General features: G+C 34.7%; 2 protein-coding genes across 6 annotated transcripts in view; both read right to left on the minus strand.

The window, feature by feature from the left end:
- Window positions 1-2,481: 2,481 nt before the first annotated feature.
- Window positions 2,482-29,761, minus strand: LOC142342376 (uncharacterized). 3 transcript variants are annotated; one of them, XM_075393683.1, is made up of 3 exons: window positions 29,618-29,761; window positions 11,312-11,543; window positions 2,482-2,836 (listed from the first exon to the last, which is right to left on the minus strand). In XM_075393683.1, the coding sequence occupies exons 2-3, from the start codon at window positions 11,503-11,505 to the stop codon at window positions 2,599-2,601; spliced, it is 432 nt and encodes a 143-aa protein (XP_075249798.1). In that variant the 5' UTR covers window positions 11,506-11,543; window positions 29,618-29,761; the 3' UTR covers window positions 2,482-2,598. The 3 variants fall into 3 exon arrangements, with proteins under 3 accessions (XP_075249798.1, XP_075249800.1, XP_075249799.1); XM_075393685.1 differs by having other exon boundaries at window positions 29,560-29,761; XM_075393684.1 differs by lacking the exon at window positions 29,618-29,761 and adding an exon at window positions 22,397-22,929.
- A 35,626-nt stretch (window positions 29,762-65,387) lies between these two features.
- Window positions 65,388-72,089, minus strand: part of LOC142342377 (uncharacterized) — a 7,371-nt gene continuing 669 nt past the window's right edge. For 2 of the 3 annotated variants that reach the window (XM_075393686.1, XM_075393688.1), the window contains exons 2-3: window positions 71,723-72,021; window positions 65,388-65,633 (exon numbers count right to left, since the gene is read on the minus strand). In XM_075393686.1, coding sequence (XP_075249801.1) covers window positions 65,450-65,633; window positions 71,723-71,967 — 429 coding nt within the window. In that variant the 5' untranslated portion in view covers window positions 71,968-72,021 and the 3' untranslated portion in view covers window positions 65,388-65,449. Of the gene's footprint in view, window positions 65,634-71,722; window positions 72,056-72,089 lie in introns of those variants that run through there. The other variant, XM_075393687.1, reaches the window with a different exon arrangement.

Below are 72,089 nucleotides of genomic sequence, written 5' to 3' on the forward strand. Positions count from 1 at the left end.
AGTTAATTGTTGCTGGAAAAGTGTGATCGGCAGTCTATAAATTAAGTAGAATCATTTCAGTAAAAATACCCATTCGTAACTATTAAGCAACAAACCAGACGTCATACTGGCACAAACTGACGAACTGGTCAATAAACCGATGATTTGCCACCTCAACATAACGCACGTTTCCAATAGGATGGAACTAACACCAAAACTAAAAACAGGTGATTGAGACCAATTTTCGGCTGCTTCTTGATCGAAGACGGGCACATCTTCAGTTAGTATTCATTTTAAACGATTATTAAGTTGTGCCAGTGACTAAAACGTTCGATCATTGTGACTGAAACAAAAACATTCCAAAAACTAAAAAAAACATTCTTCAAAAAACTTCTCATCACCTAGTGTCTGCACTCAAATTTGCGCACGAATTATAACATTTTTTGAGATGCAATTAACTGAAACAAAAGATCACTTTTTGGTGGAAGCAACTTTTTTCTAAAGCCGAAAACCAATTAGGAAAGATTATGGTGCCCATGTCTTTGACACTAGCAAAAATCGCGATATTCAATTTTACTAAATTCCTGAAGGATAATTTTGGTTTATCCCCTAGACGAACTGGGACGGTTATCTGTTAAGACCTTGCAAGATTCTTGCGAAAAACGGTTATCTGCTAAGATCTTGTAAGAGTCTTGCAAATAACGGTTATCTGCTAAGACGCAAGATTGCAACGGTTATCTGATAAGACACTTACAAGATCCTTACCAGATAAACGTTTCATCTTTTTTGGTTAAAGCCTCCAAAAAAGTCTGTGTTTTCCACCCTATTGGAAAACACAGCAGAAAGAAAGGTTTCACCGCGAAGAACTTTGAAACACAAATAGAGGTACAAAAAAAAGTATTGCTGTTTGTCAGCATGGCCAACATTTAATATTCTTCTGCCGCTAAATTAGGCAGCCTGTGAACACAAAAATTAACATTCTTGGTAACCGTAAACACCATTTTTCTTAATATACTTACCAAACAGTTATCTGGTAAGAATCTTATAAGAACAATGGTTATCTGCTAAGAGTCTTGCAAGATTAACGGTTATCTGGTAAGAGTCTTGTAAGAGTCCTTACAAGATGATGCATAATCATACAAGAGTCTTGCAAGAGTCTTGCAAGATCTTAGCAGATAACCGTCCCAATTTGGCTAGGGTCTGTTTTGGCTATTGAATTTGCGCGTTAAATTAGACTATAAAAACAAACCATTAGTGCTTTCAATATTTCGTTTTGAATACAATGATTGGATTTTTTGATCTCTTTTTATTTCAAATTAAGTCACCAGAGCAGTATCTAACAGCACACAAATTACAAAAATTACGTCAAAAAGATGAAGTGTTTATCAAAAACCTTGCCAGAGTCTATTTTTGGGGACAATTCATCTGAGGTATTGTTGAGAAGTGAAGACCCCGAAGTAATTGCTATCGTTAGATACGTTTGCTCTTGACGGATTCTTGTGAAGCTAATTTTAAGTGTTGATGTAGTTGGCGATGTAGCAATTGAGTAAATTTGTTTTAGCGAAAATAATTACCTGTTTAGCAACCAAGAGGCAACAAAATAAAAAAATATTGGGATAAACTGAACAAGATGATCCATCATCCTAGGATTCTCAACCTCAGTTGCTATAAACTTTCATTCAGCGGGGAAACACCAAAATTTCAATAGATAGGCCAAATTTAATATTTGGCTGGTTTTTGATTGAAGATTGACCCATCTTCAGTTACAGTATTCATTCATAACGATTATTCAGCGCATACTGTGCTGGTGACTGACAAAACAGTGTTTGCCAGTTCTGGATTTTGACCAAGGTGACTGGAAAAATTTTGCAAAGCAAACGAACAAAATTTCCAGCTACCGTTTGCTCTCAGACTATTGCAAAGAAAACATAACATCTGTTGAGATGTATCATAAGCAAAAAGACCTGAAGTGTTCACGAAGTGAAGAGAACACACGTGACTACAAAAATACTAAGCAGCCATTATTGAATATCAGTGGCAAAGCTAATTTTTGACTCCCTTTCAAAATGCACATGTATCAACATAGATCACAAAATACTATCTCCCTTCAGAAATCCGGTTAATTTGAGTAGAGAAAAATTATTGATCAAAGTAAACACATAACTTGCATTTTGATTAAAGCGAACTACTTATAAACAGGTTAGGAAATAGGTTAAGAGAAGTTGGTGTCCACCAAGAGAACACCAACCGACTTCCCGTCATCCTGCATATTATTTGTCAATGTGATTTGGCTACATTTTTTGCTTATAATTGCAGTGGAAAAACTAGCCAAACATTGTACATTTTTCATTTCATTTTTAATACAAATTGGAATTATTGATCCGCGTTTGACTCTCCACGGAATTTTCTGTCAACAGCTAAATGTAGGGTTATTGCTTTGAAAAACCTCTAAATGATATTAAGTCCTGTTACATAAAATGTTCGATTCCTTCGTCAGCACCATTGTCAATATCAAAAATCGAATTTGACATAATTTCGTACTAATTTCCACAAATTACAAACCTATCTATCCAAATATTTAACTCAATGGTGAAATATTGAATGTCTGTACATTTTGTTTTAAACTTTCAATTTGTCAAATGTAGCCCAGCACCACACTCGAACCATAATACAGTAGAAGAGGCCAGTGAAGTGACCCAAAAGAGGGCTGTTTACTGGGCAGAAGGGCCAGCAGTAGGGGTACCCTGGTCCAATGTTGAATCGTGTCTTCAACTGTCCGGCTGCGTCGTGAATTGCAGCATGTAGTCTGAATATTTTGCTCCACTTTAGCATGTAATCCAGTTTAGAGTTTCCAGAGCCTGGGGAGCATATTTTATGGTTCACGAAAAAATGTTTTCACGTAAAAAATTAAATAAAGTATTCTAGTGCACAACCAATCTTATTTGCATATTATTAACTGTCGTTTGAATTTTACTTTATAAATGCCATTTTTTTTGTTTCTTTACTCCATATTTCTTATTGTAACGGCTGCTTTCCGATCAATGACAAGGAAAGTTTTATACCGCCCAGTTCGTTATTAGCGGTTTACAAGCTGTCGGGATACTAAGTTGTGCAGTTCGCTTTTGTAACTTTATATCCGTTATTCTGTAAATCACCGTTGCATTAAACGTTGTTTTATTAGTCCAAATAACTAATCGTTCAGCTTTGCTGAATAATCAACTCAATTGCTGGAACTTCTCAGTAAGTTCCAATTAAATAATCAAATAATTTTTTCTGAGTTTTGTTTAATAACTCAATAATTCAGTTTGGGGCTATTCAAAACCAAAATTTGTATCCCTATAGGTTGCTCACTGTTAATGTTTATAAACGAATCTAAGGGGGTACATTCAGTTTCAGAATAGAACACAATTCACAGAGGAGAACCCGTCTTTTGCCATAAGCGGACTTGAATTGTTGGTCAAAACAGAGGTCTTTCGTTAGTCACTGGGGCCGAAGCCATAGAGACGACGTAGCATCTAGGTTTTTGGTTTGGAAAACTCAAGTCTGTGAACTGAAAATCCATCTTTCACTGCCTATTACTTTCAAAGAACTGAATACAAGTAGTTCGTCTGGTCGAGAAGAGAAATTTTTGTCACCTTTTTGTTTAGATAACAATGGTTCTTTTATTTTCTTTCTCTCAAGTTACTCAAACTTTCAAGAACAAATCGATGATGAGATAAATTACAAATTTCACGTTAGCAAGACACAGTATTTTACTGCTCAGGCAAGATTGAACGTTTAGGCAGACTGGATTTTCTTGTGAAAATAGTTTTCCTAGTTCTTTCAAAGCCAACCTGACTTCAACTAAAATCTCTGGGTTCTCTCCTGAAGCTAGAGCTCCCGTTTTTTCCACAAAACTGAACCCGGTTTCTATGATCACAACAAAGTGCAGGCTTAATTTTCTGATTCTTCACAGCAATCTGCGACACACACACACACACCTACTTTATTAAGCTTTGAAGTGTGTGGAATCAGATCTATGCGGAATTTCACGAGTCTTAGTTCTTTTGCTTCACTTCTGTATAAGTGGCAGCAGCTGTGATTTTTTAGGAAAATCAAACTAACACCGCTCTTGCTTTTCCAGTTAACAATGTTTTCAAATGGCTCGACCATTCCAGCCACTCGAGTGGGTTGCCGTCGAAAGAATTTAACTTCAACTTTGGTAGCTGACTACTACTGCTTAGTACGTTGCACTCAGACCAGTCGGGTGAACGGCTGAGTTTGAAACGCTCGCCGCTTGGGGATCTGGATTTAAGTAAGCTTTCTTGATCAAAACTGACTCGATAGTTTTCTTGACCGTTCTTTGTATGATCAAAACTACAGTCTTTAAAGTTTGCAAACTTATCTGCTTGGTCGAGCCAGCCGAAGATGTCCTTGCCCCTCGGACTTTTCCAATTGAAAGGTGATCGGCTTCTAATACTAGGCGCTGCACCATCACCAGAACCAGAAGCTCTGGCATCAAGGGCTTCCTTTTCGTATTGCAGTTTGAGAGCACCTTCTTCTCTCAAACGGTGCAATTCCATCTCAAGCTGAATGGTGAGAATTGTAGAATTTTGCTGCTTTTTGGGATTTCCTTTTCAACTTTTAGAGACTCTTCACCAAACTGTTCTCTAGAGACTCTAGAGACTCTTCGCCAAACTGTTTCATCTCTTCACCAAACTGTTCTCGCTGTAGTAACTTTAAAATGATTGCTTTTGCCTTTCCTTTTCCTCAACACTGACTGACTGTGTTGCGGGTTTGTATTTGCTGAATGCCCGCCGTACGTATGCCATTGTATTTACTAGTCTGCTGAAAATACTGAATCGTTCCCACTGAATAACTGCTTTCTTTTCTTCAACCTGTGTCATGAAGACTGATGAGGGTTTGTTATCTTCATCTGAGGCAAAAACAAGACTCACCTGCTCTGGCCACTCCCTTTCTGGTTGCTTTAACCAGGCCGGCCCATTGAGCCACTCACTGCTCCTGAGTTCTTCAATGTTGATCCTTCTCGTGCCAATGTCTGCTGGGTTGTGGATACCGCTCACATATCTCCACTGTGAAACATCAGTTTTTTCCTATATCTCAGCCGCTCAATTGTTCACAAACACTTGTTGTTTACGATAGGAGCTGTGTATCCACTATTCTACTGTTGTTGAGTCCGACCAAAAACTGCAACATTGTAACTTCATTTCGTGCTCCTTGACTATCTGCTCCTTCAACCGTACTGCCATGACTGCTGCTTGTAATTCCAGTCGTGGTATTGAAAGATGCCTCATCGGTGCTACTCTGCATTTTCCAATTACAAAAGCTAAGTCGGCTGAGTTTTCCTTTGGTCGGATCTTAGATAGTCACTGCACACATTGTGTCTTCAGATGCATCAACAAACACATGAAGTTTGGTTTCATCCCTCTCTCTGTTGAAATATCTTCTGCCAACGCTTGTTTCAGCTACAATTTGAAGTTGTTCTTTCCACCTCAAGAACTCTGCTTCTTCACCAGGCTCCACTCGGTTGTCCCAATGTTGCCTATTTTTATTCCAGATGCCTTTCAGAAGTCGTCTCATGTGAACACTGAACGGAGCAATCAATCCAATGGGGTCGAATACTGAAGATACCAGTGACAGAATTTTCCTCTGGGTTATAGGGGCTTCAACTCTCTTGTTCGTGCCTCGGCAGACTTGAAGACTATCATCAGTAAAAGTCCATTGTAGTCCAAGCACTGAAAATCCCTCTGTATTGGGTTCCACTTCGACTTGCTTCGTGTTGCTGATTGATTTCAAGTCGACTGGGATTGCTTTGCAAACCTCTTCGCTGTTGCTTATCCACTTTGATAGTTGAAATCCATGCTGCAAAAGAAGATATCGCAACTGCCTGAAGACTTCGATTGCCTCTTCGGGGGTTTCTACTGATTTGTTGAAATCGCCCATGTAGAAGTTGTTTTGTATTGCTTTTGATGCAATTGGATACATTTCTTCGTTATCGAGTCCCACTCGTTTGAGAGCAAAGTTTGCGCAAGTTGGAGAACTCTTAGCTCCAAACACGTGACGCTGATATTTGTATATTTGAACAGGTTCATTAGTTCTTGGGCGCCATAGAAACCTCAAGCAACTTCTATCCTGCTGGGGAACTTGGACTTGCAGAAACATCTATTCGATCTCTGCTGTTAGGGCTATTGGTCTTTCACGAAATCTGAAAATTGTTCCAATCAAACCAGGCAGTAGAATCAGGCCCTGCTAGTAGCTTGTCGTTTAGGCATACCCCATTGTACTTTGATGCAGCATTGCAAACACGTCTCACTTTGCCAGGCTTGTTCGGGTTTAGCACTGGATGGTGTGCCAAATACCATTCTTTCCCGAAGGTGCCTTTCACTTCGGACTCGTCCAATATCTTTACGAATTCCTTCTCTACGTCTTTATCTATCGACTGTTTTTAGAAACTTTTAAGGTTTGGGTCCCTTTGGAATATTCGCTCCAGTGAAAGAAGCTGACCCAATGCTGAGCTGTAGTTGTGTGGTAGGTTTGGCTCTGGTTCACTGCAAAGCATTACCACTTCGTACCTCTCGCCTGTAAACTTCGTCGTACTCTCTAGCATCTTTTGTGCCTGCAGCTCCTTCTTTGACTGACTGACGAAGTTAATTTTAGAAGCGTAGGTTTCTCTGTCCCACCATTTTTGGATATTCTCAGCCACTTTCACATCTTCTGTGAAGGCGAAATGACAAACATTTTGTCTGCTCCTGCCCGTCATGGGTCCACTGACTACCCATCCTAATTCGGTTAGAACGGCGAAAGGTTCACTTCGTGATCCTAATCTGTAGTCCAATGGTCTCTGTAGCTCGTAAGCATCTTGACCGAGAATGACGCCGACGTCCATCAAGTTGAACATTTTGTTTGCGAGAACGTTCGAGTGGTTGAAGCTTTGCTTCAGCTTGTGGTAGTCGTAGTTTGTGGTTCCCAATGAAATTGACGGGTGTACAAACGCTTCTGTCAAAAGTACTTTTGAATGCTGTCCCTTTATTTTTATGGACATCATTTCTGTCTTCAAATCTTTTGTTCCGTGTATGCCAGCTATGTAAAGCGTAACATCGGTTCCTTTGGCTCTCAACTTCTCATTAACGCTCCGGTTGACGAATGATACCGTTGATCCACTATCGAGGAAAGCATATGTGTTTAACCTGTTGTTGCCACTCTGAACTGAGACTGGAACTATCTGAAGAAAACTCGTAACTTCGCAACTTAGACTGATTGTTGCTGCGCTTAAGTTGACTGCGTGATTGCCCTCGTCCATTTGGTTTTCTGAGTGTAGCAATCGGTTGTGCTTTTTGGTACATCCTTTTATACCACAAGAGTTGACTTTACAATCTTTGATTGCATGTCCTTTTTCCCAGACATCCGTAACATAAGCGTTGCTTCCTCACAGCTGCATAACGATCATTCACGTTCATGTTCTTAAATAAAGGACAGTTCCAAATTTTGTGCGTTCCATTAGCTAATGGGCAGTGATGCTATTCGCTGCCTGCGCTTCCTTTACGTTTGAACTCGCACTAAAATTCGAGGATTTAGAGAACTGCTTGGTTTTGTTCCAATTTCGTCAATGGTCCTCCTTACGTTCCCCTGGGGGCTGTGACATGTCTTCGTAAACGAATGACATTCTTGATAACCATTTCTCTAGGAGACAGAGATCTGGTCGGTCCTCATTGGTTTCATCTACATAGAACCACCATTTCTCCTTCAGATTAGGTGGCAACTTTTCAATCGCGATTTGCAGTTTTGCACTAGATCGCAAGTCACCTTCATATTTGTAGTGCTTCAGAACACTGACTACATTACTGATGGTTGTTGAATAACTGACTAAAGCTTTTGAATCATGCATTCGGATTGCCTGTTGATTTCGCAATGTATTGAGTTGTGCTTCAACGATTAGGTAAGGTCGGCCAAACCTCCGTTCCAACTAAGTCCAAGCTTCACCATATAGATCTCCGGAGTAGCCCATACTTGCTATAGCCGCTCTTGCTTTTCCAGTTAACAATGTTTTCAAATGGCTCATTTTCTCTGAGTCAGCTATGGCACGGTTATGAACGTTTGCTACAAACATGTTCGACCATTCCGGCCACTCGAGTGGGTTGCCGTCGAAAGAAATTAACTTCAACTTTGGTAGCTGACTACTACTGCTTAGTACGTTGCACTCAGACCGGTCGGGTAAAGGGTTGAGTTTGAAACGCTCGCTGCTTGGGGATCGGGATTTAAGTAAGCTTTCTTGATCAAAACTGACTCGATAGTTTTCTTGACCGTTCTTTGTATGATCAAAACTACAGTCTTTAAAGTTTGCAAACTTATCTGCTTGGTCGAGCCAGCCGAAGATGTCCTTGCCCCTCGGACTTTTCCAATTGAAAGGTGATCGGCTTCTAATACTAGGCGCTGCACCATCACCAGAACCAGAATCTCTGGCATCAAGGGCTTCCTTTTCGTATTGCAGTTTGAGAGCACCTTCTTCTTTCAAACGGTGCAATTCCATCTCAAGCTCCTTCTGCTTCATTTCATATTCAATTTTTCTCAGACGAATTTTGATGTTAAATTCTTTGTCTAGAGCTGCAAGCTTCTCTGCTTTCTGTGCCTTTTTTATCGGAAGACGCTTTGGACTCGTTGTCCTGGTTTTCCTTTTGTTGATTCTTAACTGAAACTTGGGAGGTTTCTCTCATAGATCTTGGAACTTTATCATTTGGCTCTGCAGCCCTGCTTTAGAGAGGTGTCTGATTCTGCTGATCCGCCATGCTTGTCTGGCCGTGGATATATGGCAACCAATCGGCTTCTAAGTTGATGAAAAATTCGCGTTGTTGGATTTTGAGTCGTCGGTATAATTACAAACTGTTAAAGATATCACCCCTCTTGTCAAGTAGCTTCTCTAGGCTAATATCGAATTGCAAAATTTGGTTATATACTGTTTTAACTTTGCTAGGCCGATTTTTATTTTTGATCAGTTCGTAGCCTTCTTTCTCCATTGGCTCAATCTGCTTTGCGCAGTGCTTGATTTGTCTCTCAAGGTTGCTGTGACTACGTGACCGAGTCACAATTTGTTTAGTTTGACGCCGCAGTTTGACGCTTTTCTGTCCCGTGGTTTTGTTTTCGACAAAGTTGGCACCTCAACGTCGTTTGACTGTGCAAGTCGAATTGCCTCGTTGGCCTTTTGTTTTGCTCGAGATTAGACAGCGGTTTGTATTCCACTGTCCGGGTCGGCGGACCAAATGTAACTGCTTTTTTATCAATGACAAGGAAAGTTTTATACCGCCCAGTTTGTTATTAGCGGTTTACAAGCTGTCGGGATACTAAGTTGTGCAGTTCCCTTTTGTATCTTTATATCCGTTATTCTGTAAATCACCGTTGCATTAAATGTTGTTTTATTAGTCCAAATAACTAATCGTTCAGCTTTGTTGAATAATCAACTCAATTGCTGGAACTTCCCAGTAAGTTCCAATTAAATAATCAAATAATTTTTTCTGAGTTTTGTTTAATAACTCAATAATTCAGTTTGGGGCTATTCAAAACCAAAATTTGTATCCCTATAGGTTGCTCACTGTTTATGTTTATAAACGAATCTAAGGGGGTAAATTCGGTTTCAGAATAGAACACAATTCACAAGGGAGAACCAGTCTTTTGCCATAAGCGGACTTGAATTGTTGGTCAAAACAGAGGTCCTTCGTTAGTCACTGGGGCCGAAGCCATAGAGACGACGTAGCATCTAGGTTTTTGGTTTGGTGGTTTGGAAAACTCAAGTCTGTGAACTGAAAATCCATCTTTCACTGCCTATTACTTTCAACGAACTGAATACAAGTAGTTCGTCTGGTCAAAGAAGAGAAATTTTTGTCACCCTTTTGTTTAGATAACAATGGTTCTTTTATTTTCTTTCTCTCAAGTTACTCAAACTTTCAAGACCAAATCGATGATGAGATAAATTACAAGCTTCACGTTAGCAAGACACAGTATTTTACTGCTCAGGCAAGATTGAACGTTTAGGCAGACTGGATTTTCTTGTGAAAATAGTTTTCCTAGTTCTTTCAAAGCCAACCTGACTTCAACTAAAATCTCTGGGTTCTCTCCTGAAGCTTGAGCTCCCGTTTTTTCCACAAAACTGAACCCGGTTTCTATGATCACAACACAGCTCAGGCTTAATTTTCTGATTCTTCACCGCAATCTGCGACACACACACACACACCTACTTTTATTAAGCTTTGAAGTGTGTGGAATCAGATCTATGCGGAATTTCACGAGTCTTTGTTCTTTTGCTTCACTTCTGTATAAGTGGCAGCAGCTGTGATTTTTTAGGAAAGTCAAACTAACACTTCGTTGTTACCAGGTGTAAAACGCAATTTTGGTATACAGCAGTTTTAGTGACCTCGTTTTGTTAAGAATTTAACCCGGTCAACCTGTTTTTACGATCTTTTTACACGTTTACAAATGTATGAAAATTAGAAACAAAATATGTCGACATAAAATTGTTTTAATGAAATGAATGTTTGACAAAATTATTAATGCTCGGCCTTCAAACTTATCATCCTCATTTTTTCCAAGATTTAATGTAATTGCATCAAATACTATTGTCGAATTGCACCGAGTTCTGCAAAAGAGCTAATCTAACAAGTTAGGGAAAATGTCAATGATTAGAAAGTTCAGTGATATTTATTATGTTAAATCAATTGTGAAAGTTAGAAAAATGTTTGCTTCAAGTCGTGTCAGGTCAATATACCCTATGCCATTTTACCAAATGCCATTATACCCGATTATTTTGCCATTATAGAGTCATATAACCGAAAATACACTGCGATTATTACGGATCGTTTAAATCAATTTGGTTAACATCTATGACTCACTTTCAGCAAAAGGAACTAAACAAAAATATTGGTAAAGATATTTTGACATAAATTGTAAAATTAGCTTAATTTGAAAAAAATGCTAGCCTTGAAGTGCTAGTATTGAATTGAAATTAATTTATTCACTTGCTTGAATTGCTTTCTAATGCTTTTCGCTCAAGAAATTTTAGCTCATGAAAACGAAGTGAATTTCATGGTATCATTCGAAATTTTGATAATTGATTTCAAATACTTGGTTATTTGTCGTTACAACCATCATCTTAATTGGCTGCCGCTAAAGAGCATTATAATTAGTTCATCATGAAAATTGTGAGAAAGTTGAAGCAAATTACTCAGACTTTTATAACTGTTTACAACATTTGAAATTCATAATTATTATTTTGATCAAAAATTTCTTTTTGGGCAAAAACGAACAGTTCCAGAAAAATCAAATGCATAAAATTTGCTAATACTATCCTATGATTCCACCGTAAGGAGATTTCTCGTCCATAACGTGCAGTGTCTCCCATAACTCCCCTTTCTTCTTGGCGCGCGAATCCTGTTCAATGAAGACTTTGCATGCAGCTAGGAAGTAGTTCTTGCGATTCGTGTTGTCTGGGAACTCAACCTCGACTGGAGAGTAGCTGGAATCCAGTTCGTTTATAAACATCTTCCACCTTGTTTCCAAACTGTTCGGTAGCCCAGTGTCTAAAAAATGTTAAAGTGCTTAAGAACATGTATATACATTTTGAATTGAGGAACAAGCCAGCAATTTTTCTATCTGTGACCAGTTTGAGAGGCCGGCCGTATGAAAAGACTAACAAAGTTGAGAGAGGGACGGTGGTAGTGTCTGTACCTTTTTTACTTGGTCTCTTCAACATCGACTCACGCTCTTTTCATAACGAGATTTTTAGACAAACATAAGCCCGCAGGTGTGCGGGAATGATCAGAAAATTGAAAACGCGGGGGACGAAGTGCGTGTTTATTACGTGGACGATGTTGCTGGTCAAAGTTTGGGTAAAATCTGGTTATGACCGAAAACTGTCTGGATGCGTTTGATCATCAGCGAGGTAAAAATTTGATCATTATCGGGTCAAAAACCGCCTAAAATTTGACTAAAGTCAGATGAAGCAACGATTAGGAAAATGTGTTTTCTGACCTAAACTATTTTTAAATGCATGAATTGATTCGATCCCAATTTTCAGCAAATAAAAAGAACTAATGAAATCGAGCTTTAGCTCTAAAATGTAGCATCTCTCTTGACAAAAGTCACTGAATGCAATGTTTTTGCAGTTGATCTCGCTTTATGGAATCTCGCTTTTTTCAGCGCGATATAAAACTATAAAAACAAATTGTAAAGCGTGAGCAATCTATGGAGCAAAGTTTCCAGAAAATCTGTGTGAGGATGAGGTCTTGCTTAACCATAGCTCTAGTTTGACCATAGCCTGACCCAGGTTGGCTGCAATTATGGTACCACGTGAAAGATTCAGAGGCAAAAAAGGCGGCTATAGTCACCAAAAAAAGAGCAATGCAGTTCATAATAGGATCTGTCTGAAATGTGGGAATAAAAAGAAAAAAAGCAGCTGAAAACAGGGTACTGTTCCCCTGTTCCGAATTCACGTGCGTCCGGTCGATCTCTCAAATTCAACGAGCTAAACAAGAACTGAAAAAAAATTACATTTGAAATTTGAATCTTTAGCACCCAAAATTGAACCCCCCTTTTTAAAAATCAACGGCTGTTATCCTATAAGTGGGGTCTTCTACAAGAAGTCGACTCAACAGTGTGTTGCTGTGGGGGGCCACCGTGTGGAACAACTCTTTCAGTCTCAAGTTGTAGATTCCTCGGTGAGATAATTCCAGTTTTTAAGTACTGTGGCAGTCTATAAAAGGAGAAGTGGTATATTGTTTTCCTATAAACAGTTATTTGCAGCACGCTCACAAATGAAGTACAATTTAAGAACAAAAGAAGCTTTGACAAATTGAAAATTCACCTCAGACAGACATTTGTACCAAGATTGAGATAAATCCCAACCTAAGCAGTGGTCTAACTCAACAGATGTCCAACCTTACAATAGAAAATAAATTTCACATTTCACCTAGCTCTATTTTATTTATTCTTGACAGAGCCGAGAAATAATATAAGATCCAGGTATTAGATCGTCTTTTTGAAGAAACGAAAGTTAGATACATTGAATGGGGCCCTGATTACGACTCATGGATCAACTCCAAATCAATATGGTATTACTGGTGTTTCAAAAAACCTTTAAGTAAATTTAAAAAAATCCTCCAAGGAACTATCAGACCAAGTTGACGATCAGCTAATTAATGCTGAGAGCGTACTCCATGTAGACGAGGCATTAGCTGGTTTAAACTCCGAAACAATTAGAACAGACGGTAGCCTTCCAGATATAAAAATTTTGCTGCACACTATCGTCCCGACTATCCGCTATGTCCCAATCAATGTACAGTACAAATGGTCAGAGCTTTTCTCTGACGTCATTACAGATTGCATTGAAGATTCCAATACAGAATTAAACTGGAGAAAACTCTTCGGATTATCTAAATGCATTTTAAGTGCCAGTAGTAGAGGAGGGCAAAAACGCAGGCGGTGCAACAACCAAAGATTTCGGAAAAAATTAATCGCTGGAACAGCGGAGAATGTGGAAGGCTATGGAACAAAGCTTGCTCTTTGAAACAATCCAAGCAATCAAACGATACAAGCTCAAAAGTTATTATAAAATGTGCAAAAAATTTGTGTTGCCAGTGCCAATATGGCAGAGCAGCGAAAGTTTAGGCTTCTGGCGGTTTTGCACCAGTCAACAAGGCAACTCTCGATAGTTTGAAAAAATTGCATCCCACTGAAGGAAAGCCTATTGAAGACCAAAGTTTTTCATTACAAGCCTATTAATTCAATGAGGAAAATGTTTCGGAACAGCTGAACTCGTTTTCTAAATTTACAGCTGCTGGTCCTTCAAAAATGTTTCCCGAACATCTTTTGCATGCTGTACAGTGTACCACTTCAGATTAGTCACAAGTTGCTTTGAGAATACTGACTAAGCTGGAAAACATAAGCTGACGTGAGGAACTTCCCGAATTTGCTTCACAAGCTCTTTGTAGTGCATCATTATCAGTCTTGTTGAAAACAGGCGGTATTCGCCCTATTGCGATGTTTAAACCAATAACTTAATGCAAGACAAGCAATTCCGTGTTAATTCACTTTTTATACAATAAATTAGGCGTGTACATCCAAATTATTTTAAATCTTACGGACCATCAGTACTGGTTCAAAAATAATTTGATTTAATAAATTTCTTTATGTAAAAAAATACTAAAAAAATCTGAAAATTTGATTAATTTCCAACAATTGAAAATGACCAACATCAGAAATTAAATTTTATTGGACAAAAAGATTGGGCATGAACGTATTGGGCACGGAAATGAACCCCAACTTGACTTTTAACGAGTTGCGCATTTTGCGCGTTTGGCCATTCCTCGCGGGCCATGGCCATGCCTTAAAGGCCCATGAGACTTGATATGAAACTGTCACAGCCGAAAAAAAAAATTATCACGACCAAAATTCAAATTTAAAATTGGGGTTTGTTTCCTTGAGGGTTTATTTACTTGGGGACTTCATTTCCTATCTAACATTAGGCGATTTTTTCGTGCTTCTGTTGTGACATCTTTTTTGGGTCATCTCGAACTCCCTCTTGCTTCGCTCTTAGCTTTGATTTAATAAATTTCTTTATGTAAAAAAATTCTAAAAAAATCTGAAAATTTGATTAATTTCCAACAATTGAAAATGACCAAAATCAGTAATTAAATTTTATTGGACAAAAAGATTGGGCATGAACGTATTGGGCACGGAAATGAACCCCAACTTGACTTTTAACGAGTTGCGCATTTTGCGCGTTTGGCCATACCTCGCGGGCCATGGCCATGCCTTAAAGGCCCATGAGACTTGATATGAAACTGTCACAGCCGAAAAAAAATTATCACGACCAAAATTCAAATTTAAATTTGGGGTTTGTTTCCTTGAGGGTTTATTTACTTGGGGACTTCATTTCCTATCTAACATTAGGCGATTTTTTTCGTGCTTCTGATGTGACATCTTTTTGGGTCATCTCGAACTCCCTCTTGCTTCGCTCTTAGCTTTGATTTAATAAATTTCTGTCTGTAAAAAAATTCTTAAAAAAATTGAAAATTTGATTAATTCCCAACAATTGAAAATTACCATCATCAGTAATTAAATTTTATTGGACAAAAAGATTGGGCATGAATCATTCTCAATTGAAAACTTTTCTTGTAGCCTTCAAAATTTTTTGGAGATACTAGACCAGCTCTAATACAAAAAAGAAAAAGTGGAAGCTAATGTAAGGAAAAAAAATTAAATTTTGAGTTTTGTTCTATCGTGTATTTGCTTTTACTAAGAAATGTATAATGCACTTTTTTCCAAAAAATGCAGAAAAAACTTGATGAGAAAGTTGTAACTAATCTTCATTATCAATTAAAAATTATCATCAATTTTGTAAAACTAAATCTTCAATCGACAAGGTTTCCTGTGTTCGAAATTTTTCCTTCGAAATATCTGTTTTGAAAGAAGATTTTTAATGTCCGACAGCAATCTAAGGTGAGGATTGCGACAGTTATTGAGCTCGATTTTTGCGCAATCTTCTAATATGAATAAATAGAAATAAGTAAAACGTGGAAACAAAGTAAAAATTTAAAATCGGCAAAAAAAACTGACTGAAATAATTTTTCTCATTAAACCCAAAATTTTACCAAAACGACGTAGACATGTAATGAGGAGGAAGTTTAGATTTTAATCTCAAACTTCACTTTTTAAAAATTAAGATCAATGGCAACATTAAAATGAAACAAAATCAGATATCAGTTGGGCCAAACTTGTATTTAAAAGATTTGTCACCGAAAAATCTCAAAGTTGAGTGAGTGAAGGCGGGGATAAACGATGAAAAATGGCACTAATAACGAAAAGCAAAAACGAAATCAAGCAATTTGAATTAGAGGGAAAAGATTTTTTGAACAGGATTAACAAACAGTTTTAATAAAACTAAGCAAAAATTAAGATTAACAAAAATTTTGGAGTGCCAGTAAATTAGAGAAAGAATAGACAGGACGGTTAGGAAAACAGTATGGAGAACTAACAAAAAAAAAAATTAGGGAGATATTTTTGAATGGTTATGAAACTATTTATGACTTGGAGTTCAAAGTACAATTAGAAAGGTTAAAACTAAGAAAACTACCTTTAAGGGTAGTTTGATTTAGGGGCCATTAATCTGACATCTTTTTGTACCTGATTTAATAATATAAATTCAACTGTTATTGGAGTTTACCTCTGAACTACTTTTTGGTGTCCGAAAAACACCGGGAAAACCCACTCATTATTAGATAGGAAATAAGCTCCAACGGAAATAAACCTCCACGGAAATAAACCCCACCTTGACTTTTAACGAGTTGCGCATTTTACGCGTTTGGCCATGCCTTTGCGGCCCATGAGACTTGATATGAAACTATCACAAAATTATCATAAAAAATTATCACAACCAAAATTCAAATTTAAAATGGGTTCGTTTCCTTGAGGGTTTATATACTTGGGGGTTTCATTCCCTATCTAAAATTAGGCGATTTTTTGCGTGCTTCTGATGTGACAGCTTTTTTGGGTCGTCTCAAACTCCCTTTTACTTCGCTCTTAGCTTGATTAAAAACTCAGTAATGATGGGAAAAACGCGGTAGTTTGTATGATCAAGAAACCATTCTCTGTCAACAATAGGTTCTCAAGATTAGAAAATAAAGGAGTTCAAATTGGCCTCTTTGAGATTTTGTAAAGTAATCTGATAGCACTTTTCTTGTTTGCTATAAACTGCAAGTCATTACTAATAAAGATAATTACCCGGGTCGAGGTTTTTGGGTAAAATTTTCTTAAGAATTGCGGTGAATGCGGTGAATTTTTGAAAGAAATGCGGTGATTGCGGTGAATGCGGTGAAAAAAAATAATTCACCGCTTTTCACCGCATTTCTTACAAAAATTCACCACCAAATTCACCGCATTTCTTACGAAAATTCACCGCATAGACTATTATGGCAAATTAATGTAAGAAATGCGGTGACTGCAGTGAGCTGGTTTGACAAAAAAATCAGCTGAAGCGCTGATTCAGGTAAGAAAAATTCAGCAGGGTGAATTCATAGCAGACACGGTGAATTTTCGTAAGAAATGCGGTGAAATGCGGTGAAAAAAAAATAATTTTCACCGCGTATTTCTTACATCTTTTTGCGGTGAATGCGGTGAATCGCGGTGAATTATTTTTATTCACCGCGTTCTCGGTGGCGGTGAATTATTCTTTTTCACCGCTTAATGCGATGAATTATTTTTTTTAAACGCATCTAGCGGTGAAAAAAAATAATTCACCGCTTGAGAGAAAGTGGTGAATTATTTTTTTTCACCGCTAGATGCTGTGAAAAAAAATAATTCACCACTTTCTCTCAAGCGGTGAATTATTTTTTTCACCGTTAGATGCGGTTAAAAAAAATAATTCATCGCATTAAGCGGTGAAAAAGAATAATTCACCGCCACCGAGAACGCGGTGAATAAAAATAATTCACCGCGATTCACCGCATTCACCGCAAAAAGATGTAAGAAATACGCGGTGAAAATTATTTTTTTTTCACCGCATTTCACCGCATTTCTTACAAAAATTCACCACCAAACCTCGACCCGGGTAACAACTGGTGGTCCAAGAAGTAACACGTCAGGAAATGGTTTCAAAAGACGTAGGTTCCAGTCCTGATGTCTGCACCACACTGGATTTATGGATGAAAGAGTGGGGAGCAGGCTATATTTTGGTAATAATATTAAAACCTTTTCATCTCTTGTTCATGTAAGATGTTGATTTTTGTCTTGCATCAAATCAACTTTTAATTTTTCACTGTTTTATTAAACTACCACCACAATTAAATGCTCTGACCTTAAGATAGCCCTTAGCACTTTCAACGATTTGCCACCATATTTTAATGAAATTTTAGCCTAGTTTTTGATGCAATGATTTAAGAGTTCTGGAAAAAACTTATAATATTCTAGTAATTAATTTTAATCTTCCAGGCGTTTATTCCAATGGGAGATTCCGGATATATATCCATGCAAGTGTCTAAGCAAGATAAGAGAGTGTTTTTTCCATGCCGGATTAGGCTTGATAATCAAGAAAAACTCATTTTTGCATTATTGGAAACTTGTGCCACGCTAATTATTTGTAAGATGTGTCGCAAATTATTCCAACGACTTTTCTTTCAAAGGGGGATAAACAGATAAAACTCCGAAGGCACTGAGTTTCAATAGAGTCCGTAGACGAGCTTTAGTAGTTTTTCAGGTACATAGTTTTCTGAACTTGCTGAGAGGGTTTAAATTAACTTTGAAAGAGTCACATTTTCAAATTTTTTGCATGGATTCTCTAATGGTTCTTCAAATGACCGGGGTGCAAAAACGTCTTGCCCAAAGTTGTTTCCCCATATATCTATTTGAGATAATTTCCCTTGTTAATTTTCATAAGAACACATAAAACTTTGTCGTTTTTTGAGTTTCTTAATTATTAGCTGTCAATAAAACACTATTATGGCTTGCACTCGGGGTACTGGGTATATTTTGACAGCAAATTTTTTTTTGGTGGAGGATGTTTACCTACAGAAATATATCTCCATTCATCAGTTTCCTAAAAAAATCTCCTCAGTTTCTAAAAAATTTCAAAATGGACAAAATGGAGCAAAAGATTCTTTGTAGTTTTTGCCCCCATTTGTCCCATAGATGTCGACTATTATGTTCAGAACTGCCAGATAGCTATTTGGTTGGGTTCTGCAATAATTAAGTTGGTTTGGAAGTCTTATTGTCAAACATCTAGACAAAATACCAGCAATGATTTTCGTATATGTTGTCAAGTTTATAAACATTTTTCGTAGTTTCTGCTTTGTTTGTCAATTATAAGTGAAACCAATTTTCTCGTAGCATTCGAGTAAATTTTTTTGTTAGTTCTGCTATGGATAAATTGATTGTAAAGATTTTAATATCAAAAATTTAATAACAAGTTAGCGAACATTTTTGAAAGATTTTTGAAATTTTCGTAATTTTTGAATTCATGTGGTTAAGAAAACTTCTTTTAAGCTTGAAATTGGTTTTTTTTATGTCAAGTATAGCGTTTAAAAATTTACGTTAATGTTCTGTATTACACTTGACATTATGAACGACAATATTCAGCAAATTTTCACATTTTTTTGCTGGTTTAAGTTTTTACTTGAATCGATTTTTTTGCCTGTGCATCTGCTTCTCCCAGATTATACAATCTCAAAATTTCCTCTCAATTTGACCATTTTCTGCTTTTTTGTTTTTTATTTTTAAATGATGGTATTCAACACACTGATTCCAAAAAAAAGCAAACTCTAAATATAAATATGAAATGCGGATAGTGTTCATTTTTGCTAATTATTGGAAAGTAATTATCATCACTTTGGCTAGTAATGATTACTTGCTCTATTAGTCTGGTTAAATATTTTAAAACCTTTCATCCAAAATTTTAAATTGGTTTTTTGGACGTGTCTGGCTAATTTTTTCTTTGTGTTGTTTGAGCTTAAAAAAGATAAAGTTGTAAAGCCTAGCAGTTAATAACTTTCATCTGAGGGCCTAATCAAGCCCAAATAGCCTTTCATATGTTTAGTTTGCTGAAGCTGATGAGATGGCATAATTTTAAGCTGACAAGATCAATTTTTGAAATTTTGACCTTTTAACTGTTATGAAGCCCCAAAATGGAGCTTTTTTTCACTTCTTTCTCACTTTTTAGGAATTTTTTTGTTAGAAGGTTCTTAAATCAACAGCGACTACCATTCTTAAATTTGTTGTAAAATTTTGACTTCCAGGGGCCAAAGCGTTTTAGAGCTTGAAGATGAGTTTCTGGATTGTCTTTAATGACAAAGAAATGGTTTTCAAGATGTTAAACTCCTCAATTGTGGTTACTTTGATAAAAGTTAAAAATTATTTTAAATTTTCCGAAAATTTTCAAGTTTTCTATTTTTTTTCTTTGGTGTTCAATGAACCTTTTACCTTCAACCCAAGCTACAGGAAGATTCTCAGAGACCATGAGCTAGTTTTAACAATGTTAATATTGTGAGATTTAGAGATTTTCCAAACTTGCGTATCTTTTTTTTTTGAATTTTTTTCCATGTTTAGTCATTTTTTCAGTTTTCCGAACTTTAGTTTTCCGATTTTTTATTTCAATAATTTTTTTCAGGGTTTGTGTTTGTATTGAAGGGTATTTTCAGTTGACAAAGTTTATTTTGTGATCATGAGCTTCCAAAACCGGAGCAATCTTTCATGAATTTTACCTATTTTTCTCAGTAAAAATATTTTTGTTTTCTTGCTTCTGTTTTTCACTTATAGGTGCAACTTTTTGTTATGTACATTTGGTTTAATGGTCGTTTGTGGTAGTTTAGTTTTTAAGTTATTCAACCAAACTTTGGAGTGTGTTTCAGAGGTGCCCTGCTATTTTGTTTTCATTTGAGTACTTAAAATTGTTTGCCTTAGCAGACGGCTTTACATTGCATGTAGTACATTGCGGTCTGTAGATGTATACTAGATGCAGGTTCATTCCTTATCGGTAACATTCCTCATCGGCAACAACTCTGAATGGGGAAAGTTCTATGACAGTTTTTTTGGCATTATTAGATAAATTTGTGCCTGGCTACGACACTGCAAGACATCCCAGGTTGAGGTGCCATCCGGAAGTGACCTCTAATCAGACCAAGTCCAACGCACACGGCGTGTTCCCAGACCAAAATTACACGGTTGGTTCGAGCGCACAATAGTATGATCAGAGGTCACTTCGGTCTGGGGATGATATGATCAGAGGTCACTTCGGTCTGGGGATGGTATGGTCAGAGGTCACTTCGGTCTGGGGATGGTATGATCAGAGGTCACTTCGGTCTGGCGATGGTATGAACAGAGGTCACTTCGATCTGGGGATGGTATGATCAGAGGTCACTTCGGTCTGGGGATGGTATGATCAGAGGTCACTTCGGTCTGGGGATGGTATGATCAGAGGTCACTTTAGGATGGGAATGGTCTAATCAGAGACGGATTCAAGCGCACATTAGTCTGATCAGAGACCATTTCGAGCGGCATTTTTTTGATTTTTTTTACCGAGAGATGTTGGCTCTGCCAAGAGCCAACAGGCAGCAGCATTCTGATCACAGACACATCTAAAGTCTGATGTCTTTGATCAGAACCAAAGGGGTCCAGCTGATAGAACAAGCCAGTCCCCTTACAAGGAAATTTTGTTTAACTGTAGAATACGACGTTTTATATGGAAAGCTGTCTCAATTCATCCATTGAGTTCGAAATATGCTCTATTGTATAATAAATAATTTTTTCTCAGCAGTTGGGTTATCTTTTCTTCAGCAATAATACTTCTAGAATGGTCTTTTCTTTAGATGAATTTAATAATGCAAACATCATTTTGTATGAAAAGATTAAATTATAATAAATTTTGTGCGGTGAGGTGATTTCGAGCGCACAATATATTGTCACTATATTCTCACTATAGTCTGATCAGGGGTAACTTTTGAGCGCACAATAGTCTGATGAGAAGTGATTTTGAGCGCACAATCGTCTGAACGATGGTCTGGGTTTGGACGGGGCCATGGTCGTGCAATCGTCTGGACAATGGTCTGATTTTAGTCTGATCAGAGGTCCTTTCCGTCTGGAAAGGTCTGATCAGAGACGATTCCGAGTGCACTTAGAGCGCACACGGTGTTTCTAGCGCACTTTAGTCTGATCAGAGAATACTTTGGTCTGGAATGGTCTGATCAGAGGCACTTCCGGATGGCACCTCAACCTGGGATTTACTTTATCAAATCTTACACAACAAAATCTGATTAGTCTATCTAAATTGAAAAGCTCTGAATATTTTAAATGCTCTGTATTTTTACAAGCCTTTTTACAAGATATTACAATTGAAGTTCTCATTTCGCATTATACGCAGCAATAAAATGAGATACTTAATGTCTTGCGATATCCGCAGACAATCGTGTCCTGCAGCTCCTAGCATGCAATTCCTTTTTTGCATTGGCTGATGACATTTAACTTTGGCTCAGATGGAACAGAAGAAAAAGGCGTGACCCGCCGTTATAATTAAAGTTTTGAGTTATTATATTTTTCAGCTTGCTTTTCCATAATAGCCTTCCAAGGAAATTTCGTGGTTATTCTGGAAGCAATTTAAGACGACTTTATTTTTATTGGGTTGCTCAATTAGCAGTATACCTAAATTATATTTTTTATTCGGACAAAATTTTCTTTTGTAGAGGCAGAAAACATCATTTCTTATAACACTTTGTGAGGCATGTGTATTTTCTCTGCAAATTCACGAACTTCAACTCTGCTACGCGCAAATCGTTGACTTGAGCGAAAAATGTGTTTAATTCACCTTACTTAGATCAGCCTGGAATATAAGCTCAAAGTATCAAAAATTGTTTAAGAGAACAACAAAAGAGTTCAATCGGCTGTTACGAACCTGGACAAATAATACTGTGCACTTTTGTTCAGCGAAGCGATAACTTCGGTGTGGTTTCGAAGAAGAAAAAGCACTTGGTAAATGTTGCTATTGTTAATTAATAGGCATAAAATCTATCCTTATTTGAAAACAGGGACGCTTTTTGCTAAAATTTATGACCTGATAACATCTTATTTTTCACTCCGATATTGGTGGTCTATTGAAAGTTTTGATAGTCAACTTATCGTAATTGACCTGCTCGAGATCCCAATGGAGAGAGTAAACAATTTGTTTGGGCTGACCAATTGTTCTTTATGAAAACAATATGGATTGTGTGATATTTTGTGTTCACAATAGATTCACTTATGTGAAGCGTCGAATCGAAATTATCGAATCACCAGCACTTTTTTAATATTATACATGGGCTCCAGAGATTATATCTTGAATGACAATACAAGCTTGTGTCAATGAGTAAAGTGTAATTTCTTTTTAACCGGCGCTCGATGAGCTGATTGAGAAAAATCATCAACTTGTCGAACATAATCAGAAATCAAAACGGTCGGATATCATTGATTCAGTGATAAACTGATAATCAATTCAGCCTAATATACTCAAATGATGTTTTTCGATATCTCAAAACTAGCTCAACTATCGAATAAACTCTTTAGTAACATAATCACTGGCTTCGCAACTACCGAAAATTAACAGTAGTTTGACGGACATAATCGGTTCCGTTTAAGAAATTCTTTTGAAAATATATTCCTGTTCAACTTGAAATCTCAAAGGCGAAACTTGTGCTTTGTTTGTATATTGTATACACATCGAAAATAATTGGTTAATGAGTAATTTGTCTCTAGACCAGTAAAAGAAATAATTACTGCCACACTGGAGAGTCGATGATATCTGTTGTTAATAAAACTACGAGACAAGACAAACAACAAAAACAACAAAAGATCACTTACCTTCTAAGTTGAAATCTATTTCTTTTTCGAAAAAAAATCACTAAAAATTCAAATTACATCAGTTAAAGGCTTAACCAAAAAACCAGTACCGCATCTTGAAACAAATGTGATTTTCTTTAAAACAACGTAGTACAAATCATGATGAACAAGAATAAAAAGAGGCAAAGTCATTCATCAGCTGTCGACTACAAAAAAGAGATAGAAACTATAAGTTGGCAGCAATCGCAAGCAGGAACGTAATTTCAATAATGTCACCTTGGACAACCAATGACAATGCCGTTGATGAGAACAGGAGACAAGATAAACAACAACTAATCAATGAACAAAAGTAATTGTTAATTTTGACCAACATCTTTTTTTTAAGAACGCTAAATAAAAAGGTCTGATTGGTATCAATTATCAATGAAATGTCACCAACAAAAAAATTGTATGTCTCATGAAAACATGTGGGGTCGGCCTTTACTGAGACTAGGTAACAAGTAGACAGAAAAAGAAATACAGAGCAAAGTGCGAATGTACGTTTAAAATGTGGCTCACAATGGCAGAGACTTTTTTCAAGTCAATACTTGGAGTCATTGAGACCTCTTCTTAATCAGAATTTGTCACAAGACTAAAATAGAAAGTGACAGATACACTTCAAAGTGTGCAGTAAACATTCGGGAAAAAATGATGTCTCAGCCATTGAAACCAATTGCTGTTCATTAAAACCATCAAATATATTTCACTGCCATCACTATACCTACTGGAAAATATTATTTAGATTTGCAGTGTGGCACAAAAACACAAAAAAAGAAACACAAAAGTGTTCAAAATTCTTTTAAAAAGTTTTATTTATTTATCAAGTCACATAAGATTAATGAGAACTCCAAATAACGGCGCCACGACACACCAATAAACATAAAATTTTACATATAAAATTTTTTTTCATATAATGAGGATGTAAGATTAGTTTATATTTGGTACTTTGTTGCAAATTGTCAGAAATGAGATTTAAAAATCGAGAAACTCGGAAACTTCAAACCACATATGACCTCTTAGAACCAATTTTTTTCAAAAATTTTCAAAATTCCCAAAAAAAAAACTAAATCTGAACTATTTGTTTTTATGGAAGGCTACTTGCAACTGAAATAAGTGGAGATTAAGTCGTCAGACAACAAACTAACAACGAACACAGAAATTTCACGAATATTGTTCCAAAAACTTATTGTTGACGCCTTTAAAGCGTATGCTATCTATTGAGCAGAGTATGAGTGTTTGGTTGAAGTATTTTTAGACATCAATACACCCTCAATTCAAGGGGATTACGCCAATAGGACAAATAAAATGACAACAAGCACTGACTAGTATAAAAAAATTTAAATGTTTTGAAATCACATAAAGCCATAGCCCTAAAATCATCAGCTGCAACATGAAAAAAAAACAAAAATAATGTCCGCTTTGTCAAAAAATGATAATGATTTTAATAAAAAGACTAAGAAACAAGTTATCCTGCAGTAAAACTGAAAGGGGCAGAGTTCAATAGCTCGATAAAATTTTTCAAAAGAAAAAGATTTCAAAGTCGTCAGTATAATTGGCAGCCAGCTGAAGTCATGAAAAAAAAACAAAAATGGATGTCTCCAGAAGACGCCAGAAGCCATTCAGACCTGCCATTGTCCAGTATGTGTCCATAGCACTGCAGAGAGAAAGACAAGTGCTAGCAAAACAAAAAATTCAATTGTTTTTTGCAAGCAAACGGTTTTGAAGCCGTTTAACTTATACGTTGTTCACTAAAAAGTGCTATTTGAACAAAAGTGATTTCTTTTGAACATTATTTGTGATATTATTGAACGCATAGTTGGGCAAGGTTAAAAACAACTTCCAAATTATGCAAAGGCCCAAAAGTTAAAAACATTTTTGGAACCTATGGATTTGAAGCTATGGTGACAATAATTGATAAGAATAACTTCTAGAAATATTTCACTCCTTCTCATCAGAAGGAACATCGGATTTGTCTTTTTGAGCCTAAACAATATTTTGACAGAATTTGGAAATAAGTGACAAAATTCAAAATGAAACTGAGACTATCTTAAAACAGACATATTCAAATGCATAAGAGCCATTAAATGTCAAATGAGATCCTTATACATGTTCAAGTATACTGTTTAGGGAAGCCAACTGGATTTTTGTTATTTGATATTCAGTCGTGAGACTGCAAATAGACAACAAACGTGGACAGAATACTAGAATTTGGTTCGAAATGAAGAAAACATTTTGTTGAAGGCATAGAAACCTTGAAATTCTCATGATCACTGGGCCTCATAATGACAAAAAATGGACTGCGTAGTAGTCGAACTTTGATTGACATTTTAATTGGATGTTTTATAATAAACCAATGAAAAGAATTAATGCTAAATTAGTTTTTAAAAAAGACATTGCCTCGATGGAATCATAATATTTTTTTTGTCAAAGATCACGAAGAGACCAAAAAATAATGAATAATGCGACTCATTAAATTAAAACAGCTAAATTTTTCATTGGTAACCAAAAAAATAGTTTTTTTTGCATTAAAATTTTATATATCAAAAATGAAAGACTTATTTTGCAAAAGGATTGTTTTAAGTACCCTTCTTTTGAGTTGAATGAAAATTCTGCCATCAATTTGATGTCTTCACCTCAGGCACGTTTAAAAAAATTGGGCCGAAGAAACATTTTGACCAATTTTGATGAGAAAAGGCTAAATTTTAAAAAAAATTAAATTATTATGGAAAAATTGTCGGCTCAAAAGAGTCAACAACCAATGTACTGTTGTTACAGAAATTAACAAATTTTAGCAACGATAACGAAAAGTTGGGCAAAAATTCTTTAAATTGTGAACAAAAGCACAAGATATCATGCTAATGTTCACAAATCTTTGAACCTCGGTAACTGCCTAGAAAAAAAATTAAAAATTCTTCTTTTCATTTCTATATTCTACGCTGAATGAGCTTTTTAATAATACCAATCACAACTCTCTACGATGATCATATCGGTCGCCCAGAATTGGCTGAAAAAAAACCATTTGACTATATAGTTCTTCCCCCAATAATGTGGGTCGGAACAATAATCTAATGCAAGTGACGCTCAATGAAACTTGTTTTCATAATTGATTCATAAAATTTTTGGAGCTCTGAAACTGTTGGAACTGATAAGATGGATCAGATATACTTTGAGGTGTCTTAACGGAAAGTTCAGTCCTTGCATAGATGGTGCAGAAAGGTAAAAAATTTGATGGGTTGCAAAACATAACATAAGCTTGGACAAACTGATTCAAAGTGACACAATCACTTCGAGTCCGTTTTTATTCCTGTTAATTCCCCAAGTGAAGCACCAAATCATCTTATAAATTTTTTTTTGCTGTTGACGAAGAGCTGCAGGAAAAATATAAATTTAAAAGTGCTAAAAATATTTCACAATTTAATATACACCATGGGTTGTTGTTTTTTTTTACCAAGTCATCATAAGATATTTAGAGAAAGAGTCCATTAGAAGAAAGCCATTTGGTTTTCAGTTAGTTTTAGCTACAAAAAATACACTGCAAATTTTCAAGAATTTAAAAAATTTTAAAAAGATTCTTGCAAGATTTTGAATCCGGACTAAAATTTTTCTCCATGGATTTCAGTTTTGTAAATTCTTTATTAAACAATAATTTCCTTCAAAGGTGTTTTCTAAACTATTGTTATCCTAATTTTTTGCCTGGATTGATATCTTGCAAGATTTTGCAATAATCTTGCAAGTTTTGATACCCGGTAATATTGTTTTCAGCATGCACCGAGACCATTGAAAACTGTTCCTTTTTTTAACAAAAGAGCAGTTTTTGTTGCACAATTTGAACAACTGACTGGGTACTGATTGACTGAAAATGCAAACATTTGCATTGAAAATTCAATTGAACGTGAAAACCCTGTAATATTTAGCAAAAAGTGTTTATTTGCATGAAACTACGGTATTTCCTACGGTATTATTGCGTAAAACGTTATAGCAGGCACCCTAAAGACAAGTTCAATTCAGAATTTTTTTGCTGAATTTTTTTGATTTGCCCAAGTAAAATATTTTGACTTGGAAACGTTAATTGAACAATTCAAAAAAGTATTTTAATGAAAAAAGAATAGTTGCTGATTGAAACGCAAACAAACCAAAATATGGAATTCACCAAACCAATCTTTCCAAACCAATCCTGCCAAACACGAATAGTGGTTTGAAAATTTACGATTTCCTGTAAATTGAATAGAATATGCGAAGCACGCTTACCATGAAAATTGCTAGAGCAGAAAATTGCTAAGCATACGGGACAACTTCATTCGTTGACTCAACTTTTGTGTTTCTTCTTCAACCTTCCATTTTTGTGTTTATAAAAATGCCAAATTGCCCATGTCTAGATTAACTTAACATTTTGAGAATCATAGAACCAAAATTTGCTCTAAACTGATCTCCACAGGAAAACTTGATCTGATTTAAGACTTACGTACTTCATTTCTGCATGTTCCAATTGACAGAAGTTTTTTGAATTTTGAATCGGTGAATTTTAAAGATATTTTTAATTCAACAAAGAGAACGAAGAAAAATTGTCTTTTATATAAGAAAACGTCAGATTTTTTTTTTCAAACGCGCACTAAAGATTTGTCATTAGAGCTGGAAGTTAGAGAAAAAGAAAGGTATAAAAAGAGAATTAGATGACATTCAGTGTAATGGAAGCAAAAAAATGATGCAAAAATTGCAGTTAATGTCACTGCTAATGATTGATAAGCAATTAGCTATTTTCAGCACAGCTGTTTAGTTTCTGTAAAATTTCTAGCCTACAAAAGATTTGCAAAAACAATGTGAAAAAATTTTTTGACAGCCATTTATGTTAAACAATTGGCAAAAAAGCATCTGATCAGAAATTGTTGATAAACTCAAACTACCATGTGCAAAAACAGCTCAACAACATACCAGTTAAAAAGTATTTTGCCTACAAAAAAATTTTGTCAATTTAGTATGCAAAAATGAGATGGGTAAAAAATGATGGAATGAATTTGTGGCATTTTTTATGAAAAAAAACAAGCAAAACAAGAAATTCTGATATACTGACGAAAACATATAATCTGCCCGTCAGTCATCAGACACAAAATGTCGCCAAAGAATGGCCAATTCAATTGTTTCGTGCAAAAACACAGAAAACAAAATTGAGTAAGTCTGAACATGAAAAAATATCGAGCTTTAATTTCTCTGGATTGAAATATGCGTTTCGAGTAAAATATCAACACCTGTTGCCAAGTTTTTGATGCACATTTCCAGCTAATGTCATATGATTTTCTACATAACCGGGATTTAGCCAAAACATTGTCAATCCAGGAAAAAGGAGAGAGAAATTATAATCCTCAATTTTGATACCAATCTCTACTGCCAACAGCCCGTCATATCTTTAAGCAATTGGTTCACAATACTGCAAAAATTGTCCTTACTTAATTTTGTATTATGAAGGAAGACCATTTCTGCTTTAGAAACAAATGAAACAATATTAATGCTTTCGACATTTTGGCTGAAAACTCCGTCATGTTTGTCTGTGTAGTATTTTCCTTAGAAGTCATTTGGGATTTTTTGGTTTCGGAAAAAAACACGAAAAAATACCCACGTATTTTTAGATAGGAAATTACCCCCCACGGAAATCAACCATCGCTTGCCTTTTAACGAGCTGCACATTTAGCGTGTTCGATAATGCCTCGCTGGTCATGTCCATGTCTTGGCGGCCCGTGGGACTCGATATGAAACTATCACAACCGAACAAATCATCATGACCAAAATTAAAGTTGTTTCATATTTCAGAAGTCATCGGTTGTGAATGTTTCTCTGGAGTCCCAAGCGAAACGAATTCCAGTTGTCTCTCTTGTATTTTGTTATTGCCTTAAAAAACGAAGTGTGATGATGTTTGCCTATTTGTATCCGACCAAAATCAAATAATTATTATTTAAAAAATTATACATTAGGCGATGGAAGTTTTGAAAATTCAGTGAATGGATTTCCCAGCCCACTCAATGCGTATTTTTCGAAACCTTTATCGTTGGTTCAGCTCATTTCTTACATAAAGATGCGCTGAAATTGCTCTGAGGCCTAAATGCGGAAAGAAGCAAACAAGTTATACTCTCTCGAACGTATCAAAAATTATGGTAATTTGTTAAGAGAGTTATGAAAAACAGATAATTGAAACCGGAGTCTAAAAAAAGTTACCTGGTTAATTAGAACAGTCAAATGAATTAAATAATGAATTGTTTAAAAAATTACTTACTGTTTATACTTGGACTGAGATAGTTTGCACGCTCTAATTGCAAAGACTATGTCAGTTATGTGTAGCAGATGCGTCCAATTTGACGGTATAGTGAACAGACGTGATGTGATTTTGAATCAAAGAGTATTAAAATTGAATCCAAAAGAAACTGACATGCCGGACATTTGCTTGTTTAGTCTTTAAGTTTAACTCATATCAATAAATGTGACATCTCACAAACTCTATTAGAAGTGTGAAATTGGTAACATATTCACATCTCTGCGATCAATCGCAATAGCGAAAAAATCAACCGGCACATGAAAATCACATCTAAATAACGTCTATAATTTATCTCACAAAGTTTAAACGCAAGCGAATGTTCGAAAACTGGTCGAAATTCATATCAGTATCACTTTGAACAACTGAATACTGAATGTGAATTCTTTTCCCGTCTCCTTCTATGAACATTGTTGAATAAAGTTCAGACGTTCGAATAAATTTCGAGACGTTTGATTATCGTATATAGCTTGTTCCAAGACAATAAAGCTCAAGACAATAAAACGTTTCAAAACCTTGACACAATCTTCAAAGCCCAAAATCTACAAACGAGATTGAGCCAATGTGCCCATCAGCGTTTCAACGCTTTTCTGCGTTCTAGGACAGTCTTTCTTGTTTTTTTTCTACTTTTTAACTCGTGATACTTTTGTTTTTTGCTCACTGACAGCCCTAATGTCCCAGTTATGGAAGTGTGATGGGTTCAAAGAAACATCAAGAAACTTAGAAGTTTTCTTTATTAAAGTTTCAAAGAACGAAAGAAGAACTTACCTGACGAACTTTATTGCTGTGTCGATAAGTAATGGCCACAAAACTAAACTCAATTCTAATTTTGTTTTGGCGCTATCATTATCTTATTGACCTATCAATCATATGTCAGAAGCAAATTCTCCCACCAACAGAAACCTGATTTTAACATCCACCGACCTCCAACTAATGAACTCGATTGTACCCAAGCCATATATGATTCTCATGAAATGTTGATGAACATAGAAAATCACCTCCGGGATTCGGAGTTAAGATCTATTCATATGCCAATCATGTAAAATATTCTTAGCTAATCTAAATTTTCTCTGTATATTTTTGCATAGATAACCACTATAAATTCAAGCTAATTTTTGTATATTTTCAGTTCAAAGTTAAATTTAAAATTCAACTTATTGAATTCCTTGAACCGCGGCGTTATCAACCACGACAATGGTGTCCAGACCAGCTACAGACAGACAAATTTTGGATCTACAGAATGCAGAATCAGCTACTGCGTGGATTATGTCTTTTGTGGGGAAATGTCGCGCAGAGAAGAAAGAGGACAAGGTCAACAACGACGGTTCTGTACAGGACCTACAGGTAACCAATCTCTTCCTTAGTATGTGCGGGCAAGATGCAATTATTAAACTTAGGAGCGTAATGAGTCCTAGGAATTTGATAGACACTCCGTATAGAGACATCAGATTGGCGATTCAAAACTACATTTCTCCTAAAGAGAGAGTAGTAACGGCAGAAAGGCCTAAATTTCTGTCCGTTATACAAGGTGTAGGGGAGTCAGACGACGACTTCCTAGCACGTCTTAGAGAAGAAGCACGCTATTGTGACTTCGAAAAACTGAAAACAGCGGCCAACCCCGAAGAGGAGCTGGTAAAAATAAAGTTTATCTCAGGTTTGATGGACCCTGAAGCAAAACTTAGACTACTAGACGGTATTAAAGCAAATCCAGCAATGTCGGTTACTGAAATGACCCAGAGCTTACAGTTCAGAAGTCAAGCAATGGCTTTTGCAAGTTCTTCATCAGGTAATAAGCCCTTTAATGTGAAAGAAGAAGTTGGATTCAACTTCAAAAAGACCTTTCGAAAACCAAATGAAAAAATTACGGCTAATAAAAACAACAACATGTGCACTAAGTGTGGAAGTAAGCCACACTCTAGTAGACCCTGTCCAGTGCTAAGTAAAAAATGCAACACCTGTGAAAAGGTGGGACACTTCTCAAAAATGTGTAGAAGCAGACCCCAACCAAATTCAGGTAAGTACAATATACAGAATAACTTTTGCGAAGAAGAAAATGTTCCTTCAGAGCAAGCATCTCCAGCATCGGAGATCGGAATGTTTTATACTAAAGAACAAATCTTTAGCATGTCTGTGACATGGGAATATATCTCAATAATTAACTGCAAAGTAAAAATGCAGGTAGACACAGGTGCAGATAGCACAGTGATATCAACAAAAATATGGACTGAGCTTGGTAAACCTCAGTTGGATGGGAAGATAAGACATTTTGAAGCTTATGATGGTCATCAATTAACGCTTCTGGGATCTCTTACTTGTGACGTTGAGTGGAACGGAAGCAGGCTCTTTCAAAAACAACTTGCAGTTGTGCAGTCTGATAAAGAATTTGGACTACTTGGTAGAGACCTTCTACCCAAGCACGGCGTGAACAACATCACAGCCGAGCACCTACCTGCTGTGAAGGGTTACAAAGCTCATGTGAAGTTGATACCAGGAACACAGCCAATGTTCTGCAAAGCCAGAAAAATACCTCTACCTATTCAAGACAAGGTCACAGAGAAGCTGGAACAAATGGTCAGACACGGCATCCTTGAACCGGTACAGCCAGGAGGAGCCATTAATGCATCTCCAGTGGTGTGACAGAGAAAGAAGACTGGAGAACTGAGACTTTGCGTGGACTTGAAGGTGCATATCAATGGCAAGGTCATGGATGAGGACTACCCAATACGGGACATGGAGATGATCTTCCACAACCTACATGGGGCCTCATACTTTGGCAAAATTGACCTCTCAGATGCCTACTATCAAATTGATCTTGACGAAGAAGCTAAAGACATTTGCACAATCAACACATCTCAGGGACTGTTCAAGATGTGCCGACTACCTCAGGGATTGAAAAACTCTTCTTCAATCTTCCAGAATTGCATCCAATCAACACTCAAAGGAATTAAAGTTGTTGTGATCTCTCATGTATTGGTGTATGGAACTACCAAGGAGCTGTTCGACAAGAGAATGCTTGCAGTCAAGAGTGGACTACGTGAGAAAAACTTTACTATTAATGAGAAAAAATCCAACTCAAAACCAGTCGATAGCGTTAGCTTTTTGGGATACTCCCTTTCAAAGGAGGGAATAGCACCAGTTCCCAAACATTTTGAAAAAAATAAAAAACGCAAAAGCACCAACTAACAATAAACAACTCGAATCGTTTGTTGGGCTAGCTAATTTTTACGGAAGAATGATTCCTGATTTTGCAACAAAAATGCTACCCTTAAATAACATGAAAAATAGCGATTTCTCATGGGGCAAAATACAACAAAAAGCCTTCGAAGACATAAAAAATGAATTATGGGCTAACCCACTAGTACTGCCATATAGTCTACAAAAAGAAGCAACCGTTACTACTGACGCCTCTGAAAAAACCATTGGCGGGATTCTCTAGCAAGAAGGACATCCAGTCATATATGTATCGAGAAAATTGACTCCAGCGGAGCAAAACTATTCGAACATAAAGCGGTAAGCACTGGCAACTGTGTTTGTGGTCACAAGACTAAAACAATTCCTTCTTGGAAGACGATTTACCCTACAGACTGACCACAAATCACTCAAATATCTCTTTGCACCAGACGAGGAGATCCCGAAGACAGCATCAGCGAGAATCACAAGATGGGCAATAGCTCTAATGGGTTTCGACTATGAGTTGAGGTACACACCAGGAGAGGAGATAACCCATGCAGATGCTTTGAGCAGAATGGATTTTGGCGAAGACGAATCGGACAACGATCGAGTGTGCTTCGCAATCAATAACATCTACTTCGCCCACAGTGATTTGGTGACCCAAGCAGAAATCAAAACTGAACTTGGAACAAACAGACTTTTCCAGGACATAATGAAACGAATCAAAAGCGGCAATTGGAAACAATGTTCAGAAGCGGAAAAAGGATTCGAACAAGATGCACTTACTTTACATAATGGAATCATCTTCAGAGGTGTTGTTCCTTTCGTTCTACCCAAACTACGACACTTGGTTTTGGCAAAAGCGCATGAGACACATCCCGGAAAGAATGCAACTGAGGCATCAGTCAGAATGATAGCATGGTGGCCTGGCATTACCCAAGACGTTCAACACTTTGCTAGTAAATGTAAGAATTGTCAATTCAACAGGCCTAGCCTGGGAAAACGGTCTCTACGTGGCCAGAATCCGACGTTTGGGAACGGCTCCACATGGCCTGGGGTTATGTTAAGGACCAAGGCAATATCTTAGTAATTGTTGACGCGGGTTCTGGTTGGACAGAAGCCCTCCCCGCGGGAAATAGAACATCAGAAACAGTTAAAATATATCTTAGTCAAATCTTTGCAAGATTCGGAATACCAAAAACTTTAGTTTCTGATAATGGTCCTGAATTTGTAAGTGGTGACTTTAAACAGTGGAGTGAATCGCTGGGAGTTAGGAAAATAGAATTACCCGTCTATCATCCAAGAGCTAATGGACTAGCTGAAAGAGCAGTTCAGACAGTGAAGCGGGCACTTCAAGCGTGGAGTCCCAACCTTAATGTGTCATTTGGAGCATTCCTGCAAAGGGCACTGATGACACATCGCAAAACTTCAAAGACGAGGAGCAAAACTCCAGTTGAACTCCTGTTGGGACGCAGAGTGAGACTACCAGCAATAGCAGATTTCGACTTGTGCGAACCCATTCTATTCAATGCCAACGAAAACACAAAGACAGTTCCTGCTACCTTCATCATCAGGAAGGGCTTGAACACATCTTTCATACAGCCTGAAAACTCAGCACGGACTATTCTAGTGAGCGACAACCAAATTGCGAGACTAGACGAGGGCAATGTAAAAATTGAACCAGCAGTGGAGGAGACCATATCTCAGTCAAAACAACAACTTCAGAGTACAGATGTGGGACCCTCATTTCAAGATGAAGCTTCTGCAGCCACATCATCTGCAGAGCACCAACAACCCGAAACCTCAGAGCCTCCACGAACATCAACAAGAAACAGAAAACAACCCGACAGATTTGGAGAACCTATACCCACAAACTTGCTTAAGAAAGGAGGAAGGATGTGATGGTTTCAAAGAAACATCAAGAAACTTAGAAATTTTTTTTATTAAAGTTTCAAAGAACGAAAAAAGAACTTACCTGACGAACTTTATTGCTGTGTCGATAAGTAATGGCCACAAAACTAAACTCAATTCTAATTTTGTTTTGGCGCTATCATTATCTTATTGACCTATCAATCATATGTCAGAAGCAAATTCTCCCACCAACAGAAACCTGATTTTAACATCCACCGACCTCCAACTAATGAACTCGATTGAACCCAAGCCATATATGATTCTCACGAAATGTTGATGAAAATAGAAAATCACCTCCGGGATTCGGAGTTAAGATCTATTCACATGCCAATCATGTAAAATATTTTTTAGCTAATCTAACTTTTCTCTGTATATTTTCGCATAGATAACCACTATAAATACAAGCTAATTTTTGTATATTTTCATTTCAAAATTTAATTTAAAATTCAACTTATTGAATTCCTTGACCCGTGTTATCGACCACGACAGGAAGTAGAACTGGTTTTTTAGCAATCGGAGCTGGTTTTCTTCAAACATTTATGTGTGCCGTGAACTATTTTTAATCCAGCACGCGCGGGTTGAGTGTCTCATAAAAGGACAAAAGGTTGCAATGTATGAATTGTAACTATTCCAATCGGGAACTATATAAGAAACTGAGTTTTAACAATATTTTGTCTGCATAATTGGTAACAAAGGTCATGCAACAATAGATAGAGGTCAGTAGTAGAAGCTGAGCAGAGCTGGGGGGGGGGGTGGGGGGTAAAAGGATGTACCTATGTATTAACATTAGGTATAGCCTATTTTCGTCCAATTTCCAAAGATGTACCTAAAAAGAGAGTGAGAACAATAGACCTGTCATCTTATCGTAATTACCCAGGGGTTATTATCCTAATTACCCCAGGGAAATGCATCCGCTCTAATGCACTTCAGCTAATCTTGTCTATTTAATAAAATATATCTGCAGAATTTTTTCTTTCATACACTTAATTTACGCATAATTGTTTCAATTATAAATTTTTTTTTAGTTTTTGATTATTAATGAAGTTTTATTTCGAATAATTTCGAATTATCGGAAATTTTTCACAATAACCTCTAAAAAAATTTTTGAGAATTTCTTTTTTTTTAAATTTTTTTTTTACTCCTGATGATGTGAAAGTATGCAAGACCTTTTGGCAGTTTCTTTTCGTAGTTTCTGGTTTATTTCTCAGTAGTTTCAGTTTCAAAAACCCGAAACGATGAACAAATTTTTTCAGATAATGCTGTTCAAATAATCGATTAAAGTTTTTTAACTCATATTACAATGAAAAATACTAAGGCACAGAAAACCATCACTGAATTTTTTTGTTTTTCACAGTTTCAGATTCTGAAACCTCGAACTAATTTTTTTTTGTCAAAAATGTATGTTACAGTACAACTTTAGAGGGTATTTTTCGAAGTGGAACTCAATGGTGTTAATTTCACGGTCAATTGTAGATTATGGGTTTGAGTTTTTTGTAGTTTTAGTTTCTCAAACCTCAAACTACAAAAAAATTTCTTCAAGAATGGTATACTATATCAACTCACTTTATGTTGTTTTTGAACTAAGCATTTGATAGTAATTTCTTTGACCCTAATAAGTTTCAATTTTTGGGTTTTTGCGAAGTTTCAGCTTCTGAAACCTTAAACCTGAAACATTTTTTTTGGAATTTTGTGTTACAGTACATCTTTATAGCGTAATTTTTCACGCAGAATTCAATGGATACATTTAAAAAATCGTGAAAAGAGGACAAACTTTTATTTTTCGAAGTCTTAGATTCTGAAACCTGAAACCTCAAATTTTTTTTGAATTGTGTGTTACAGTACATCTTTATATTGTAATTTTTAACGCAGAATGCAGTGGGCATAAATTATAAGTCATGAAGAGAGGACAAGTTTATAGTTTTTTTCGAAGTTTTAGATTCTGAAATCTGAAACCAAAAAAAAAATTGTCGAAAAATACCCAAGTCTTGAAAACAATACCCGTTTCTCTCCAAAAAAAATACCCAATTCTGACCAAAAAATACCCAATTCTTCCAAAAAATACCCAATTTTTGGCAAAAATACCCAATTCCTTGCAAAAAATACCAAATTTTTCCCAAAAAATACCCAATTCAGACCAAAAAATACCCAATTTTGACCAAAAAATACCCAATTCTTGGCAAAAAATACGTAATTCTTCCCAAAAAATACCCAATTCTTCCCAAAAAATTCCCAATTCTTCCAAAAAATACCCAATTTTTGGCAAAAATACCCAATTCCTTGCAAATAATAACCAATTTTTCCCAAAAAATACCCAATTCTGACCAAAAACTACCCAATTCGGACCAAAAAATACCCAATTCTTCCAAAAAATAACCAATTTTTGGCAAAAAATACCCAAATCCTGGCAAAGAATACACAATTTTTCCGAAAAAAATACCAAATTCTGACCAAAAAATACCCAATTCTTATCGAAAAATACCCAATTCTTCCCGAAAAATACCCAATTCTGGCCAAAAACTACCCAATTCTTCCAAAAAATACCTAATTTTGGCCAAAAAATACCCAGTTCTTGGCAAAAATACCCAATTCATCCCAAAAATACCCAATTCTGGCCAAAAAATACCCAACTCTGACCAAAAAAAACCAATTCTGACCAAAAAATACCCAATTCAAGGCTCAAAATATCCAATTATTGTCAAAAACACCCAAATGTTACCAAAAAATATCAAACTGTTGTCAAAAAAAAACAATTCTAGCCCAAGAATATCTGTTTCTAGTCATGAATTACACAATTCATAGCAAAAATACACATTTATTACCACAATCTACTAAATTTTTACCAAAAATACCTAATTCCTGCGAAAAAGAACCCAGTTCTAGTAAAAATATCTCAATAATTGCCGAAATAAGTGTCGCCAAAAATACCCATTTTTACCACAAAATAGCAAAATCTTGTCAAAAAATACCCAAATTAAAACCAAAATAACAAAATTTTATCAAATATTTATCTAAAAAATATCAAAAATTAGACAATTTGGCCTACATCCGTTTTTCTCTAATTTCTTATCAACAATCCAAGTATTTAGTGACCTTAAACATCAACTTTTGAGATCATCTTTAGTAAAGACGAATCTTCTCAGGTGATTGATATAGGTTTAATGAGTACAAATTTGTCACGAATTTATTGCTATTGTACAGAATTAATCGTTAAAAGTTCAATCACCGTAATTTAACAATAACGTCCTTCTATCTTCTCGACTATGAATAATTACGTGATCATTTTGTGTAAGAGGGCCACTGACCAAAATTTACTCCAGCTACGTCATTTGATTGCTTCAATTAGGGATACCTATGTATAGTATGGGATCACTGAACTCACGTGAACATAAAATAATCCTTACTACTTACGATAAAATTCCTATTTTATCGAAGCATGCACAGCTCACGTGCTTGAAGCCTTACTCATAGTATTGTAATAATTACGTCACTTTTGCGTCATAATGATGTCATTTTTTATTGTAGTGCACAAACAAAAATTCAACTCAATGCGCTTATTTTCGTTCTGTTCAACAACTTAGCTATAGTTAGACTTTTTCATTTTTTTTCGGAGACAATTTTAATCTCCTTTTCCTACAAACCTAAGTTTTCAGTTATAAACCTTTCCGTGGAGATTCTTCATCTCTAGGACATCTTCCTATTTCCCATTCCACGTAAGTCACCTCTGTTATAGAATACGAAAACAGACCAAAAAAAAGAATAATTTGCTATTATAATCATCGTACTCATTCGCAAATAGCATATTATTCCTTCAGAGAGAAAGTTTTTTTCAATATCTGTATTTTCAATTTATTTAGGAGTTCAACCGTCGTCACCAAAAAAGGCTGGAATAATGAATATCAAATCTGTGAAATTGAACGAAAATCTTAAGGCCCACTTCTTTTCCCCGATTTCAATGATGATGTAGCAATTATAAAGGAGAGGAAGACGTGCTTCGGCTGGGTAGCTGAACCTCCATTCTCCATTCCGAGGCAGCTTCTGGTCTTCATTATTGCAATCGAGAATTTGCCAGAAGTCTCTGTTCCATACAAACAGACAACTGTAGACTTCTACGAGAACCAAATCGAAAACAAAACTTTACAAGTCTCAGACAACATGGAACTGAGCAGATCAGTCCGTGCACAATTTTGTGATTATGAGTTGTCCTATAGACCAATGTATGCAAATCAATTAGGATTTTTTGAGGAGGAGAGGGAACTTAAAATTCTCTGGTGTGTGTCTGACGAGTATGACCATTTGCAGTAGCAGAAACCTGATCAGTATTGTGACGAGTGGGAAAATGGGTCATTGACAGGGAGTATTATCGCAATTATAGAAGAAGAGAACGCACTTGATCCCAAGTTAGACAACAAAAAATCTGACCAGGCAGTCCCTTTTGCGTGTTTTTCTACAGACACTGGACAAGATGCAATGAAAGAAGTACAGGGAGCATCGAGTGTTGAAAATACTTCAATCAATTCTGCCAGAACCATTCTTAGTACTGTACTCAATGATTATACAGATAACCAAGATCAAATTTTATCTATTGAAGCAAGTGAAAAAATATCTGAAAAAACTTCCCTCAAATCTGAGCAACCAGCGTCTTGTACACAAAAGACTGTCAAGAGAAGGTCTCTTGCTGTCAATAACCCTGAAAAGTGGGAATAAAAAATTTAGATGGTGATGAAAACAAAGACAACATGTGTCCTCCATCGTGCAAATTGAGACGAGCTGCTGAGTTGTATAGTAACTAAACTAACAGGCTGAGAAGTAATTTCTTTGACTGATTATCTGTTTGTATTTCCGGTATAATTTCAGATCCAAAAACTATTATTTCCTGAGGTGACTAATTGACTGTTTAATTTGTAATATTCTCTTTTTTACACTCAGAAAAAGCTGAATTTCATGTATGTTTTTGAATTGAAACTTTGATAATATAATTTATTTGAGTTTTACAAATGCATTTTCGAAATTAACATTTATTTCAAGTTCAATTTTGAATTAAAATTTATGTCAAAAAATGCCTGTTTTTGTAAAAGGTTTTTTTTTCTCAAAAATGGCGGTTAACGACGAAAAAGGCTTGTTTTCATAAAATGTTTTATTCAAAAACGCGGGTTTTTTGGCTTCTGCAATGAACTCCCGGCAGCTGATACTGGAGGATGCAAAGCGATTACAGTGATAATTTCGAAGAAAACTCCAGCAGCAACTCTTCGCATCAGAATATTGCAATAAGCGTGCTGCCTTTGATAATAGATTACCTGGTCATTTAAAAGAAGAATTTTCGGCAGTAATTTTTAGAAAAAGATACTCATACAAATCTTTAAGTATAGAATTTACAATTTTCAAAAAAAAGTTGAAAACCTTTTGCATAATTTTTTACTGTTTTGAAAAAAATTTTTTTTACTATCCCATTTTTTTTCAAAAAAGTCGTTTTTCTTACAAAAGGTTTCTTTTTTCATTTTTCCATTTGTCAGTTTTTGAAGTTTTTTAATGTGAAGTTTTGAATTGAATCTATTTTTTAAATGAAAATCTTTTTTACTAAAATAATTTTTTTTTTGGAAATTGTTGTGTTTTACACACTGTTTTTAACAAAAATATAAATCTTGATGTTTTCTATATTTTTTATTTCTCCTTTTTTTCTGTTTTTTAATTTTTTAATGTAAAAATTTAAATTTAATTAATTTTTTTTGAAAAAGCAAAATTATATTAAAATAATTTTTCTTTCAAAAATGCCGTTTTTTACATAAGGTCTTTTAACAAAAAATGCAAATTGTGTTGTTTTTTATTTTTCTATTTTTCCTTTTTTCTGTTTTTGAACTTTTTAATGTAAAATATGAAATTTATTTATTTTCTTTTTGAAAAAACGAATTTTACTAGAATAATTTTTTTTTCAAAAATGCCGTTTTTTACATAATGTTTTAAACAAAAAATGCAACTTGTGTTGTTTTTTTATTTTTCTATTTTTCTTTTTTTCTGCTTTCGATTTTTTTTATGTAAAATTTAATTCTTTTTTGAACAAACAAATTTTACTAGAATAATTTATCTTTCAAAAATGCTGTTTTTTACATAAAGTTTTTACCAAAAAATGCTACTTTTTGTTTTTTAATTTTCTGTTTTTCAGTTTTTAAATTTTTTATTGAATTATTTTTTTTCTTAAAAAATGTTGTTTTATAAAACATTTTTTGGCAAAAATGCCGTTTTTTACATTATGTATTTAACAAAAAATGTGAATTTTGTTGTTTTTTACTTTTCTGTTTTTCCTTTTTTCAGTTTTGGAAGTTTTTTTGTAAAATTTTTAACTTAATTTTTTTTTGAAAAAACATTGTTTTAGTAAAAACAATTTTTTTCCAAATGTCGTTTTTTGCATAATATTTTCAACAAAAAAAGTAAGTTTGATGTTTTTTCTTATTCTATTTTTCAATTTTTCAGCTCTTGATGTTTTTTGCAATTTCTGAATAGGAATAATTATGAATAATTACGTGATCATTTTGTGTAAGAGGGCCACTGACCTCTTTGGAACAAAATTTACTCCAGCTACGTCATATGATTGCTTCAATTAGGGATACCTATGTATTGTATGGGGTCACTGAATTCATGTGAACATAAAATAATCCTTACTACTTACGATATTATTCCTATTTTATCGAAGCATGCACAGCTCACGTGCTTGAAGCCTTACTCATAGTATTGTAATAATTACGTCACTATTGCGTCATAATGATGTCATTTTTTATTTTAGTGCACAAACAAAAATTAAACTCATTGCGCTTATTTTCGTTCTGTTCAACAACCTAGCCATAGTTAGAATTTTTCATTTTTTTTCGGAGACAATTTTAATCTCCTTTTCCTACAAACCTAAGTTTTCAGTTATAAACCTTTCAGTGGAGATTCTTCATCTATAGGACATCTCCAGGTAAGTCACCTCTGTTATAGAATACGAAAACAGACCAAAAAAGAAGAATAATGGGCTATTATAATCATCGTACTCATTCGCAAATAGCAAATTATTTCTTCAGAGAGAAAGTTTTTTTCAATATCTGTATTTTCAATTCATTTAGGAGTTCAACCGTCGTCGCCTAAAAAAGGCTGGAATAAGGAATATCAAATCTGTGAAATTGAACGAAAATCTTAAGGCCCACTTCATCTTCCCCGATTTCAATGATGATGTAGCAATTATAAAGGAGAGGAAGACGTGCTTCGGCTGGGTAGCTGAACCTCCATTCTCCATTCCGAGGCAGCTTCTGGTCTTCATTATTGCAATCGAGAATTTGCCAGAATTTTCTGTTCCATACAAACAGACAACTGTAGACTTCTACGAGAACCACATCGAAAACAAAACTTTACAAGTCTCAGACAACATGGAACTGAGCAGATCAGTCTGTGCACACTTTTGTGATTATGAGTTGTCCTATAGACCAATGTATGAAAATCATTTAGGATTTTTTGAGGAGGAGAGGGAACTTAATTTTCTCTGGTGTGTGTCTGACGAATATGACCATTTGCAGCAGCAGAAACCTGATCGCGATTGTGACTAGTGGGAAAATGGGTCATTCACAGGGAGTATTATCGCAATTATAGAAGAACAGAACACACTTGATCCCAAGTAAGACAACAAAAAATCTGACCAGGCAGTCCCTTTTGCGTGTTTTTCTACAGAAACTGGACAAGATGCAATGAAAGAAGTACAGGGAGCATCGAGTGTTGAAAATACTTCAATCAAGTCTGCCAGAACCATCCTTAGTACTGTACTCAATGATTATACAGATAAACAAGATCATATTTTTTCTAATGAAGCAAGTGAAAAAATATCTGAAAAAACTTCCCTCAAATCTGAGCAACCAGCGTCTTGTACACAAAAGACTGTCAAGAGAAGGGCTCCTGCTGTCAATAACCCTGAAAGAGTGGGAAGTAAAAAATTAGATGATGATGAAAACAAAGACAACATGTGTCCTCCATCGTGCAAATTGAGACGAGCTGCTGAGTTGTATAGTAACTAAACTAACAGGCTGAGAAGTAATTTCTTCGACTGATTATCTGTTTGTATTTCCGGTATAATTTCAGATCCAAAAACTATTATTTCCTGAGGTGACTAATTGACTGTTTAATTTGTAATATTCTCTTTTTTACACTAAGAAAAAGCTGAATTTCATGTATGCTTTTGAATTGATACTTTGATAATATAATTTATTTGAGTTTTACAAATGCATTTTCGAAATAAACTTTTATTTCAGGTTCAATTTTGATTTAAAATTTATGTCAAAAAATGCCTGTTTTTGTAATATGTTTTTTTTTTATCAAAAATGGCGGTTTACGACGAAAAAGACTTGTTTTCATAAAATGATTTTTTTTTCAAAAACTCGGGTTTTTCGGCTTCTGCAATGAACTCCCGGCAGCTGATACTGGATGATGCAAAGCGATTACAGTGATAATTTCGAAGCAAACTCCAGCAGCAATTCTTCCCATCAGAATATTGCAATAAGCGTGCTGCCTTTGATAATAGACTACCTGGTCATTTAAAAGAAGAATTTTTGGCAGGAATTTTTAGAAATAGACACTCATACAAATCTTTAAGAATAGAATTTACACTTTTTAAAAAAAAGTTGAAAACCTTTTGCATAATTTTTTACTGTTTTGAACAAAATTTTCTTTTACTATCCCATCTTTTTCAAAAAAGTCGTTTTTTTTACAAAAAGTTTCTTTTTTCATTTTTCCCCTTGTCAGTTTTTGAAGTTTTTTAATGTGAACTTTGAATTGAATCTTTTTTTTAAATGAAAATCTTTTTTAATAAAATAATTTTTTTTTTGGAAATTGTTGTGTTTTACACAATGTTTTTAACAAAAATGTAAATCTTGATGTTTTTTTTATTTTTTATTTCTCCTTTTTTCTGTTTTTTAATTTTTTTTATGTAAAAATTTAAATTTAATTAATTTTTTTGAAAAAACAAAATTATACTAAAATAATTTTTCTTTCAAAAATGCCGTTTTTTACATAAGGTTTTTAACAAAAAATGCAAATTGTGTTGTTTTTCATTTTTCTATTTTTCTTTTTTTCTGTTTTTGAACTTTTTAATGTAAAATATGAAATTTAATTATTTTCTTTTTGAAAAAACGAATTTACTAGAATAATTTTTTTTTCAAAAATGCCGTTTTTTACATAATGTTTTAAACAAAAAATGCAACTTGTGTTGTTTTTTTATTTTTCTATTTTTCTTTTTTTCTGCCTTCGACTTTTTTTATGTAAAATTTAATTCTTTTTTGAACAAACAAGTTTTACTAGAATAATTTATCTTTCAAAAATGCCGTTTTTTACATAAAGTTTTTACCAAAAAATGCTATTTTTTGTTTTTTAATTTTCTGTTTTTCAGTTTTTAAATTTTTTATTGAATTATTTTTTTTTCTTAAAAAATGTTGTTTTATAAAACATTTTTTGGCAAAAATGCCATTTTTTACATTATGTATTTAACAAAAAATGTGAATTTCGTTGTTTTTTACTTTTCTGTTTTTCCTTTTTTCAGTTATGGAAGTTTTTTTGTAAAATTTTTAACTTAATTTTTTTTGAAAAAACATTGTTTTAGTAAAACAATTTTTTTCCAAATGTCGTTTTTTGCATAATATTTTCAACAAAAAATGTAAGTTTGATATTTTTTCTTATTCTATTTTTCAATTTTTCAGCTCTTGATGTTTTTTGCAATTTCTTTAGCAAAGCAGAAAATTTGTAAAAATCAATGTATTACAATTATTACAAAAATCAATTATTTATTACAATTATTTATTACATGTTAATACACTTATTAATAAAATTTGCGGAAATCTATAACAAATCAAGCTTTTGACGACAAGCATACTTGTTTTAATTTTTCATTTTAAACAATTACGTTTTTATTGATATCATGTTCTTCTTGAGAATTTCCGATTTATTCATCGTCTCGTGAAAAACATACTTCAGAGTAAATCCCGGGGTACCGGTGTCGCGTGGTGATAATTACTGGCTTCAAGCATCCCTAGCGTGCATCTCTGTATGTTGTTCGGAAATAAAAGATCGTTGGGCGCGCAGAGCGCGCCTCGCGGCAGAGCCGCGATCAACAGTCTTTCATTTCCGAACAACATCCAGAGGTGCACGCTAGGGATGCTTGAAGCCATTAATTGTCACCACGCGACACCGGTACCCCGGGGTTTACTCTGAAGTATGTTTATCACGAGACGATGAATAAATCGGAATTTCTCAAGAAGAACATGATATCAATAAAAATGTAATTGTTTAAAATGAAAAATTAAAACAAATATGCTTGTCATCAAAAGCTTGATTTGTTATAGATTTCCGCAAATTTTATTAATAAGTGTATTAATTTGTAATAAATAATTGTAATAAATAATTGATTTTTGTAGTAATTTTAATACATTGATTTTTACAATTTTCTGCTTTGCTAAAGAAATTGCAAAACACATCAAGAGCTGAAAAATTGAAAAATAGAATAAGAAAAAACATCAAACTTACATTTTTTGTTGAAAATATTATGCAAAATACGACATTTGGAAAAAATTGTTTTACTAAAACAATGTTTTTTCAAAAAACAATTAAACTAAAATTTTTACAAAAAAACTTCCAAAACTGAAAAAAAGAAAAACAGAAAAGTAAAAAACAACAGAATTCACATTTTTTTCAATATACATAATGTAAAAAACGGCATTTTTGCCAAAAAATGTTTTAGAAAACAACATTTTTTAAGAAAAAAAAATAATTCATTAAACATTCAAAAACTGAAAAACAGAAAATTAAAAAACAAAAAATAGCATTTTTTGGTAAAATCTTTATGTAAAAAACAGCATTTTTGAAAGATAAATTATTCTAGTAAAACTTGTTTGTTCAAAAAAGAATTAAATTTTACATTAAAAAAATTCAAAAACAGAAAAAAAGGAAAAATAAAAAATGAAGAACAACACAAGTTGCAATTTTTGTTTAAAGTTTTATGTAAAAAACGGCATTTTTGAAAAAAAATTATTCTAGTAAAACTTGTTTTTTATAAGAGGAAATTAATTAAATTTCATATTTTCCATTAAAAAACTCAAAAACAGAAAAAAAAAATAAAAAAATAAAAAACAACACAAGTTGCATTTTTTGTTAAAAACCTTATGTAAAAAACGGCATTTTTGACAGAAATTTTTTTTAGTAAAACAAAATTTTTCGAAAAAAAATTTTTAAAATTTTACTTAAAAAAATTCAAAAACAGAAAAAAAGGAAAAATAAAAAAAAAACAACACAATTTGCATTTTTTGTTTAAAACCTTATGTAAAAAACGGCTTTTTTGAAAGAAAATTTATTCTAGTATATTTTTGTTTTTTCAAAAAAAATTAATTAAATTTATATTTTTACATAAAAAAATTAAAAAACAGAAAAAAAGGAGAAATAAAAAATAAAAGAACATCAAGATTTATATTTTTGTTTAAAACAACGTGTAAAACACAACAATTTTCAAAAAAAGTCATTTTAGTAAAAAAGATTTTCATTTAAAAAAATGATTCAATTCAAAACTTCACATTAAAAAACTTCAAAAACTGAGAAATGGAAAAATGAAAAAAGAAACCTTTTGTAAAAAAACGACTTTTTTGAAAAAAATGGGATAGTAAAAGAATATTTTTTTCAAAACAGTAAAAAATTATGCAAAAGGTTTTCAACTTTTTTTAAAAAAAAATTGTAAATTCTATACTTAAAGATTTGTATGAGTATCTATTTCTAAAAATTCCTGCCAAAAAATCTTCTTTTAAATGACCAGGTAATCTATTATCAAAGGCAGCACGCTTATTGCAATATTCTGATGGGAAGAATTGCTGCTGGAGTTTGCTTCAAAATTATCACTGTAATCGCTTTGCATCATCCAGTATCAGCTGCCGGGAGTTCATTGCAGAAGCCAAAAAACCCGCGTTTTTGAAAAAAAAACATTTTATGAAAACAAGCCTTTTTCGTCGTTAACCGCCATTTTTGATTAAAAAAAACATATTACAAAAACAGGCATTTTTTGACATAAATTTTAAATCAAAATTGAACCTGAAATAAAAGTTAATTTCGAAAATGCATTTGTAAAACTCAAATAAATTATATTATCAAAGTATCAATTCAAAAGCATACATGAAATTCAGCTTTTTCTTAGTGTAAAAAAGAGAATATTACAAATTAAACAGTCAATTAGTCACCTCAGGAAATAATAGTTTTTGGATCTGAAATTATACCGGAAATACAAACAGATAATCAGTCGAAGAAATTACTTCTCAGCCTGTTAGTTTAGTTACTATACAACTCAGCAGCTCGTCTCAATTTGCACGATGGAGGACACATGTTGTCTTTGTTTTCATCATCATCTAATTTTTTACTTCCCACTCTTTCAGGGTTATTGACAGCAGGAGCCCTTCTCTTGACAGTCTTTTGTGTACAAGACGCTGGTTGCTCAGATTTGAGGGAAGTTTTTTCAGATATTTTTTCACTTGCTTCATTAGAAAAAATATGATCTTGGTTATCTGTATAATCATTGAGTACAGTACTAAAGATGGTTCTGGCAGACTTGATTGAAGTATTTTCAACACTCGATGCTCCCTGTGCTTCTTTCATTGCATCTTGTCCAGTATCTGTAGAAAAACACGCAAAAGGGACTGCCTGGTCAGATTTTTTGTTGTCTAACTTGGGATCAAGTAAGTTCTCTTCTTCTATAATTGCGATAATACTTCCTGTCAATGACCCATTTTCCCACTCGTCACAATCCCGATCAGGTTTCTGCTCCTGCAAATGGTCATACTCGTCAGACACACACCAGAGAAAATTAAGTTCCCTCTCCTCCTCAAAAAATCCTAAATGATTTTCATACATTGGTCTATAGGACAACTCATAATCACAAAATTGTGCACGGACTGATCTGCTCAGTTCCATGTCGTCTGACACTTGTTAAGTTTTGTTTTCGATTTGGTTCTCGTAGAAGTCTACAGTTGTCTGTTTTTATGGAACAGAGACTTCTGGCAAATTCTCGATTGCAATAATGAAGACCAGAAGCTGCCTCGGAATGGAGAATGGAGGTTCAGCTACCCAGCCGAAGCACGTCTTTCTCTCCTTTATAATTGTACATCATCATTGAAATTGGGGAAGAAGAAGTGGGCCTTAAGATTTTCGTTCAATTTCACAGATTTGATATTCATTATTCCAGCTTTTTTCTTTAACTCCTAAATAAATTGAAAATACAGATATTGAAAAAAACATTTCTCTCTGAAGAAATAACATGCTATTTGCAAATGAGTACGATGATTATAATAGCCCATTATTCTTCTTTTTTGGTCTGTTTTCGTATTCTATAACAGAGGTGACTTACCTGGAATGGGAAATAGGAAGATGTTCTAGAGATGAAGAATCTCCACTGAAAGGTTTATAACTGAAAGCTTAGGTTTGTAGGAAAAAGAGATTAAAATTGTCTCCGAAAAAAAAATGAAAAAATCTAACTATAGCTAAGTTGTGGAACAGAACGAAAATAAGCGCAGTGAGTTGAATTTTTGTTTGTGCACTACAAAAAAAAATGACATCATTATGACGCAATAGTTACGTAATTATTACAATACTATGAGTAAGGCTTCAAGCTCGTGGGTTGTGCATGCTTCGATAAAATAGTAATAATATCGTAAGTAGTAAGGATTATTTTATGTTCACATGAGTTCAGTGACCCCATACAATCCATAGGTAGCCTTAATTGAAGCAATCATATGACGTAGCTGGAGTAAATTTTGTTCCAAAGAGGTCAGTGGCCCTCTTACACAAAATGATCACGTAATTATTCATAGTCGTTAAGATGGAAGGACGTAATTGTTAAATTACGGTGATTGAACTTTTATTGATTAATTCTGTACAATAGCAATAAATTCGTGACAAATTTGTACTCATTAAACCTATATTGATCACCTGAGGAGATTCGTTTTTACAAAAGATGATCTCAAAAGTTGATGTTTAAGGTCACTAAATACTTGGATTAATGATAAGAAATTAGAGAAAAACGGATGATGGCCAGATTGTCTAATTTTTGATATTTTTTAGATAAATATTTGATAAAATTTTGTTATTTTGGTTTTAATTTGGGTATTTTGTGACAAGATTTCGCTATTTTGTGGTAAAAATTGGTATTTTTGGCGACACTTGTGTCTCTTTGTCTGGCAATTGTTGAGATATTTTTACTAGAACTGGGTTCCTTTTCGCAGGAATTAGGTATTTTTGGCAAAAATTTAGTAGATTGTGGTAATAAATGTGTATTTTTGCTATGAATTGTGTAATTCATGACTAGAAACAGATATTCTTGGGCTAGAATTGTTTTTTTTGACAACAGTTTGGTTTTTTTGGTAACATTTGGGTATTTTTGACAATAATTGGATATTTTGAGCCACGAATTGGGTATTTTTTGGTCAGAATTGGTTTTTTTTTGGTCAGAATTGGGTATTTTTTGGCCAGAATTGGGTATTTTTGGGATGAATTGGGTATTTTTGCCAAGAACTGGGTATTGTTTGGCCAGAATTAGGTATTTTTTGGAAGAATTGGGTAGTTTTTGGCCAGAATTGGGTATTTTCCGGGAAGAATTGGGTATTTTTTGATAAGAATTGGGTATTTTTTGGTCAGAATTGGGTATTTTTTTCGGAAAAATTGGGTATTCTTTGCCAGGAATTGGGTATTTTTTGCCAAAAATTGGGTATTTTTTGGAAGAATTGGGTATTTTTTGGTCAGAATTGGGTATTTTTTGCCAAGAATTGGGTATTTTTTAAAAGAATTGGGTGTTTTTTGGTCAGGATTGGGTATTTTTTTTTGAAAATTGGGTATTTTTTGGCCAGAATTGGGTATTTTTGGGAAGAATTGGGTATTTTTTGCCAAGAATTGGGTATTTTTCGGCCAGAATTGGGTATTTTTTGGGAAGAATTGGGTATTTTTTGCCAAGAATTGGGTATTTTTCGGCCAGAATTGGGTATTTTTTAATCAGAAGAGGGTATTTTTGGGAAAAATTGGGTATTTTTTGCAAGGAATTGGGTATTTTTGCCAAAAATTGGGTATTTTTTTGGGAAAATTGGGTATTTTTTGGCCAGAATTGGGTATTTTTTTGGGAAGAATTGGGTATTTTTTGCCAAGAATTGGGTATTTTTCGGCCAGAATTGGGTATTTTTTAATCAGAATTGGGTATTTTTGGGAAAAATTGGGTATTTTTTGCAAGGAATTGGGTATTTTTGCCAAAAATTGGGTATTTTTTGGTCAGAATTGGGTATTTTTTTTTGGCAAGTAACGGGTATTGTTTTCAAGACTTGGGTATTTTTCGACAATTTTGTTTTGGTTTCAGATTTCAGAATCTAAAACTTCGAAAAAAAAAACTATAAACTTGTCCTCTCTTCATGACTTACAATACATAGGTAGCTGACTGACCATACAATACATAGGTAGCCTTAATTGAAGCAATCATATGACGTAGCTGGAGTAAATTTTGTTCCAAAGAGGTCAGTGGCCCTCTTACACAAAATGATCACGTAATTATTCATAGTCGTTAAGATGGAAGGACGTAATTGTTAAATTACGGTGATTGAACTTTTATTGATTAATTCTGTACAATAGCAATAAATTCGTGACAAATTTGTACTCATTAAACCTATATTGATCACCTGAGAAGATTCGTTTTTACAAAAGATGATCTCAAAAGTTGATGTTTAAGGTCACTAAATACTTGGATTAATGATAAGAAATTAGAGAAAAACGGATGATGGCCAGATTGTCTAATTTTTGATATTTTTTAGATAAATATTTGATAAAATTTTGTTATTTTGGTTTTAATTTGGGTATTTTGTGACAAGATTTCGCTATTTTGTGGTAAAAATTGGTATTTTTGGCGACACTTGTGTCTCTTTGTCTGGCAATTGTTGAGATATTTTTACTAGAACTGGGTTCCTTTTCGCAGGAATTAGGTATTTTTGGCAAAAATTTAGTAGATTGTGGTAATAAATGTGTATTTTTGCTATGAATTGTGTAATTCACGACTAGAAACAGATATTCTTGGGCTAGAATTGTTTTTTTTTACAACAGTTTGGTTTTTTTTGGTAACATTTGGGTATTTTTGACAATAATTGGATATTTTGAGCCACGAATTGGGTATTTTTTGGTCAGAATTGGTTTTTTTTGATCAGAATTGGGTATTTTGTGGCCAGAATTGGGTATTTTTGGGATGAATTGGGTATTTTTTCCAAGAACTGGGTATTGTTTGGCCAGAATTAGGTATTTTTTGGAAGAATTGGGTAGTTTTTGGCCAGAATTTGGTATTTTCCGGGAAGAATTGGGTATTTTTTGATAAGAATTGGGTATTTTTTGGTCAGAATTGGGTATTTTTTTCGGAAAAATTGGGTATTCTTTGCCAGGAATTGGGTATTTTTTGCCAAAAATTGGGTATTTTTTGGAAGAATTGGGTATTTTTTGGTCAGAATTGGGTATTTTTTGCCAAGAATTGGGTATTTTTTAAAAGAATTGGGTGTTTTTTGGTCAGGATTGGGTATTTTTTTGGGAAAATTGGGTATTTTTTGGCCAGAATTGGGTATGTTTTGGGAAGAATTGGGTATTTTTTGCCAAGAATTGGGTATTTTTCGGCCAGAATTGGGTATTTTTTAATCAGAATTGGGTATTTTTGGGAAAAATTGGGTATTTTTTGCAACGAATTGAGTATTTTTGCCAAAAATTGGGTATTTTTTGGAAGAATTGGGTATTTTTTGGTCAGAATTGGGTATTTTTTTTTGGCAAGTAACGGGTATTGTTTTCAAGACTTGGGTATTTTTCGACAATTTTTTTTTGGTTTCAGATTTCAGAATCTAAAACTTCGAAAAAAAAACTATAAACTTGTCCTCTCTTTTCATGACTTATAATTTATGCCCACTGCATTCTGCGTTAAAAATTACAATATAAAGATGTACTGTAACACACAATTCAAAACTTGAGGTTTCAGGTTTCAGAATCTAAGACTTCGAAATATAAAATTTGTCCTCTTTTCACGATTTTTAAACTGTATCCATTGAATTCTGCGTGAAAAATTACGCTATAAAGATGTACTAAAACACAAAATTCCAAAAAAAATGTTTCAGGTTTCAGGTTTCAGAAGCTGAAACTTCGCAAAAACCCAAAAATTGAAACTTATTAGGGTCAAAGAAAATACTATCAAAAGCTTAGTTCAAAAACAACATAAAGTGAGTTGATATAGTATACCATTCTTGGAGAAATTTTTTGTAGTTTGAGGTTTGAGAAACTAAAACTACAAAAAACACAAACCCATAATCTACAATTGACCGTGAAATTAACACCATTGAGTTCCACTTCGAAAAATACCCTCTAATGTTGTACTGTAACATACATTTTTGACCAAAAAAAATTTTAGTTTGAGGTTTCAGAATCTGAAACTGTGAAAAAACAAAAAAAAAATTCAGTGATGGTTTTCTGTGCTTTAGTGTTTTTCATTGAAATCTGAGTTAAAAAATTTTAATCGATTATTTGAACAGCATTATCTGAAAAAATTTGTTCATGGTTTCGGGTTTTTGAAACTGAAACTACTGAGAAATAAACCAGAAACTACGAAAAGAAACTGCCATAAGGTCTTGCATACTTTCACATCATCAGGAGTAAAAAAAATTTTAAAAAAAAAGAAATTCTCAAAAAATTTTTTACAGAGGTTTTTGTGAAAATTTCCGATAGTTCGAAATTATTCGAATAAAAACTTCATTAATAATCAAAAACTAAAAAAAAATTATAATTGAAAAAGTTGTGCGTAAATGAAGTGAAAACGAAAGAAAAAATTCTGCAGATATATTTTATTAAGTAGACAAGATTAGCTGAAGTGCATTAGAGCGGATGCATTTCCCTGGGGTATTTAAGATAATTACCCCTGGGTAATTACGATAAGATGACAGGTCTATTGTTCTCACTCTCTTTTTAGGTACATCTTTGGAAATTGGACGAAAATAGGCTATACGTAATGTTAATACATAGGTACATCCTTTTACCCCCCCCCCCCCAGCTCTGCTCAGCTACTACTACTGAGGTCAACAGTGTAATTTGGATCTAACTACCTGATGAGTGGGAGCACAAACCAAACTATTAGGCAACGCAAGTTTCAGTTATTTTACGTAAGTGATATTAGTCACGTGTACCAAATTTCCCCCGTGACGGTTAAAAAAATACCAGAGAATTTTTGTTAAAGCAACAACGAGCTACGTAAAACAATGAGCTTTGAGTTGCAACAATGATAGTCACTTCTAACTCTGAAGAAATAGAATAGAGGACATAGAAATAGAAATGACGGGTAAGGAATGAATTTCTTGAAACCACTAATATGAATAATTTGAGTATTGATGTGCAAAATATTTAGGTTTACATAAACACTTAATTAATGACGAGCGACTGAGCTTTACAATAAAAACTACAGATAATTGGCAGAAAATGAGAGTTTTTGGGCATCAGTAAATCCCATTTGAAATCAAATGATCCGATAAAACGGTGCGACAAATTTTGAGTTACGTGGTCATCGCGTTATTTAAAAGAATAACTTCAAATTACGATTGCATCTTTGGCTCTATGATTTTCACTGTACCGGAGCATTCCGTTTGGCATAATGAGTTTCCCTTTAAATCACAATATGTGCTTTGCAGGAAGCAGAACTAAAATTTATCTGAATTTACTAATTTTATTGATTCAACGTGACGTATTGTCATTGGCTGTTTGGCGATAATAAATGTTGATTAAGATGTAAGCAAATATTGTGCTACGCGAATGAGTGGAAATTGCTAATATATGTGCCTTCTAACGTAAAGCCTTGACCAGATTCTAGGGCCAATCTCTCGGTTGATTCTGATTCAGACATATCTAAAACGTTATCCGCATGATAGGAGAGCATATCTCTAGGGACCGAACTTGTTGATGTACTGCAGGGGCTCGCCTGCTTTGAGTGAGGACCGCTGACGTAATGATCGCGTTTATGTCTGATGGCGTTTTGCGGAGATATGTTGACTGAGTTCCTTGTACGAATTGGGGGAAAGTATCGATGCTCCAAGTATCTGATGCTTATTACCATCCGTCAATCATGTTTCTGAAAACCTGGACGTTCGGTTGTACACCGTTTTGCCCGAAAAATTTGCGGTTTCTAATTTCTCTTTCCTTGATCCTTGCCCTTCTGACGGCTGAATAAGGAGGAATTTCCGTGACTTGGTGGTCTTTACCGCCCGCTTGTTTGGAATCACTCTCAGATTTCTTTATCGAGATCGGGTTGTCTTCCCGCTGTTGCCTCTTTGACCACCTCATCTTGGGAACTCTGATCGCGCTGAAGAGCGCGTTGTATTCGGCTTTGCAGGCCTGGCTCAAGAGTTTTGAGGTGCATGCTGTCGATTCGATAACAGTCCTTTGGGCTGGAAGTTCAAAAAGTCCGTTTAGCTGCTTTTTGGCTCATTTCTGATCAATTTTTCTGGCTATTGTGATGTGTGCTGACTCGTCCGTTCGCAGAATAGGATTACTCTTATCATTCAGAAATAGCTATCTACTAACTAACTCTTTTGATTTTTTTCGCTGCTCCTGTAATCTTTGTTGTTTTTATGATCATCAGGTAGCAGCTCGTTGCCTTTCACAGTTTATGCGTCTAAACAATACTTTTTTTTACAATATCCCAGTTTTTAGTATCAGAGTTTGGGTCCGATGTTAAATTCTTCAAAGGCGTTTTTGGAGGTCGACCAAAATGTGCATTGACTGGGCAAACTTTTATACTTTTGTTTGTTTAAAATACTAAATTGTTAAAAAATGCCTCTAGCAGATTTAGGGAAATGAGTATTCGAGATACTTATAGTGTTTTGTCCTTGAATTGAAGAGGCACTGCGTTTGATTGTCTGGATTATCCCTTTTACCAGACCAATTGCACTGTGACCGTTTGTAGTTGATTCAATTATAAAAATGTTGTGTTTATCGCAGAACTGTCGCAACGTTGTACCGATAAATTTTGAGCTTGATCGACTCTAAAATTCCTCATTACACAATGATTGTATACAAAATCGTCAATAAAAAATGTTATGTATTCGCTAGACGTACCCGTAGAAAAATTTGCCTGTCGGAAAATTAACAAAGTGATCAATGGCTAATAATATGTAAAATTGCTGGCTCGAAATGGTGCAGCTAAATCTATTTGGGTTTTTTCGTTTGGTACCACGCATTTTGCAATGGCTTGAAAATGCATTTAAGTATCATTGGTTTTAAATTCTCATCTGTTAATGTACAGGGCATCATTTCTGCGTACTTCGACAATAAATCTCTGTTAGTGATCGGCCTCCACGCATTTCCAGAAAGGTGCGTCATGCGACAGCTACCAAATGTGGCATGTGCAAGGAGTCGATCATCGTGTTTGGAATGTTTACCTTGACATCCATACACAGGCATCACTGTCTAAGGTGGAGATCCTTCCAACGAAAACATATGTTTTTGACGGCTCCTGGCAACTCTGTTCATCACCAGCTACCACACAATTGGGCAACTCTACTAGTACTGCGTCCTGGGAAATCGTTACTGCTCGAAACATTCCTAGTGAAGATGTTTTTCAGAATGGCGAGGAGCCTCATTTCCGTAGAGGTATTGTCAATCGTATTGATCATATTGCAACATGGGATTGTGTGTGTACTCCTGAACAAAAAAATGGGGTCAATTGTGACCATTCATATCTGAAGGGTAGAACTTTTTTGCTGTTCCGCGTTTCTCTGTTCCAACTCAGTACAATGAGGGTTGTCTCATGTTCGAGTATTGTGTGTTAAAAAATTGAGGGAACGCGAAAAATGGGTGAGTTTATTAACATTGTCAGTTAACGAAGAGGATTTAACAATTGTGTTAATAGTAACAAGGATATGATGATCAATCATTTTTGAATTTCAAAAATTAAAATTTGGATTAAATTTGAGTGAAGTAATTGAATTAAAGTTATTATTTGGGATAAGTTTAATAATTTAAGAGAATTGAGTTTAATTTGATTCAAAGAAGTAGAGAAGGAATTTTTGCAGCTACGAAAGGAAAAAACCAAGTTTGATTTCCGCTCCAATTTGTCTAAGCCCTTTAGCGTGTGACTTTTCTGATAAAGAAGTGTTACATGATGTTCGCATTCGTTTTCTTTTATGTTAAAACGCAACATTAGCAAATTTCCAATTAATTCGCTCCGCTGTTCACTCTGTAGAACTTTGTTTATAAGTGAACTTCTCATCATATTGTTTTCTTGCAACAACAATTTCATTGTCGTTTCCTAAAATGCTATCTGTTTTGCCAGAGGAATTTCCTGACAAATATTCTTCAAAACATTTCTGATCCTGAAATATGTTGAATGATAAAATTGTACAGAATGAACATATCATTCGAACGAGAACATGAGCAATGATATGTTTCTTTACTCAAGTCCCAAAAGTAGAGTTCGATTGTCGGTAACCACTGTGCAAAATTTTCAATTAGATAGTGTTTAAATACCTCTATCGCCCAAATGACTTCCAATAGTTCTAATTCATATACACTATGGTTTTGTTCACAGACTTTTAATAAACGGGATGCATACGCAATAGGTTTCCACCCAATGTGTGTTTGCTGTTCGAGAGCGTCGCCTAGACTTTAATTTCAAGTATTGCTTCTGAATGTACTTAGATTTGGATCGCATTGTGGGTTTTCTGTAATGTTGCTATTTCCTGTTTAACTTTTTCAAAATGCACCTGAAAAATGTTTGACCTAAAGAAATTATTTCATTTTTTAAAAAGATTTTTAAAAGCATATCATATTTTTGCCATATTGGAACAAAAATCTGTTATGTGATGTAGGAGTCACATGATGAAGCTTATCTGTTAAAAATGTTTGGGGCTTTCAAACGTAGTGTTGCTTTTGTTTTTGAAAATAAAAAGTTAGTTCCTGAGTTCTAGATGTCAACCCGAGCAATATAATCTTTTTTTCCGCGAAGTTACATTTTTGGCATTTGTCCGGAGTACTTCCTCCTCTCACACTTTGAGTCGCCCATTTAGCCCCTTAAAATGATCTTATTCTGATCCTCAAGAAGCGATACTAAGTCATCTATTGATGAATATGTGTTTCTTTGGTGGAGATGGCGTACAATCCGTTGCTTTCTTGAGTTACATCGGCATCGATGTATGTCCGTAAAAACCAGCCTTAAAAATTAATTGCCTGTAGAGTCACGACAATATTAGAGTTACAATGATTCGAGATCTCTGGGTCTAATTTAGGTTGACTATACGCGTATTTCAGATCAATGATGCTGAACCAAAATTCTCCCAGAGTCGATTTGCGGATCGCTTTCCCTATATTGTCTAATTAGAAACTTTTATTAAATTGATTTTTGACATCTGATTTTTATTTCCAGGGATTGTTTTTGAGGAATTTCAAATCTAGTGCAAATTTGATATATTGATCTCTCTTAACTGTAATTACAATTGGAGAAATAAGTTAGTTTTCACAAAAGTATTTCTGATTTGATCCGCTCCTCGGGATGAATGGCTACAATTTGATATACAATTTGTTGAGATACAATTCTGTGCCAAAATCTGAATTTTATAACGTAGTTTTTTATTTTTCTTAGACGCTTAATTAGATTTGGAGTTTTTCTTTCTTATTTATATTTACCGGGATTTAAGTTTTGGACACAAAAATTGAATTTTGCACTAGCTGTAAACAAATTCTTGACAACACAATTCTTCTAATTAGAGGCTTGAGACCTTCTTCTACCACTCTTACCTTCCACGAGTTTACTCTTCAACCATCTAGATCAATAAGACTGTTTAATAAACCAAGAACGTTCGTTGGGTCATTCGAGAAAGCTCTTTATTCAATATAGTATTCTCGCATCCACTTGCTGTTTTCACAATATTTTAAAACGTTATTGGCCATTTTTTTTTAAATAAGACGGGCTCCCCGAATCAGTTATTATCTTTTTTTTCATTTTTTCTGAAATTGGTTTTCAAACTCTCAGGTTGGAGTTCGCGAGCTATCTGACCAGCATTGCTCGTTGAATTTGGATTCTCTGAGCAAATTTGATGCTGAGGTTTTTGCACTTGATTCGAGTAGCTCTTGCCAACTCTTCTGATTTCATTGGAGCTTCTATCTTTAATTCTAAAATCATTTCTGCACCCTGGCGAAATAAGACGGGCGAAATAAGACTTATTAAATAGTTTCATATATTATATGGGAAACATGACAAGGACAAAGTCAACCAGTAGTGGTTCAGACTTAACATGTCCTCATTGCTCGTCAACAGTTGATGAAACTACAAATTCTATTGGATGTGACAAATGTGGTTGCTTGGTACACCACACATGCACAAAGATTCCAACTGAAGCGTTGACATACATGTCCACCGAAGGCGTCTTCTGGTTTTGCAATGACTGCACTAAAGCCGTGAAGAAGCTTGTGAGATTGAAGACAACCACAGAGATGGAATTCAAGGAAGACATAAACAACAGTCTACAGGAAATCAAATCGACACTGTCAGACTTGAAAGCTAAGTCAACTCACTCTATAATTCCTCCCCAACTCAAACTGCCTAATGTCAACACTGAAAGTTCCCCAAAGATAGATACCAGTTTGGAAATTAAAATTTCGGGTATACTAGAATTTTCTTCGCAACCAAATTCAAAATATTCGGACATTATGCAGCATGAAATTAAAGAGACTCAGCGAATCATTGATTTTCTTGGAGAAAATGAAAAGACAGTTTCCAATATCAGACGATTGGGTAAGTTTACCAAATCAAGTTCTAAACCAAGATCGCTGTTAGTGACTTTCAACAATTCCTGGACGGTAAGAAAATTGCTTGCAAACGCTCACAAAATTAAGTACTATAATCAAGACAAAGGAACAACGATCTTTGTTAGCAAGTCTCTGACCAAGGAAGAGCAAATCAAAGAGAAGGAATGTCTAATCAAACGATACAAACTGATTAACGAAGAAGGATACCTGCGCAACAAATTTCGAATTTTCAACCAAAAACTGTACTATGATGGGACTGAAATTGGGGTATCTCAATGGTGACTAAATGTGAAACAAGAATCCGAGGAATATCTTGAGTCGTTTGTATTCAATGTACGTAGCATAATCAATCGAGATAAACGCACCAGACTTGCTAACTACGTGAATCTGAAAAGCGTAGACTTCTTCATGCTTACAGAGACTTGGCTTCATTGCTCATTTCACGATAACGAGCTATTTCTTCCCAATTAGGCAATCTTTCGATCAGAAAGAAAAGCTGATAATAATACATCAAAACACGGAGGTGTTTTGATTGCTATCAAGAATACTTTTGTCTCTAGACAAATTCCTCTTTATTCAAATATTTGTGGAGGCGTGATAGCATGTTCTCTCTGTTTTAATTCTCGGGATATTTTACTTGTGTGTCTTTATGCCTCCCCCCCCCCGATTTTTTCATGTCCCAGTCCGTATGCTATTTCACCTCAAGATCGCTATCTACTATTTGAGGAAATCTTTACACTGTCAAAGACCTTCTATTCAACAATTGTGTATGGTGATTTCAATCTGCCAGAAATTGATTGGCATGATTACTCAGCTAAGAACTCAGATACACAGAAGTTTGTTGACCTAATTAGCTTTCACAGCTTTCAGCAAATCATTGATTTCCCTACTGCAGCATCAGGTATTCTGGATCTCATCTTAGTAAACCCGAAAACAGAAGTTATATACTGCAAGAAAATTAATCTGGACATCAGTTTGTTATCGAATCATGATACAATTGCCCTTAAAGTTAGAGTCAGAAACCTAAGCTCCTCATATTTAAGAGAAACAAATTCAAAGATAGTTTACAGCTTCTGTAAAGCTAGATTTGATGAAATGAATAAACAGATAACTGAATTACCTTTTCATGGATTTTGTTGGAGTAACATTAATGTTCTGCTTGAACAGTGGTACGACTGGGTTAGACCAATAATATTTGAAAACGTTCCAAAAAGGACAATGCATCGATCTCAATTATCATCGTGGATTAACCCGCCTACGTCAAACGCAATTAAACGCCTTGAAACAGCTAGAAGGAACAATGCAAACAATTTGAAGAAAATAGCAATGCTAGAGGGCATTGCTGAAACGTTGATTGAAGAAGATAAAGCTGAGTATGAATCAAATTTAGCGGCATCCCGATCAACTGAAAAACTTTTCAAATACTACAGAAACTTCAAAGCGACCGCGATTCCGAATTCTGTCTCCTTTAAGAACGAAATTGCTAATGATCCTGTTCGTCAATGCTCTCTTTTCTCAAAATATTTTGCCTCAATTTTCAAAATTTCTTCCAGCTTCGTCCCTAACAATTCGCCCCCATTGCTACCCTTATTTACAGATTTTGATATTTCCCAACAAACGATTGAAAAGATCTCCGAAAATTTGGATGTTCACAAAGCAAAAGGTCCGGACGAAATTCCTGCAATTGTATACAAAAGGTGTTCCAGGGCAGTCAGTAAATCCCTAAACCAGATTTTCTACAAAATAAAACAAACGAGTGTTTTTCCAGGTAGCTGGAAAAACTCAGTAGTCGTTCCCACCTACAAAAAAGGTTGTAAGGCTGAGGTAGAGAATTATAGGCAGGTTTCTCTTCTGTCAATTGCATCTAAAATTTTTGAACGTTGTTTGTTTATATGTCTTTACCGGCATTTAGAACCAATATTTCATCAAGCCCAATACGGTTTTCGAAAAGGTCGCTCATGCGTCGTTCAACTCTTGGTTTACCTAGAAGCTATCTATAAATCAATTGATTCAAAAGAAAATATTGACATAATTTATACCGACTATGAGAAAGCGTTTGATAATGTCGATCACGGTATTCTCTTAACAAAACTATTCAATCTTGGTGTCCGCGGGAAAGTTATCAAATTATTGCAATCTTACCTAATCGGAAGGACTCAAAGAGTTAGAATCAACGGTCGTTTTTCTGAAAGTGTTAACGTTACAAGTGGAGTTCCGCAGGGATCTCTTCTGGCATCCCTCTTCTTTGTAATCTACGTCAACGATTTACCAGAAAGTTGCAGAGCTGTTATTCCTCTCCTTTGTGCCGACGACGCTAAATTCATATCAGTTAATAAGTCCAGTCTCGTTTGTCAGATCGATCTTACTAGGGTGATGAAATGGAGTGAACAACATAAACTCCCCTTAAATGTAAAAAAAAATGCTCTCATATCTCAATGTCTAATTCCATGCATCGCTTTAAATTTTCTGGAACCTGGATCGAAAAAGTACACGTACAGAATGATTTAGGAGTTTATGTAACAAGTGATCTTAAGTGGGACATCCACATAAAAAAGTCCGCGAACAAAGCGCTCGGAGTTCTTTTCATGCTAAAAAAAAAGAAGCTCACCACACCTAACTCCGTCAATTAATTTTTTTAAACTTTTACAAATCTATGGTATTGCCCGTTTTATTATACGGAAGTGTTTGTTGGTTTGCTAATGTAACAAACACAAAAGTACTTGAAAGTGTTCAGAAAAAGAGTTTGAAATGGATCAACAGCACGAGCAATAACAATTATAGAGAACTACTTTATTGCAGTCGTATCTTACCGCTTTCTTTATATCTACAATTACAGGATTTACTTTTCTTTCTAAAATTTTTACGGGTCATTTCAACTTCAATATTGATCAATTTGTCTGCTTGAGGACCACCACACGTTCATTACGGAGTGAGAACGAACTGAAATTCGAACATTCAAAACCACGCCTTGAAATTTGTCAGCAAAGCTTCTTCTTTAGAACTTGTGCTCTTGTGAATAGACTTCCACACAGTTTAAAATTCGGAAATGCATTGGGTTTGAAAGGTCGACTACTCAATTATCTGTGGCATCATTTTGAAACGAAATACAACGAACTAGTCAGCGATACGTGGAAAATTTAACAGCAACCATGGACAAAGAACCGGGACACAGTCCCCGCGCCCGACGACACCAAAGGGCCAAATCCCTACTACTACTACTACTACTACTACTACTACTACTACTACTAAACCTAAATATCAAATTTGTGTATCTGGTTATTCGCCCGTGAGCGTGATCTTTATCATAGATTGGTCCACAGTTTTGACAATTGTTATCAAAGTTTTTTCTCGGTTGCAGAATCACGAAATTCCTGATATTTCTCCAACGGAACGTTCTGTTCTGACTCAATGCTTCTTAATTGCTGACACTGCTTCTCTAGTCCACGATTGAGATGTAATTAGATTACTGGGGTAAATTCTATCATATTTGTTCGTAATTGCGCATTCCAAAAATTTTAGCTACTTGTAATGCACGTTCAGGTGAGACAGTTTCCTTCAAGTTCTCTCTCGTAGTATATTTCAATTTCTCATAATGAAGATGAAGGTGCCTCTAATGAGTTCCGGTTCTAGATATTCGAATCTAAAATTTTCCGCTATATCTGATATTACTCCGTAGATCTGGTCCATAGACTCATCTTTGCCCTGTTTGCGACTCCACTTTCTAATAATTTCTTGCCTGATAAATTTCCTTTCCGTAAGATTGCATAAATCTTTCAACTCAATGGTTTTGGTGTAAGCGTGCGGGTCCTATCTTTGTGGTTGTTTACGACCTTCTTTTGCCACTTCTAAGAAACCACAATTGACTTGCTCTCCAATCTGCTGCATTCAAGGGTTTATCAACACACATTACTCCCATGTATGTTGTTGCAAGAAACCTTATTTTCCAGATTGCTCTTTGTTGCGTATTCCGAGCTTGTCTCCCACATTCGAATACAAGAATTGATTCCTCATTCAATCATTGGTTCCTCAAACTAATTGCCACTCCTATAGGGAGCAATAATTCATTTGATAGAAGACCTGTCCAGTAGCATTCCGACTAAAAATTTTTTTTCTAACAACGCTAGTAATGCGTAAGACCTCATTTTCTCTAAGTGATGGATGGTTCTGCTAGCTGTTTTTTCCAGAAAAGATTTATTCCAAATAGTGATATAAAGTTTTTTAACTGCGCCCTTTCGTGAACTATTTCAAATCCCGCACAAGAGGGTCGAGTGTCGTCTGCTTGTAGCTAAAACAGGTAGGAATAAAAGACAAAAGGTTACAACATGTTATTTTCATCTTTTCTAATCAAGAACATTATAAGAGAATAAATTTCAACAATCTGTGATTAAAAGGGCAATTGGTAACGATAATGTATAGAGGTTACATACTAAAAAACAGCAGTAAAACTCAGTAAAAACAGCAGTAGAGTGTAGTTCGAATCCAATTACCCGATGAGCGGGAGCAAAAAGAAAACTATTTGGCAACTCAGTTTTCAGATACTTTACGTAACTGATAGGAGTCGCGTGTACCACAATGTGTTATAACGGTTCAATTAACCAATGATCTACGAATAATTAAAAAGTTTTCGAATAAGGAAACGCGGAACACATCAAATGAAACAACAAATTCAAATTGCTCATCAGAAAACGCATAAATTCTCTATAAAATTTACTATTGTTTACGCATCAAATAAACACACTCCATCTGTTTTGATTGAACCCAAGTACTCCTTTAAACTCTTTTTCGACAAAAAAATGGCTCTTTTTGTTTTGGACCAATATAATTCCCGCTATTAGAAACACAAAAATTTGTATCACACCTCAAAAATTAACTTTTATCAGCGTTAAACCAGAATCGAGAAGATATGCCAGAAGAAATCTTATGTGTTTCTGAAAAACTATAAGAAGAAGTTTAGCCAGATTTTTGTGTTTCTGTACAATTTTATAAATATATATATATATATATATATATATATATATATATATATAATTTATATAATATATGTATATATATTTATATATATATATATATATATATATATACAAACACACAACCATATATATATATATATATATATATATATATATATATATATGGGTGTGTGTTTATATATATATATATATATATATATATAATTTATTTATATATATATATATACATATGTATATATATATCTATATATATATATATATATATATATATATATATATATATATATATATATATCTAAATGTATATACATATATATGTTTATATATATATATATATATATATATATATATATATATATACATATATATGTTTATATATATATATATATATATATATATATATATATATATATTCAAATCTCAAAAACTAACCCAAAATCACTTTCTTGATATAATAGTCAAGCAGTTTCTTCTAATCGACTTCATAAACTAGTAACTAAAAGAATTGTATAAGTTGTTCAGTTAGAACTTTTTGGATCTTTAATGATACTTGTCAAAAGTTGGGACACAGTAGTGATAAAGAACTTAAGCGGCAAAAACCGGCAAACTCACAACAATTTTTTATTGAAATTTAATAGGATCAAATCAAAAAGTAAAAACGATAATTATGGCCCACAACCCAATTCAGACAACCGCACTTTTAAACTCGGATTAACTTATGCATACGCTTTAGTAGAGATAACAAAAAATCAAAAAGAAATTTCACATCGGAGAAGCTGAAGAAAGCGCCTCGAAAAACATTATCTAACTTTACAAATCAAAATCTGTTTTTTTCTTGATAACCACTATGGGACATATTATAGCCTGATTATTGCTTCCGGGCTACTAAAACACAAAAATAAAGAGAATAGTAGTAAAAAGTAACGAAAATTGATCAAAATTGGCCCTAAAATTGCAAAAAACGCTTGTTCTACAATGCTCGCTTGACGGGCTTTCCAGTGATACCACTCACAACTCTTTACAATAAAATATTGATCGGCCAAAAGTTCAAAAACAAACAACTTGACTATATAGTCCCCTTTCCAGAAGTAAAAGTGGGAACAGAGTAATTATCTGAACTATGTGTAACTTCCTATTAATAAATAAATGGATGGACCGTTATTGCCCATTTGATGGTTGGTAGTTTTCCGTGTCGAATTTTTACCCCTCAAAAATTGTAAAATTAGGGGTGTAATTGGGTTAATTTTAAGCCAATTCCCTCAAAATCTCTCACATCTTTTTTTTTTGGGGGGGGGGTGAGGAGGGGGGGGGGGGGAATTCGATGAACGAGTGGGGGTTAATAGGGTTAATTTAGAGGGGTAAAATGACGCAAGAGTAGGGAGTAAATTTGGGGCCTAAAATGATGCACGAGTAAGGGGGTAGTTGGGGTAAAACGACGCAAGAGTAGGGTGTAATAGGGGTAAAAGGACGCAACAGTGGGTGGTTACGACGACAGCATTGAACCTACAACCTCATTATAGCCATCCATTGTATATGAATTAAACATTTTACCCCCTCACTCTTACATCATTTTACTCCTCTAAAATTACCCCTAATCTTATGTCTTTTCGGGGGTAATTTTTTGGGGGTAAAATGTAAAAATTGCCTCTATTAACCCCACTAACCCCCTAATATATTACATCGTTTTATCCCTATTCTTACATCTTTTTGGGGGGCAAATTTTTAATTTTTTTTTGGGGGGGGGGGGTAAATCTAAAAAATCCCCCCATTATTCCCTAATCTTACATCGTTTTACCCCCATAGACAATTACCCCCTACTCGTTGGGGGGGGTTTAATTTCGACACGGATTGGTAAAACAAAGGAATTCAACTTAAACTAATTTTATTGACTATGATCTACTTTACAAATCTTTGAAATTACATTTTACAACTCAAGTTCTCTATACGATCTACAAAATAACTTTGCAAACAGGCAGTAGTTGACACCCGAAAAGTGTCCCCGATATGGGCTATTAAACGAGCAGCACATTCCTGCATAGGTGTACCCTGGACCAATATTGTGCCTCTTTTTCACGTGACCTCCAGCATCGTGCAGTACTGCATGCAACCTGAAGAGACAAGAGCGATCTTGTTTAACTTCAATTTGTGTTTAAAGACGTACTGAAAACCATTGAAATAACTCACTTTTTCCATTTTTTCTACTTTTAAATGAACTTAATAGCTGCTTCCAGCTTTACTCTATCATATTTATCATCACGGGTCGAGGTGTCACCACCATTCAACGCAAATTTGTGTAAGATAAGCGGTGAGTGCGGAAATTTTTGTAAGATAAGCGGTGAATGCGGTGAAATTATATAAATCAGGCTGTGACATTAAATAAATTCACCGCTTCGAAAAAAGTGTCGAAATTATGTAAGATAATCGGTGAATGCGGTAAAATTACATAAGCTCACCTCTCAACTTAGTGGTGAACTTACATAAATTCACCGCTTAGAAAAAAATGTTAAAATTGTGTGAGATCAGCAAAGAATGCGGTGAAATTAATGGGGAGTAAGGGAGGAATTGTTGGTTTTACCCTCTCACTAAAACTACCCCTTAATCTTACATCTTTTTGACTGTTTTTTCTAAGCGATGAATTTATGTAATTTCACCACTAGAGTAAGCGGTGAGCTTACAAAAAATTACCATATTTCATCGCTAAATGAGTAATTTCACCGCTAAAAATCGCAAATCTTACAGAAATTCACCGCAAATATTTTAAAAAAGTAGAGTGAATTTGATTTATATTCAATACAAAAATGCTAGAAGTTAGTGAGAGATGGAGCAGTGGAAGAAGAACAAGGCTGTCATGCGGGAGGTGAGAGGTTGGAACCCTTGTAAATGCGGTGAAATTACATATTTTAGCCATGAATTGTGGTGAACTTTTGTAAGATCACCGCTTACTCCTGCGGTGAACTTACAAAATTTCACCGCATTCACCGCATTTCACCGCAAAATTATGTACGAAATTTGCGGTGAAATAACTACTTTTTCATCGTTTATCTTACATATTATTCCGATTTTTTCTCGACCCGGGATTTAATTAACCTCAAAATTTATCGTAACATTTATTTTTCATCCGATTAGGTTTTTACAACTTTATCATGCAGATATATCTTTTTATTGAACTCGTAAAACCAAGTTACCATTTTCCAGAATAACAAAAAGACAAAAAAAATATGGCTACAAAACAGGATAAGTTTTTTTATCTACAAAGTTGAATAGCTCGAAATTTGTTGTTCACAGAGCAGATTACGGTGTTACACACATTGCAAAATGTTTTATTTATTTTATATATTTGCCGCTGGGCAGAGTGACGGTATGTTTTTGGATCACTATATCTGATCAGGGACGTTTCTAAACCTTTCTATTCACGGACCATTCTGTTAAATTTTTTGTCTTTCACCGAAAAATCTTGCAAGAATCTTGAAATATCTTAGTTAGTTTTATCAGAGACTATAGAAAAAAGATATTTGTATTTTCAAAATCAAAATATCTTTTTGTAAATCAAAATAAAAAACACACTATTTGTAGTTAAATGAAATTTTTGTTGAGATAACGTGCGTTTGTTTGAGGACCTCGCACAATTCAGCAAACAATCAACCAAGAGTGATATCTTCACAGAAACCTAATTTTTTGAAAATTCTTTTCGCATTAACAACAATTATATCTATATTCTCGATTTTGATGGAATTGGGGGAAATATTTTTTCCTATGCCACATGCTTGAGAGTTGAAAAGTGTCTCTTAGTGAAAAATACAAGTTTGATTATCAAATATTTTTCATATTTTTACTTTCATTTTTAATTATCTTCACCAACGTTGCTCGTATTCATTGATAAGTCACCATTTTTTATTCAAAAAATCTTTGCTAGTCTCCTCATTGTGTTTTAATTCCAGGTCTTGAAAACTAGTTGGTAAATTTGAATAAAAACAATTACTATAGTTATATGGAATTTTACTAAGCATGGATGCAACCAATTTACCAGTCTCCTCTAGCAATAGAAATTGTTCCACTGCAACGTTTCTGAATATATCCAATTTTAAGGGATATCAGCTGTAGTGAGAAAGCTTTCCCCAGATTTAAAATCTAAGTAAGTTCCTTTTCCCATGTGAATATAATGATGGGTGTTTATTGAGTAAGAAACCATGCAGGTTATTTGATTGCGACATAATATAAAGTTTTTAGTGATCTTCGACTTAATAAAAGTTGTTGTCTTCGGACTGTCATCGACACAATACATTGGCAGTTAAAAACACTTTACTATTTGATCTGGCTTTAGGATTTTTGGGTGATATAGTCCAATGATCTCTGCAATTAGAGCGGCAACATTTTAGGATAATCTGCTGTGAGTAAATTAAATAACAGCTAGTTGGTAAGAAATGGTGAACTAAACAGTTTTCCAACGTATTCATTGCCATTCAAGTCTGACTTCCCAGCAGCCATTTTATGCTTCACATTTTGTACATTAGAATCCCCTGTATACGACGCAAACACCCTAATTGTGTATGCCGAACGTTTGACGCATATAAGTTTGTAGAAAATACATAAACTGACATTAAATTGCACTCGACAGATACTGTCGACCGAGGAGTCTGTAGACCGACTCTTCGCAGTTTGATAATTTTCTAATTTCTTCTTTTAATACTTACCGACAAGATGTCAGCCCCATGAAGAACATTCACAAAGCAGTAAACCAAATTCTTCCATTAAACTTTAAATTTTCATGTTTGGCTGGTGTGCCGTGCGTGTAGAAATCAGGCCTTGAAAGTTTTATCTTTTGATATTAAAAATTTAGCAAGCGGAATTTACCCACAATGACATTGAGCACATCGTCACTGAGGCTATCAGTTGCTCTGTCAATGAGGGATTGGAGTTCCGCTGACTGATTGACTATTCGCAAAATTTTGCATCCTGTTCATTCAAAAAGGATTCTTTAATTAGTCATTATTGTAAAATGTCAATGCATACAGAAAAAAAGGACAGAAGAAAAAGACCGCATTGTGCCACCTTATTCTAATTCGAGCAAAATTTGAGTTATAAATAACGTTTTTGATTTTTTTACTTTATGTTTATTTGAGATATACGGGTAACAAAAATCTTTGAATTTGGGGCTGGGCAAAATTTTAAGATAAGAGTCGCATTGATCGTGTCGAAGGGTTTTAAATATACAGGTAAGCGCGTTTTCAGACTGAGATTGACTCCAGAGCCTGACAAAAGCTATCATGATATAGCAAAAGGTGATCAACAGTTGAATGATCTGATCTTAGATGGTGTAGATCGTTGCGAAACTTGCTCCCTATAAAGTGCTTAAACTGTTTAAGGACTACTCTTTCGAATACAATTGAGGTCTCGGTTAGCATTGCAACTGATTTGAAGTTCCTAATGTCAACATTGTTTCAAATTTCATGGCTACTTCTCACAGTGTTTCCTTGTTTGGGTCAGTTTTTTGTCTTGAAAGAATTTCGTAAAAATCTAAAGGCAATTATCAGCAATTTGAGCTCTCAATAAAAAACTGCTGGTCTTTTTTCAGAGATGTTCCTTTGAACTGTTTCCTTAATTAAATTTCCCTAATTTTTTTCAAAGATATTAGATTGTTCTGCAGATACATACTCCTGATTGGCATATAAGGTAGAGCTTTAGTCCTCCTTTGGTTTTTAAAGAAACTTGATTTCTACAAGCTGGATAAAACGATCCATAAAAAACGTACAACTTCTTTTGAATTTTTATTTCCTGAAGGATTTGTACGAAGTTGTTGCTGAATATATTCTGATTTGGTTCGTTTCAATGAGTTGAAAAGTTTTAATAAAATGAAAGGTTGTTTCCGGGCGAATTCAACTATGTTTTTGGCGAAGTACGAATAATTTCACTTTTGATTTTGCTGATTGATAAAAATTGGGTGTTTGCTATCAAGTCGTCCCATCTCTAGAAACAGATGTAATGCATACTAAATTTTTTGAAAACAGAAATTACTTTATCGAACCAATTTTGCGGACAAAATGTGAAGCATTACTTTGTGCATTGAAAACGTTGTGCTCAAACTGTCTCTGCCCTTTGAGTACCAAAATCAAAATGTTGTTTATATGCTGATCGGATAAGAAAATGGGTTACATCGTTCTTTAAGGACGAAAGATCCGAAAAATTCCAATAACGCAATTCATTTATTCCTTTATGTTTATCAATGTTTTTCGTCTGGTTTTTACTTATTTGTTTGTTTTGTCATGAAACGTCAATCAATTGAATAATTATAGGTTAATTGACTCTGCATGAAGTCACTGAGAACCTCTGATGCTTATTGAGAACCCCATGGTTTTTCGATATGTTGAGCTGGAATTTTGAGGTCACTTGTGAAGAATCACGTATTTTTTTTACTCTGAAGTCTTAAACTTCAGACTTTTGTCATTTTAAAACTTGCACTTGCGTGTATTGCGTGAAGTTTACCACTAAACAAGCAACAAAAACCTTTAGACGTTATGAATCGCATAATGCGTACCGAGCTTGTTTTGTTTAAAAAAAAAACAGATAATAGTTTGAACCTACTTCATTTTTGAAACCAGTCTATCAGTCTGCATTGCAGAAGTCCTGGTTATATATTATGAGCCCCGATATACCACGTTGGATCCTTCCCAATAGAGTTCCATCCACTACCACGAAAGTATAACACCCCCCTAATGGTATAATTTGGTATAATTGCGGTGAATGGAAGGGGCTTTAGGATGTATGTCCATTAAGTTTAAGCTTGGGGAGAGGTGGGTGATAATACAAAAGTCCCTTTCGTTTAACGGCACTAACAAACTTCAAGAAACCAGATTTTAATATTCAAAAAACGCCAGGTTTTGAAATGGCCACAAATTTTGACATTTCAAAACTCGCAGTGTGTTTCAACCAATCGTGATTCTGTAAATGTCAGTTTGAAAGCTCTTTCACACGCGAGGCACTAACGTGTAAATTTAAAAAAGCTAGATATCTGCTGTTCCCCAATGTGAAATGAAACTTGATAGCCTTGATAAGAAACATACTTAATCTTGGAAAATTTTGCCAAGATCTTGCCATGTTACATGGCAAGATAATATCAAGATATGTACGAACTTGCAAGATCTTTGCATGGGTGTCAAAAAACAAGATCTTGGCAAGATTTCCAAGAAAGATTAACGATGACATGGCAAGACGTACCAAGTAATAAAAATTCAATAGCACCCAAAAACATGAATTAGCACGAAATGATAAGATTAAGGAAGAATTATCAAGATTTATCAAGAATTAGCAAGAATTATCAAGAATGTCGGAAAATGCAGCTCCCGGTAGTTTATTAACCAACAATTGAGCCGCTTTTTCCAGCATATTGAAATTTTTGAGTGAAAGCTAGCTCGGTATGTACATAGTACACACCTCATAGAGGACCGCCACCGAGAAGGCCCCCACTAGGGTCCCATATAGAAAAGCTGAAAACAAAAAAAAAATAAAAAAAAACATATGCTCTTCAGTCAAATTGGAAGAGTAATTTGTTTTGAGAGTTGTAAATATGCAAATTTTCTCACCCAGCGAAATGACTTCTCAACTTTTGACTGGACATATCCAACAGTATTATTTCGGAAACAGTTGAACTCTCTTTTGAAATTAAAGGCTGAGAACTGGTCCTGTTTTTGTAACTAATTAACAAAGTGATTCCCGTATCGCGGGTACCAAGTCAATTTATTAATAGTTAATAATAATATAGCAACATCAAATAAAATGAAAGAGGACTCAGTAAACTGAATAATAACTAAGCACATACAGTATTTAAACATCTAAAACGTCTAAACTAGAAAAAAAAAATGACCAGAAAAACCTTTTTTTCCATTTTTTTTCCAAAACAAAAAAATCTGGGGGTTTAGGCGCATCAGCGCAATCCAAGGAAAATTGGTATTAATGAATCATGGAAGAAAAACAGAAAAAAAAACGGAAAAGAACAAAAATTTAACTTAAACTTAATTTAACTTAACTGAGACGGAAACATTTTTGACCACGAAAGACAACTCTTATTTTACAGAATCCAATTAGGATCCAAACTCTAGAGTGCCAGATTTTTCTGTTTTCAGCTTCAGGTTTCTTGACGTACGCCAGACTTTCTCAGTCACATCATCAGAGTCACCTAGCCTATACTTCACCATAATAATACCTGATAATTTTGAGTTTTCTCAACCTGCCGTCCCACTTTGACTTGCCCATTCCAATAAACCCCCCATAGGGTGACCTCATATCCATATCGGTCATTATAGCCCCAAGTTCCTCCTCATCCATATGAGGCGACTCTCGTTGTATGTAGACCATGCATGCTGCCAAGAAATAGTTCTTCCTCACCGAATTGTCAGGATAACTTCCACTGATTTTGTTGTACGTAATGTTCAATTCATCCACGAACATTTATGTAATTAGAGTACAGTTTCAGCTCAAACTTCTCGATAATAATTTGAATATCTAAAACAGACAGCCGGTGTCGAATAAGTAAGTTTTGTACTGTTTAGATTAAGCGCAAGATTAAATAT

This window comes from Convolutriloba macropyga, chromosome 7, assembly GCF_964194025.1.
Source record: "Convolutriloba macropyga chromosome 7, txConMacr16.3, whole genome shotgun sequence".
Lineage (NCBI taxonomy): Eukaryota > Metazoa > Xenacoelomorpha > Acoela > Convolutidae > Convolutriloba > Convolutriloba macropyga.

Coding starts and splice junctions, on each gene's coding strand:
- LOC142342376 (XM_075393683.1), bottom strand. CDS start 11,505: ATGTTTATAAACGAACTGGATTCCAGCTACTCTCCAGTCGAGGTTGAG. Junction 2,837..11,311: donor CCTTACGGTGGAATCATAGG/ATAGTATTAGCA, acceptor ATGCTCCCCAGG/CTCTGGAAACTCTAAACTGG.